Source organism: Ornithorhynchus anatinus, chromosome 2, assembly GCF_004115215.2.
Source record: "Ornithorhynchus anatinus isolate Pmale09 chromosome 2, mOrnAna1.pri.v4, whole genome shotgun sequence".
NCBI classification, from domain to species: domain Eukaryota; kingdom Metazoa; phylum Chordata; class Mammalia; order Monotremata; family Ornithorhynchidae; genus Ornithorhynchus; species Ornithorhynchus anatinus.
Window position 1 is genome coordinate 101,723,936 of NC_041729.1, and position 60,948 is coordinate 101,784,883.

The 60,948-nt window shown below is 53.1% G+C and overlaps 1 protein-coding gene across 4 annotated transcripts; it reads right to left on the reverse strand.

The window, feature by feature from the left end:
• Positions 1 to 3,220: 3,220 nt before the first annotated feature.
• Positions 3,221 to 43,888, reverse strand: PKIB (cAMP-dependent protein kinase inhibitor beta). 4 transcript variants are annotated; one of them, XM_029051362.2, is made up of 4 exons: positions 43,795 to 43,888; positions 26,760 to 26,843; positions 8,331 to 8,505; positions 3,221 to 3,741 (listed from the first exon to the last, which is right to left on the reverse strand). In XM_029051362.2, the coding sequence occupies exons 3-4, from the start codon at positions 8,476 to 8,478 to the stop codon at positions 3,656 to 3,658; spliced, it is 234 nt and encodes a 77-aa protein (XP_028907195.1). In that variant the 5' UTR covers positions 8,479 to 8,505; positions 26,760 to 26,843; positions 43,795 to 43,888; the 3' UTR covers positions 3,221 to 3,655. The 4 variants fall into 4 exon arrangements, with proteins under 4 accessions (XP_028907195.1, XP_028907189.1, XP_028907180.1 ...); XM_029051356.2 differs by lacking the exon at positions 43,795 to 43,888 and adding an exon at positions 29,764 to 29,872; XM_029051347.2 differs by lacking the exon at positions 43,795 to 43,888 and adding an exon at positions 29,654 to 29,872.
• Between the last annotated feature and the right edge of the window lie 17,060 nt (positions 43,889 to 60,948).

The window sequence follows — 60,948 nt, forward strand, 5'->3', positions numbered from 1 at the left end:
ATCCCCATTTTGCAGGTGACGGTACTGAGGCACAGAGACGTGAAGTGACTTGACCAAGGTCGCCCAGCGCGCGAGGAGCAGATCCGGGTTTAGAGCCCGGGTCCTCTGACTCCCGGGCCCTTGCGCTTTCCGGTAGGCCACGCGGCTTCTCAGTTTGAATCGAGGTTGACCGTCGTAGCGACGTGTCTCTGGAAAATGTTATCGGGAGCACCCGCTAGCATCTAATTTCCCAAGCTATTAAAAACACGGTCTTACAACGGCACCGCTCATAGCAGGGGACCGTTTTAGAATGGAAGTCTGCGTCACTGACGGGCAGAAAAAAAAAATCCCGAGCGAAGCGCCGCCCCGACGGCACTCCGATAATCCCCAGCACCATCGCCACCTTGAATCCGTGAGGTGCTTTTTCATTTTCTCGAAGGGCCTTCCCGTCGGCGTTCTCATTTTGCCCTCACGACATCCCTGAGAGGTAGGGAGAGGAGATGGCATTCTTCCCAGTTTACAGATGAGGAAACTGAGGCCCGGAGACATTAAGCAACCTGTCCAAGGTCACGCAGCAGGCCCGCGGCAAAGACTGGAGTAAGACCCGGGTCTCCTGACTCCTAGATGGTGACCGTTTCACCGGGACGCTCTGCCTCAGGGCGTTGCAGGGTCGTGTCTGCCACCTCTATGGTGCTGTACTCACCCGAGTGCTCAGTACAGTGCTCTGCACACAGTAAGCGATCGATAAACACGTTGACGGATTGCCAGGGGCAGGCCACTACTTTGATGTCCAGAACGATTCCTTTTCAGGTGCTGTAGCCCAGTGTACCGTGGATGTGGACTCAACGTTTCCACAGTGTAGAAGGAGGATAACTTGGCACACCGGTGTCACGACCGCACTCATGCTTGGATTTCCCAATTTCCCCTTTCCCGACAACTTCATCCCCGCTCGCCGGGCGTGCCCCTCGGGGCAGCTCCGTGGGACAACAGCGCTAACCGCTCTGTACAACGCTCTGCACTTACCGAGTGCTCAGTAGACACCACTGATTGTGTCTTCAGGGGCCCCCGCATTTGACTGGATCGTGGTCAGATGGAACTGTCTGCCATCCAGCAATATAACAGTAAAATCGGTGAAGGGCTTACTAGGAGCCAGGCACCGTACTGAGCGCTGGGGCAAATGAAAACAAATCGAGTTGGACGCAATCCCTGTCCCACGTGGAGCTCACAGCCTTAATCCCCGTTTTACAGATGACGGGACTGAGGCCCGGAGAAGTGATGCGAACTTGCCCAAGGTCACACAGCAGAGAAGCAGCGGAGCTGGGATTAGAACCCAGATCCCTCTGACTCCCAGGGCTGCTGTTCTCAATCGGTGACTACCAGGGAGAGGGCGGTGCAGGTGCCAGATACAGCAGCCTCTCTGTGCGTCTCCAAGAAGCGGGCACATCCACCCCTGGAGACGTAGAGTGGGCGGGGGCACCGGAGGGCACCAAGCAGGTTTGAGGGTTGGGATGGCCAATTCTTACCACGGAGCTCAGCTTTCGGCCCCTTCACCCCGTTTCTGACGAGGCACTAGCCTGGGGTCTCCCTAAACCGGAAGCTCGTTGCGGGCAGGGAACGTGTCTGCTAATTCTGATGGACTGGACTCTCCCAAGCCCTTAGTTCCCTCTCAGGGTTGCACCTGGAGAGTTTCCAGTCCTCTACCAGTCTTGACTGTGGGAGCGAGAGTCAAGCAAAGACCGACCCATTCCTAGCTTGGGCAGCGGCTAGCGAGCGGCAGGCAATCGGCTACAAGTCAAAACTCACCCGTGCTGGGCAGTAGCAGCACGGGAGAGAGTCGAGGGTGGAGACTCGAGTTGACTGCTCTGAAGGAGACAGCGGTAAACCACTTCCGCATTTTTACCAAGAAAACTCTCTGGATCCACCACCGGAACGATTGCGGATGGAGAGCGGGGCGTTCTGGGAGAGATGTGTCCACGGGGTCGCTATGGGTCCGAGACGACTCGACGGCGTAAGACAAGAGAAGCCCTCTCCGCAGCTAAACCCTCTTCTCCCCCCTTTCCCTCTCCTCCTCCCCCTCTCCCTTCCCACCCCCTCAGCACCGTGCTCGTCCGCTCGACTGTATATACCTTCGTCACCCTATTTATTTTGTTTAATGAGATGTACATCACCCTGATTCTATTGATTTGCCATTATTTTTATGAGATGTTCTTCCCCTCGACTCTATTTATCGCCATTGTTCCCGTCTGCCCGTCTCCCCCGATTAGACCCTAAGCCCGTCAAAGGGCAGGGACCGTCTCTATCTGTTGCCCATTTGTCCATTCCAAGCACTTAGTACAGTGCTCTGCGCCTAGTAAGCGCTCAATAAATACTATTGAATGAATGAATGAACACAGTGCTCTGTGCCTAGTAAGCGCTCAATAAATACCGCGGATGGATGGATGGATGGACGGATGGATGGACGGATGGACGGATGGATGGATGGGTGGACTGGGACCGGATGCTTGGAGATTGCCTGAGTAGGGTTTGTGAGGGGGGATGGAACTCTGGGGCTGAAACGATGCCAACCTGTTGGATCCAGGGTGGATCATATCTTCCCACCGACCCACATTCATTCCTCCATTCATTCAATCGTATTTATTGAGCGCTCACCGTGTGCAGAGCACCGTACTTGGAATGTACAATTCGGCAACAGATAGAGAATCCCTGCCCAACGACGGGCTCACGGTCTAAACGGGGGAGAGAGACGGCAAAATAAAACAAGTGGTCAGGCATCAAAAGGCATCGACTCCACGAGCGTCGGACCGAAGGAGAAGGGAGGTCCCGTCACCCCCTGGGCATCGGAGCAATAAAGGCCCACTGGTCAAAATGGCCCCGAGGTAAGGTGAGGCTAATCCTAGATATTAACAACTGTGGTATTTGTTAAGCGCTTACTGTGTGCCAGGCATCGTACTAAGCTCTGGGGCGGATACAAGCTCATCGGGTTGGACACAGTCCCCGTCCCTCGTGGGGCTCACGGTCTCAAACCTCATTTTACAGATGAGGGAACTGAGGCCCAGAGATGTGAAGTGACTTGCCAAGTCGGGATTAGAACCCATGGCTCCTGACTCCCGTGCTCCAGCCACTAGACCACGCTGCTTCTGGTCTCTGGGGAACAACTGACGCCGTCCCAGGGGTCGGGGCCGGGGAGGGACATCGGGCCGCCTCTCCCGCCCCCGGTCCTTCCCTCTCCAGACCCGAAGCCTTCGGTGCTGGATCTTTATTGGCCTAGCTGGGGCCCTTCTCCTGCACCCCCACCGCGGGACTCCCTCTCCGCCCCGCAGAGCCCGGCGTCCCCCCGACAGAGCGGACGTGGAGAGCCGTCGGGCTAATGCCGACCCCCGGACGCAAGCGACGAGTTGGGCTGGGCTTCTTCTCCCCCGGGAAAGGCCGGGGCCCGGCGCTCCGTCCATCCTCGCCTTCTTCCTTGCGGACGGAAGGTGCTTCGATTTGGGGGTGGTCCCGGCCAGGGAGGAGGCGGGGAACTCTCCGGCGGCGGTCTCCCGTCGGAAGCGGGCCCCAGGGTCCTCGTGGGACGCCCCGAGGTCACGGCCAGATCTTGGGGCACGGGGTCCGCCGGGCCCCAGAGACATCTCTTGCGGGAGCGGGGGAGAGTGGGAGACGGAGGGGCCCCTGGCCTTTAGGAACCACCGCTCTTCCCCTCCATCTCTGGACTCTGTGGTTGCGAAGAGGTGGGAGGGCTCTCTCTACCTTCTGCTCCTCCATCTGCAAGGAGAAAATAAAAGGGGCCGTGTTTACCGCTGGCGTAGTGGACGGAGCACGGGCCTGGGTATCGGGGGGTCGTGGGTTCTAATCTCGGCTCGGCCACTTGTCTGCTCTCTAGCCCGGGCCGGTCGCTTCGCTTTTCTGAGCCTCGGTTTCCTCTTCTGTGAAACGGGGATTGAGACTGTGAGCCCCACGCGGGCTGTGTCCAACCCGATTTGCTTGGACCCACCCCAGCGCTTAGGACGGTGCCTGACACACGGTAAAAACTTGGCAAATGCCATCATTATTATTATCATTGCTGGGGACGGGCTGAGCTGGGGCCGGGGAAAGGTCAAGCTGCTCTCGTCGACGGTCATTCTGACCGAGAGACAGACGGTCATTTGGCCCAGTGGCTTCAGACAAAGAGTGAATTAATAATAACTGTGGTTCTGGTTAAGCGCTTACTACGTGCCAAGCACTATTCTAATGTCCGGGGTGGAGACAAGCCAGTCGGGTGGCGCACAGTCCCTGTCCCACATAAGGCTCGTGGCCTTCATCCTTATTTTACAGACAACCGAGGCCCAGAGAAGCGAAGTGACTTGGCCAAGGTCACACAGCAGCAACGCGGCAGAGCCGGGATTAGAACCCAGATCCTTCGGACTCCCTGGCCCGTGCTCTATCCACTCACCCACCCTGCTACTTTTTTCTTCTGCAGGGGTTGTGTGGAGGAGGAGGTCAGACTGTTGGCTCCCTACTACCCTGATACACAAGGCCTCCGATACACAAACACCCTCCTCTCCCCCAGATCGAACCCTGGTGTTCTCATACGCACACACACACAAACAGACACATCACAGACTGGCTCCCTCCACCCCCCCCAGTAGATTTCCTCTCCGGTTCCATTTATCTTTCTCTTCCCTCTCCCAAGCAGCGTGGCTCAGTGGAAGGATCCCGGGCTTGGGAGTCCGAGGTCATGGGTTCGAATCCCGGCTCTGCCATTTGTCAGCTGGGTGACTTGGGCAAGTCACTTCACTTCTCTGTGCCTGAGTTACCTCATCTGTAAAATGGGGATTAAGACCGTGAGCCCCTCTTGGGACAACCCGATTCCCCTGGGTCTCCCCCAGCGCTTAGAACGGTGCTCTGCACATAGTAAGCGCTTAACAAATACCAACATCATCATTATTATTACTAAGTCCTGGGGAGAGTACAGTATTAACGATAAACGGACACATTCCCTGCCCACGGCGAGTTGACAGTCTAGAGTCACGCTGGTTGCAAGGGACCGGCAGTTTCCCTTCCTCCAAAGTCTGTCTCCCCCTCTAGACTGCGAGCTCGTTACGGGCAGGGAACACGTCTGCTAATTCTGTTTTACTGTACTCTCCCAAGCGCTTAGTACAGTGCTCTCCACGTGGGAAGCGCTCAAGAAATACAATTGATTGGCTCCAACCCCTCGTAGTTTACAACACTTTCGTGAGTGCCCCTTCCCTCTTGTCAGTTCTTGTGCGTCTCCGACTTATCGTTTCATCTCTCCTCCTCCTTGACCCAGAGAATCCCTAATCCTCTCCCGTATTCTTGTCTGGACTCTGATTTCTCTTCTCGCCACCTGCGTGCATTTCCGATCTATTGTTCCATCTCTCCTCCTTCCTGACACAGGGAATCCCTAATCCTCTCCACTATTCCTGTCAGGACTCTGATTTCTCTGATTTCTCTTCTCGTCTCCTATGTACATCTCCTATTTATTCTCCCATCTCTCCTCCTTCCTGACCCAGAGAATCCCTAATCCTCTCCGTCGTTCTTGTCTGGACACTGATTTCTCAACCCCCGTGTGCATCTCCGACTTATTAATTACATCTCTCCTCCTACCCGACACACAGAATCCCCAATCCTCTCCGCTATTCTTGTCAGGACTCTGATTTCTGTGATTCCTCTTCTCGCCCCCTGTGTACATCTCCTACTTATTCTCCGATCTCTCTCCTTTCCTGACCCACCGATTCCCTAATCCTCTCTACTATTCTTATCTGGACTCTGATTCCTCTGATTTCTCTTCTCACCACCCGTGTGCATCTCCGACTTATTGTTCCATCTCTCCTCCTTCCCGGCACGCAGAATCCCTCATCCTCTCCGTTCTTCTTGTCTGGACTCTCTGATTCCTCTTCTCGCCCCCTGCGTACGTCTCCTACTTATCCTTCCGTCTCTCCTCCTTCCTTACCCACGGGATCCCTAATCTTCTCCGCTATTCTTGTCTTGATTTCTCTGCTTCCCGCCTGCTGGCCATCTGTCCCCTCATTAGCCTTTCATACCTTTTCTCCCCACTGACCTTTCCTCTGCCGCCGTCGGGGACCAGGTGTGACTAAGTCTCAATCTTCCCTTCCAAGGTGCACTGGGTCTTCTTAAAGTCTTCCAACATGATGCTGCATTTCCTTCCCAGTTTCCCACGTTTGCCAAGCCCCCGAACCCTCCTGCATTTCCCTCTCTGTTTCCTCTGGGGCGGGGGGGGTCTCTCAGAATCCACTTTGCTCTTTGAAAGTCTCCCGACAGACTGCGGGCCACCCCCCGCCTCCCAGCACGGCTTAGTGGATAGAGCACAGGCCCGGGAGGCAGAAGGACCTGGGTTCTAATCCCGGCTCCTCCGCGTGTCTGCCGTGTGACCTCATCTTCTCCGTGTTCGCTCATCTGTAAAATGGGGGTAAAACTGTGAGCCCCACATGGGACAGGGACTGTGTCCAACTTGATTAGCTTGTATCTATCCAAGTGCTTAACAGATAGTAAGCACTTAGCAAATACCATTATTATTATTATTACTTTTCACTCCATTTCCCTTCCTGCAGCTACTCCATCTCTCCCGGCTTCCAGAAGTGGTCGACTGGGCTAGTGAATACCAACTCTACCGTACTCTCCCAACTGATGCATAGAGAACCAGTGGCTTAGTGGCTGGAACAAGGGCCTGGGAATCAGAAGGATCTGGGTTGTAATCCCAGCTCTGTCACTTTGCTGTGTGACCTTGGGACAGTCACGTATCTTCTCTGGGCCTCAGTTCCCTCATCTGTAAAATAGGTATTCAGGCTGTGGGGACAAAGACTGTGTCCAGTCTGATTAGCTTGTATCTACCCCAGGACTCAGTGCTGTGTCTGGCACACGGTAAGTGCTTAAAAATACCATTTAAAACCCCCCCACAATCAACCAGTGGCATTTATTAAGTGCTTACTGCGTGAAGAGCACTGTACTAAGTGCTCGGGAGAGTACGACAGAGTTGGTAGACACGTTCTCTGCCCACAACGAGCTTAGAGTCCCAAGCGCTCGGTAATGGTGGTATCTGTTAAGCGCTTGCTCTGTTCCGGGCACTGTATGAAGCACTGGGATCGATACAAGCAGATAATAATGTTGGTATTTGTTAAGCGCTTACTATGTGCAGAGCACTGTTCTAAGCGCTGGGTTAGATACAGGGTAATCAGGTTGTCCCACGTGAGGCTCGCAATCTTAATCCCCATTTTACAGATGAGGTAACTGAGGCACAGAGAAGTGAAGTGACTCGCCCACGGTCACGCGGCTGACAAGTGGCAGAGCCGCGAGTCGAACTCCTGACCTCTGACTCCGAAGCCCAGGGTCTTTCCACTGAGCCACGCGGATCGGCGTTGGACACGGTCCCCGTCCCACACCGGGCTCCAGCTGTAATCGTCATTTTACAGATGAGGTAACCGAGGCCCAGAGAAATGAAGTGATCTGCCCAAGGTCACCCAGCAGACAAGCGGCAGAGCTGGGAGCAGAATCCAGCTCCTTCGGACTCCCGGGCCTCTGCGCAAATCCACTAGGTTATGCTGCTTCTCTAGTGCAGTGCTCTGCGCACAGAAAGCGCTCGATAAATACCGCTGATTGGATTATTAATAATAACTGTGGTTTGGGCTAAGCGCTTACTATGTGCCAAGCACTATTCTAGACACCGGGGTTTGACGCGGGGCCCCCAGTGGCTCCCGGGAGCCGGTTAACGTATGGAATCAGACTTCCTAGGCCGTTCAGAGAAAAGTCAGCTCCACTGCCGCGGCGTCTTGACTGGGAGAATAATCGTAATGATTGATAATTATAATTACGACTGTTTTATCTGTCAACCGCTTACTCTGTGCCAGGAACTGTTCTCGGCGCTGGAGTAGATACAAACCGATGGGGTCGGACACAGTCCCCGTCTCACGTTTGGCCCACGGTCTTAATCCTTTTTTCCAGATGAGGTAACCGAGGCCCAGAGAAGCAAAGGGATTTGGCCAACGTCACCCAGCTGGGATGAGTAAAGCAGGCTCCGCTCTTCTCCTGGGCCCAAGCCCCCCCGGATCTCCGATTGCGGAATTCAGAGATGGGGCAGTGGAGGTGGGGAGGGGGAGAGGGGGCGTGTGTGCTGGGAGGGGACGGGGACTCGAAGGACCCAGAAAGGAAAAAGGAACCGTGCCTGCTCCCAGGAGGTGGACATCGGGGTCCGGCCAAGGAACCCCCGACTACACCCAGCGGAATTCCGGCTGCCCGGGAGCGGGGAGGGGGCTGAGGAAAGCCGGGGTCTCCCCCGCCACCCACACAGGCCGCCCCCACCCCCGGCAGCAGCACCCCGCGCCTGTGTCCGACGTTACCTTCGGCCCCGGCCAGGCCGGCCAGCTTGGCGGGCAGGTCCGGGGCTCCCGCGGTGGCGGACGGGCCCAGGATGTCGGGCAAGGCGTTGCGGCGGCCCACGCGGCCCGAAGCGGCGAAGTCAGGGGCCGCCGGCTCCACATCCGGCATCGCTCAGCCCCCGCCTCATAGCCACCGCTGTGGGAACATGGCGGGGTGGGGAGGACAAGTGGCCGGTCAGCGGGGAGACGGACGGACGGACCGACGCGGGGCTCGGTGCCACAGGGGGACCCGTGGGGGAAGAAGGCTAGCGGTCAGAGAGACTGGCTCTCATCCCAACCCCCCCCCAGCCTAACCACCCCCGCTCCAGTCCTGGGAGTGGCTCCCGGCCTCTCCCGCCAAACCTCCCGAGGCGTCCAGTGGGTTCACGAGAAGCAGCGAGGTGCCCAGCGGGGTCGCAAGAAAGAGCGCGGCCCAGCGGGTGCTAATCCCGGATCTTCCGCGTGTCTGCTGTGTGACCTCGAGTCTATCACTCCCCCGATCAGACCGTGAGCCCGTCAGACGGCAGGGACCGTCTCTATCCGTTGCCGACTTGTTCATCCCAAGCGCTCAGTACAGTGCTCCGCACATAGTAAGCGCTCAATAAATACTATTGAACGAATCACTTCAACCCTTGATTCTATTTATCACTTGAATTCTACTTATTGCTATCGTTCTCGTCCGTCCGTCTCCCCCGGTCAGACTGTAAGCCCGTCAGAGGGCAGGGACTGCTATCTGTTACCGATTTGTCCATTCCAGGCGCTTAGTGCCGTGCTCTGCACAGAGTAAGCGATCGATAAATACTACTGAATGAACGGATGAATCCTTTGTGCCTCAGTTCCCTCATCTGTACCATGGAGATAAAGAGTGTGAGCCCCATGTAGGACAAGGACCGTCCAACCTGATTGATCTGTAACCACCCCAGCTCTTAGACCGGTGCTTGACACAGAGTAAGAGCTTAACAGGTTCCATAATTACTGCGAGACGACTAAAGGCTCATCCCACCCGCCAGGCGCTTAGTAACTTGAACGTGGTCTGGATCCCCGTCCTCTCGTTCCGCTTTTCTCCCCCGTCAGCCTCGTGGAAGGGAGGTGAAACTACCCGGGACCGTCAACCAGCAGGGTTCCTCTCTCTGCCCCTTCCGGGTAGCGCAAACAACGAGACTCATAATAAAAACAATAATGACGATTTGTTAAGCGCTTACTATGTGCCAAGCACTAGTCTAGACACTGGGGTAGATAGAGGCAAATCCGGTGGGACACAGTTCCTGTCCCACATGGGTCTTACGGTCTTAATCCCCATTTGACGGATGAGGGAGCTGAGGCAAAAAAGGAGTGATCTGCCCGAGGTCACCCAGAAGACGAGTGACCGAGTCAGGATTAGAACCCAGGTCCTTCTGACTCCAGTGTTCTCCCACTGCGTATACCGCGAGGGGACGAGGCAAACCCTCTCTGTTCTGAAGGCCATCATAATAACCGTGGTATTTTGGGAGAAGCAGCGGGGCTCAGTGGAAAGAGTCCGGGCTTGAGAGTCAGAGTTCGTGGGTTCGAATTCCGGCTCTGCCACTTGTCGGCTGTGTGACTGCGGGCGAGTCACTTAACTTCTCTGGGCCTCAGTTCCCTCATCCGTAAAATGGGGATTAACTGTGAGCCTCACGTGGGACGACCTGATTATCCTCTATCTACCCCAGCGCTTAGAACGGTGCTCTGCACATAGTAAGCGCTTAACAGGTACCGACATTATTATTATTATTATTTTTAAGCACATACCACGTGTACTAAGCACTGTACTAAGCACCGGGATAGATACGAGACGAGCTCGCAGTCTCAGCTGGAGGAAGAACTCACTGTGGGTAGGGAGTGTGTTCACCGACTCTGTTGGAGTGTACTCTCCCAAGCGTTTAGTACAGTGCTCTGCACATGGCAGGCGTTCAATAAACAATCGCTGATCGATCGATGGATTGAATTTACATTTTAGATAGAGATAACTGAGGCACAGAGAAGGGAAGTGACTTTCCCAAGTCCCCCCGGCAGGCAAGCGGCAGAGTCGGGATTAGAACCCAGGGCCTTCCGCCACAGTCTTGAGGGGGAGACGGACATTATTATGAATAATTTATTACAGATCTATTCGGATCTATAACGATATGCCCTAGCTTCTTAGTGCTCGTACAGCACTGCCCGGGCTGACGCTATGAGCGGAATATTGCCCCAGGTGACAATAATAATTATTATTATGGTACTTACTAAGTGCTTACTATACGCCAAGCACCGTTCCAAGTGCCGGGGTAGATACAAGTTAATCAGGTTGGACCCAGTCCCTGTCCCACGCGGGGCTCGCGGTCTTAATCCCCCTTTGACAGATGAGGTAACCGAGGCACAGAGAAGTTAAGTGACTCGCTCAAGGTCGCACAGCAGACTTGTGGCGGAGCCGGGATTAGAACGCAGGTCCTTCTGACTCCCGGGCCAAGCTCTATCCACCAGGCAGCACTGCCCTGGGTTTCTGTTGTGCACGGAGGTGACTCCTCTACGCAAATCACTGCCCTTGGTACTAATAATAATAATAATAATAATGTCGGTATGTGCTCAGCGCTTACTACGTGCAGAGCACCGTTCTAAGCGCTGGGGGAGATCCAGGGTAATCGGGTCGTCCCACGTGAGGCTCACAGTCTTCATCCCCATTTGACAGATGAGGGAACGGAGGCACAGAGAAGTGAAGGGACTTGCCTACGGTCCCACGGCTGACAAGTGGCCGAGCCGGGATTCGAACCCACGACCTCTGACTCCCAAGCCCGGGCTCTTTCCACTGAGCCACGCTGCTTCTCTACCTTCTGGGTGCAGAGCACTGCGCTGCTGCTGCATGCAGATCTCTGTACTGGAGGGTGACCGTGAGCGATCGGTCAGTCGGCCAATCTTCTTTATCGAGCACTTACTGCGTGCGGAGCACTGTACTAAGCGCTTGGGAGAGGGTAATATAGCCGTGTAACGGGCACTCTCCCTGGCTACGGTAAGCTTCCGGGCTAGAGGGGGAGACAGACATTAATATAAATGAATCGAATGATAGATGGGTAGGTAAGCGCCGTGGGGCCGGGAGAGGGGATGAATAAAAAGAGAAAGTCAAGGCAGCATAGAAGGGAGGAGAGGAAAGGGAGGCGTAGTCAGGGAAGGCTTCTTGGAGGAGATGGGCCTTCAATCGCGCTTCGAAACGGGGGGAGGAGTCGTCGTCTGCCGGCTGTGAAGAGGGAGAAGGTTCCAGGCCGGAGGCAGGACGTGGGCGAGAGCCCGGCGGCGACTTCTTCATTCATTCGATAGCATTTATTGAGCGCTTACTATGCGCAGAGCACTGTACTAAGCGCTTGGAATGGACAAGCCGGCAACAGATCGAGACGGTCCCCGCCCTCTGACGGGCTCACGGTCTAATGGGGGGAGACGGACAGACGAGAACGATGGCGATAGATAGAGTCGAGGGGAAGAACGTCTCATAGAAACGATGGCGACTAAATAGAATCAGGGTGATGTACATCTCATGAAACAAAATGAACAAAATAAATAGGGTGATAAAGATATCAGAGGAGATGCAGGTAGAGTGAGAAGGCTGGCATTAGAGGAGGGAAGTGAGCAGGCTGGATTCATTCTTTCATTCATTCCATAGTACTTATTGAGCGCTTACTATGTGCAGAGCACTGTACTAAGCGCTTGGAATGGACAGTCCGGTAACAGACAGGAGAGCAGCCAGGTGAGAGAGGAGGGGCACGGTGACGGACTGCTCTAAAGCCGACGGGAGAGGGGTTTTGGGTCGACGCGGAGGTGGATGGGCAACCGCGGGAAATTCCTGAGGAGCGGGGAAACATCGACTGAGGGTTTCTGTGGAAAAATAATCTGGGCAGAGCACAGGAGACAGGGGCTTAGGGGATTTTACAGGCTAGGGGGATGACGGTTCAGGGGAACCGCTTAACATTCAGCAGCCTAAAGAGCAGGAAAGTAGATATAAAACATAGATTTCTTTGGATAGATAAATCAGTGACAAATAAGAGCGCTTAGCGCCGAGGTGGCAGCGGGGGTGGGATGACTGAGAAGTCGGCAGAGGACGGGACGACACAGGGAAGAGAAGCCACGTGACCTAGTGGAAAGAGCAAGGGCCTGGGAGTCAGAAGGACCTGGGTTCTGATCCCGGCTCCACCTTTCGCTTATGGTATTTCTTAAGCAGTTACTAAGTGCCAACACTGCTCTAAGTGCTGGGGGGATCAGGTTGTCCCACGTGGGGCTCACAGACTTAATCTTCATTTTCCAGATGAGGGAACTGAGGTGCAGAGAAGTGAAGCGACTCGCCCAAGGGTCACCCAGCTGACAAGCGGCGGGGCCGGGATTAGAACCCATGACCTCTGACTCCCGAGTCCGGGCTCTTTCCACTGAGCCACGCTGCTTTAGCTCGGGCAAGTCGCTTCACTTCTCTGTGCCTCGCTTTCCTCCTGTGGAAAATGGGGATGGTGACTGTGAGCCCCACGTGGGACAGTGTCCAACCTGATTCACTTGTATCTACCCTAGTCTTCAGGACAGTGCTTGGCACGTAGCAAGCGCTGATTTGTCCATTCCAAGCGCTTAGTACAGTGCTCTGCACATAGTAAGCGCTCGATAAATACTACTGAATGAAGAACCTGCATTATTCATGATTATCATTTTGTCCGACCTGATTAACCCGTTCCTAGCCCAGCAGTTAGTAAGGTGCCTGCCGCATAATAAGCGCTGAACAAATACCATAAAAAAAGAAGGAAGACCTCTTTGAGGAGGGAAGCTTTTATGGGTCCTTTTATTCACTCATTCTCCAATCAGTGGTATTTACTGAGCGCTTACTGCGTGCAGAGCCCTGTCGTAAGCGCTCGGGAAGTACAATTCAGCAGTAGAGGCAATCCCGCCCTGGGCTTACAGTCTAGAAAGAGAGGGGGCTGAGGGGCGAGCGAAGGGAGAAGGCGTTCCGGGTCGGGGAGAGACGCCAACGCCATCTCCGTCCATGGGAAACAACCTGCTCGCGGCCCAACCCGCTGGGTTGACATCGGCCCCATCTCCCTCCGGGCGGCTTTTTGTCCTTTCCTCCAGAAGCCCCCGCGGCACTGTCTGTGCGGTTCCCATTTCGGGAACCGAATTAGTCTCTGTTTGTCTGAAATGAGATCATTTGAAGCAAGACAGCTTCCTCCTCCTCCCCTTCCCAGGCCCTCCTGGAACTCTGCCACGGCACGGGGCGCCCGGCACGAAACTCCCGGGACCGGAGTCCAACCGCGATCGAGACCGGGCCCCAGGGAGAGGCCCCCGTAGACTATAAACTCCTTGGGGCAGAGATTGTGTCTTCCGACTCTGTGGTACTGCATTCTCCCAAGCGCTTATCACGGTGCCCTGCCCACGGGAAGCGCTCAATAAATACCATCAATCGACTGACTGATTGAGCCACCCGGGGCGACTTACCCCAGGGTTCTGAGAGTTGAGGCTTCCCCCCCTCTTTTTTTTTAACCGACGGTATTTGTTAAAGCGTTCACAACAGTAGAACACTCTTCTAAGCACTGGGGTCTTGTCTTCTGCCGCCGAGTCATCCCCGACCCGTAGCGACGCCACGGACGCGTCTCGCCCAGAGCGCCCCGCTCTCCATCTGCAATCGTTCTGGCGGTGGATCTATACAGTTTTCTTGACGAAAATCCACAAGTGGTTTATCACCGTCTCCTTCAGTCAACTCGAGTCTCCGCCCTCGACTCCCCCCCGTGCCGCCGCTGCCCAGCGCGGGGGAGTTTTGACCTGTAGCCGATCGCCTTCCTTTCGCCAGCCACTGCCCGATTCGGGAAGGGAACGGACGGGCCTCTGCTCGACTCTCCCTCCCGTAGCCGAGACTGGTAGAGGACTGGAAACTCTCCAGGTGCCGCCCTGACAGGGGAAGCACTGAGGTAGATAGGGGTTCATTCAGTAGTATTTATTGAGCGCTTACTATGTGCAGAGCACTGTACTAAGCGCTTGGAGTGGACAGTTGGGCAACAGATAGAGACAATCCCTGCCCACTGAGCGGCGCACAGTCTGATCGGGGGAGACAGACGGACAAAAACAATAGCAACAAATAGAATCAAGGGGATGTACACCTCATTAACAAAATAAATAGGGTAATAAAAATATATACAAAAGAGCGAATGAGCACAGTGCTGAGAGCACAGTACAGGCTAATTAGGTCGGACACAGTCTCTGCTCCCGTCAAAGGGAAGGGCCTGTCTCTATCCGTCGCCGACTTGTACATTCCAAGCGCTTAGTAGTGCTCTGCACATAGTAAGCGCTCAATAAATACTATTGAATGAATGAATGAATGCTCCACCTGAGACTAACGGTCTAAGAAGGCCTGTGAGCCCGTCCTTGGGCAGGGACTGTCTCTATCTGTGGCCGAATGGTACATTCCAAGCGCTTAGTACAGTGCTCTGCACACAGTAAGCGCTCAGTAAATGCTACTGAATGAACGGATGAAAGTGGGAGAGAGAAAAGGTACTGAATCTCCATTTTACGGATGAAGACTCTGAGGCCCAGAGGAGTGAAGGGACTCGCCTAAGGTCACCCGGCAGACCAGCGGAGGAGCTGGAATTGAACCCAGGTCCTTGTGACTCCCGGGCCGGTACTCTTTCCACTAGGTCATGCCGCTTCTCGAGGTCAAACGGTAGCCGAAGACCTCCCCGGATTCAAAGCCCTCCTGAAGGCCCACCTCTTTCAGTGTGCCTTTCCCGGATGAACAGCCAGCATTCCACGTCACCATAAACCCATCGGCCCTCTCTGGCACTGAGATATTTAGTTAGATTCGGCCGAGGCACTTACGCATTTATATTTATTCAATTGTACGGTCGATGATTTATTTCCATCCCTCTGTTTGTAAATACTCTGACGTCCGTCTCTCCCATTAGCACGCGAACTCCCTGAAAGCAGGGAATGAGGCACGTGCTTCACGAGAAGCAGCGGGGCTCAGTGGAAAGAGCGCGGGCTTGGGAGGCAGAGGTCGTGGGTTCTAATCCCGGCTCCGCCGCTTGTCCGCTGTGTGACTTCGGGCAAATCCCTTCACTTGCCCGTGCCTCGGCGACCTCATCCGGAAAATGGGGATGGAGACTGTGAGCCCCACGTGGGACGGCCTGATTGCCTAGTATCTAGCCCAGCGCTTAGAACAGTGTTTGGCACATAGAAAGCACTTAACGAATCCCATCATTATTATTATAGTAAGTGCTTAACAGATCCCATCATTTAGATGGGATAAAGTGGATAAAGCACAGGCCTGGGAGTCAGAAGGTCACGGGTTCTAATCCCGACTCCGACACTTGTCTGCTGTGTGGCTTTGGGCGAGCCACTTCACTTCTCTGGGCCTCGGTGACCTCATCTGTCAAATGGGGATTAAGACTGTAGCCCTGGGTGGGACAGGGACTGTGTCCAACCCGATTCGCTTATACGCACCCCGGTGCTTAGTATTAACGGCTACCATTAATTATTACTATCAGTAGGCTCGCTTTATTGAACTCTCCCAATTGCTTAGTACAGTGTTTTGCACACAGTAAGCGCTCATTAAACACGGCTGACTGCTGTGTGCTTCCCGTGTGCTTAGTACGGTGTTTCGCCTCTAACACCGCATTACTATCATTAGAAGATCTGTGATCTTGGGGAATTTGATATTCGCCCCGGTCCCAAAGCGCTTACGTTCACGACTGTAAGTTATTGAATGACAGCAACGTCTAGACTGTAAGCTCGTCGCGGGCGGGGGACTTGTCTACCAACTCTGTTGTGCTGTTCTCTCCCAAGTGCTTAGTACAGAGGAGCAGCGTGGCTCGGTGGGAAGAGCGCGGGCTTGGAAGTCAGAGGTCACGGGTTCCAATCCCCGCTCCGCCGCTAGTCAGCTGGGTGACCTTGGGCAAGTCACTTAACATCTCTGTGCCTCAGTTACCTCATCTGCCAAATGGGGATTAAAAAACCGTGAGCCCCACATGGGACAACCTGATCACCTTGTATCTCCCAGCGCTTAGAACGGTGCTTTGCACATACTAAGTGCTTAACAAATACCACAACTTATTTATTTTTTAATTTGTTTACCTTATAAGCACTCCATAAATACCGTTGATGACGATCCTGATTCTGCCGCCCGGATCCCTCCAAACCATCTCTCTGGGCACGTCTCGTCCACGCCTCCAAAACCTCCAGTGGTTGCCCATCCATCTCTGCTTCGAACTCCTCCCGGATGGATTTAAGGCATTCGATCAGCTCTCCCCTCTACTTGTCGTTCATTCAATAGTATTTATTGAGCGCTTACTACGTGCAGAGCACTGTACTAAGCGCTTGGAATGTACCCTTTCTCCTCTCCCACTGTAGCCCAGTTTGAGCACTTTACTGATCATCAGTCATCAGTGGTATTTATTGAGCGCTTCCCGTGTGCAGAGCACCACACTAAGCACTTGGGAGAGTAAAATACAACAGAGTTGGCATACAATCTAGAGAGGGAGACGACTCCTCTACCGCTGGGTCTAGCAGTCGTTCTCACAGTCAATTGATTATTTATTTATTTATACTAATGACCGTCTCCCCCTCTAGACTGTGAGCTTTTTGTGGGCAGGAATGTGTCTGTTTCTTCTTACACTGCACTCTCCCAAACGCTTAGTACAGCGCTTTGTACACAGTACACTCTCAACGAATGACCGAATGGACGAATTCCTCACTCACACCCTCCCTCTTGTCTGCATTTCCTTCCCAGCTTCGCATTCTGCACACTATTGATCTTCAGAGCCCTTCTGAAATCGCGTCACCTCCAGAAGACCTTCCCTGTTTGATCTTTCATCTCCTCGTCCCATTCCCCCCGGCCACCTCGGCAAGTATTTTTATTATTATTTGCAATAATAACGATAATATTTGTGTCTCTCCCCCTCAAAATTGTAAGCTTTTTATGAGCAAAGAATGTCTACCACCTCTATTGTACTGTATTCTCCCACCCAGCTCTTAGAACAGTGCTTTGCACATAGTAAGCGCTTAACAAATCCCATTATTATTATCGGTTGATTGATTAAGTACTTGTAAAAGACCAAGGTCTCTCCTCTGGGCCGCGAGCTCTCTTTCCGTTAGGGAAGATGGGGAATTTCTCCAGAATTCAGACCTCGATTACCACATCTTGCCATTTCCCCTTTCAGGCTCACCAAACTGCTCATCTCCCTCCCCCAAAACTCTACTTAAAAGCTGCCTCCTCCGGGAGGCTTTTCCTAATGAATCCCCTCCGCATAATAATAGTAATAATAATGATAATGTATTTGTTAAGTGATTACTACGTGCCAAGCACTGTACTATGCGCTGGAGTAGATATAAACGAATCAGGTTGGATAGAGTCCCCGTCCCACAAGGGTCTCACAGTCTCAATCCCCATTGTACAGATGAGGAAACTGAGGCTCAGAGAAACTAAGTGTGGGATAGATAGAGGGTAATCAGGTCGGACACAGCTCTTGTCCAACACGGGGCTCAGTGAGAGGGAGAACAGGCATTTAATCCTCGTTTTACAGTGACTGGGCCAGTGCACGGGCCTGGGAGTCGGAAGAACTTGGGTTCTAGTCCCGGCTCCGCCTCTTGTCTGCTGTGTGACCTTGAGTAAGTCATTTCGCTTCCTCTGTGCCTCGGTTCTCTCATGTGTAAAATGGGGATTAATATCAGGAGCTCCATACGGGATGTTGACTGTGCCCAAACTGATTACCTTGTGTCTACTCCAGTGCTTACTACAGTACCTGGCACATAGTAAATGCTTAACAAATGCCATAAAACAAAAACGATCAAAAAAAAAAAAATGGAGAAGCAGCACGATCTAGTGGAAAGAACACGGGCCAAGGAGTCAGAGGACCTGGGTTCTAATGCAGACTCTGCCACTTGTCTGCTGGGTGACCTTGGGCAAGTCACTTCACTTCTCTGTGCCTCAGTTCTTCATATGCAAAATAGGGACGAAATCCCATCTACCTAGACCGTGGTCCCCATGGGGGACAGGGACTGCGTCCAACCTGATGACCTTGTGACTATCCCGGCGTTTAGTCCAGTGTTGGGCACGTGGTAAGGGCTTAACAGGTACCATTAAAAGGAAAAAAAAAGTGAAGTGACTCGCCCAGGGTCAGACAGCAGACAAGCGGCAGAGCCGGGAGTAGAACCCCGCTGGACCGAGGTCTTCCCGGACAGACGTCCATTCGATAGTATTTATTGAGCGCTTACTATGTGCAGAGCACTGTACTAAGCGCTTGGAAGGAACAAGTCGGCAACAGATAGAGACGGTCCCCGCCTCTGGCGGGTCCTGCGAGGCCTCCTTGGAACTGGGCCCGGCAGCCGGGGGCGTCGCCTCTCGGTCACCAACGGCCTGCTGTTCGGAGTCACGGGGATCCGCTCCAATTTCGGCCGAAAAGAAACGCTTTCCGTCTGCTCTTCCCAAATGAGCCTTCTCCCCGCGCCCACCTCCTCCACCCACGCCCAGCTGGCGAGATCTGGCCGGCCTCTGAAAGGTGGCGAGAGCCGGCCCGGCCCAGACGATAAAGAGAAAGAGAGAGGGGGGTGGACGGAGAATGACTCGGGGCGGAAATGTCATCCGCTGCCCTGGCTTGCCCCCGACGGGCTCGCCCGAGGAGATCGGCCTTGGCTGAACCTCGGCCATGCCCGCTCCTCCTTGTTGTCTCCTCCTTCCTCTCTTCCCCTGGGCCTCCCGCCTCTTTCCCTCTTCCGCTCCCATCTGCCACGGCTAATGCCGTGGCAGGAGCTCATCTATTATCTCTAAGGGGAAAATCTCCAGAACAATGTCCATCTCTCTCCCCGCCTGTCTGTATGTGTCTCTCTCACACTCTCTGTCTCCGTCTTTCTCTCTCTTTTGGTCTCTCTCTCTCTTGCTCTCTCTGTCTCTTTCTCAGTCTCTGTCTGTCTCTCTTTTGCTCTTTCTCACTCTTTCTTGGTCTCTCTGTCTCTCTCGGTCTCTCAGTCTCTGTCTGTCTCTCTTTTGTTCTTTCTCACTCTTTCTTGGTCTCTCTGTCTCTCTCGGTCTCTCAGTCTCTGTCTTTCTTTTTTGGTCTCCGTCGCTTTCTCAGTCTCTCTCTGTCTCTTTCTCGGTCTCTGTCTCTGTCTTTCTCTCTTTTTCGGTCTCTGTCGCTTTCTCAGTCTCTGTCTCTCCCCTTTTTGGTCTCTCTTTCTCAGTCTCTGTCTCTCTGACTCTTTCTCAGTCTCTGTCTCTCTCTTTTTTGGTCTCTCTGTCTCTTTCTCAGTCTCTGTCTCTCTGACTCTTTCTCAGTCTCTGTCTCTTTCTCGGTCTCTCTCTCTCTTTTTTGGTCTGCCTCTCTCAATCTCTGTCCCTCTGTCTCTATCTCTGTCTCTCTTTTTTGGTCTGCCTGTCTCTCAGTCTCCATCTGTCTTTCTCAGTCTCTGTCTCTCTCCCTATTTTCTGCTCTCTGTCTTTTTCTTTGTCTCTTTCTCAGTCTCTCTGTGTCTCAGTCTCTCTCTCTCTTTCTCTCTCTCACACACACACTCCCTCGAACCCTCAAACTGATGGGTGACACACCCAATAGCCTTCTCCCACTCTCACCCGCTCATCACTGTGGGCGGGAATGTGCTATTTCTGTCCTCTCCCAGTTGCTTAGTACAGTGCCCCGCACAAAGTAAGCACTCAATACATACCACTGATTGATTGACTGATTGACCCCGCTTGGCTGGGCTTTTCCCGCAGGCAGGACTCAAACAGTCCCCGCCTCCCAGGCCTTAATTAAAGTGAGTGACAAAGGAAGCAACGGTGGCCTAATGGTGGGGAGAGCCTGGGCCTGGGAGTCAGAGGACCTGGGTTCTAACCCCGGTTCCGCCATTTGTCTGCCGTGTGACCTCGGGGAAGTCATTTAACCTCTCCGTGTCGGAAAATGGGGATTAAGACTGCCCCCGTGGGACGGGGACTGTGTCCAACCTGAGTAGCTTGTATCTATCCCGGTGCTTAGTACAGTGCCTGGCATATAGTAAACCCTTAACAAATTTCATAAAAAAAAAAGGAAGAGGAAACATCGTTTTTAAGGGGGTGGGAGTGAGAGAGGCCCCTTGGGGGAAATCACTGTCACTGTCCCCCTCGGCATCCAGGGGTGGTTTCTTCATGACAAGTCAACATCTTGTCCCCCTAATAAATGTTTTGCCCTGCTCTCCCCCAGCCCCAGCCTCCCCGCGCTGTATTGTTTCTAACAACCTGAACTGCCCATGAAAGATTTGAAACCTCTTCCTCCTGGGCCTTCCTTTTCTCATCATTATTATCTCGCTACAGAAACCCTCTGGGCATGTCACCCCGCTCCTCAAAAATCTCCAGTGGTTGCTTATCAGCCTTCGTATCAAACAAAAACTCCTCACTCTTGGCTTCCAAGCCGTCCATCCCCTCGTCCCCTCCTCCGTCACCTCCCTTCTCCCCTCCTCCAGCCCAGCCCGCACACTCCGCTCCTCTGCCGCCGCTCACCTCCTCACTGGGCCTCGTTCCCGCCCGTGCCGCCGTCGACCCCTGGCCCACGTCCTACCGCTGACCTGGAACGCCCTCCCTCCTCAAATCCACCAAACAATCACACTTCCCTCCTCCGAAGCCCTCCTGAAGGCTCACCTCCTCCAGGAGGCCTTCCCAGACTAAGCCCCCTTCTTCCTCAGCTTTCCCTCCCCATCCATCGCCCCAACTCACTCTCTTTGCTCTAACCACCCTCCATGCCACATAACACTTGTGTATATATGTACATATCTATTATTCTATTTATATTAAGGCCTGTTTACTTGTTCTGATGTGTATATATATATATATATATGTATAATTCTATTTATTTATATTGATGCTATTGATGCCTGTTTACTTGTTTTGATGTCTCTTTCCTCCGGTCTAGACCGTGAGCACGCCGTGGTCAGGGACTCTCTCTCTTCGGTGCTGAATTGTACTTTCCAAGCGCTTAGAACAGTGCTCTGCACCCAGTAAGCGCTCGATAATACAAACGAATAAATGAATAAATGAAGGAAGGACTGTGAGCTGCCTTGCCGCTAGGGAAGATGGGGATTTTCTCCAGAATTCAGGCCTCAATCACCACATCTTTCCTGCTTCCCTTTTCAGCCTCACCAAACTGCCATCTCCTTCTCCCAAAATGCTATTTAAAAGCTACTTCCTCCAGAAGGGCTTTCCTGATAAATCCCCTCCACATAATAATAATAATAATAATGCATTTGCTAAGTGCTTCGAATGTTCCAGGCACTGTACAAAGCGTTGGGGTAGCTACAAGATAATCGGGTTGGACACAGTCCCTGTCCCACACGGGGCTCACAGTCTTAATCCCCATTTTATGGATGAGGGAACCGAGGCACAGAGAAATTAACCCCATCAGCCACTTCCACCCTCACGCACTTAGATTCTATTCCACATTCACCTGTGTCTTATACATTTTCTTTCACTTTCGACTGTGCTATATTTGCGGTTTATGTCTCCTTGTCTTCCCTGTTCCTCTGTAAGCTCCTCGGGGGTGGGGATTTATCTTTGATTTCTTCCGTAGGTTCCTCAAGCGTTCAGTAGAGCGTTCTGCCCACACCCAATCATTTAGCATGGGGACAACGATCCCCCACCAGGTAACTTCACAGGGCACCGCCAACGCAGGAATCCCACCAAGACCCTTGGCCGAGACCCCTGCCCAGCTCAGCGTCCTACTAACCGGCCAAAAAATCAATCGATCGTCTATACTGAGTGCTTACTGTGTGCAGAGCACTGTACTAAGCGCTTGGAAGAGTCCACTATAAAGATTTAACAGACCCATTCCCTGCCCTCGACGAACTTAAGAGTCTAGAGGCTTAGGAATCCCAGAGACATTCCTTGCAGGGACGGCTGCAAATCCATCCAGGAAGGTTGCCAAGTTCCAACGTGTCTACCAACTCTGTTCTATTGTAGTCATCCGAGCGCTCAGTTCAGTGCTCGGCACACAGTAAAGCGCTTGATAAATGCCACTGATTGGTAGCTACAGGAGAAGGCCTTAGGAAAACTCTGAACCAGAAAACTACATTACTATATTAATGTCTCCTTTCTGGACGGTAAGCTCATTATGAGCCGGCAATGTATCTATTTATTGTTACATTGCACTCTCCCAAGCGCTTAGTAAAATGCTTTGCGCACAGTAGGCGCTCAATCAATACGACTGAGTGAATAAACTCGTTGCGGGGAGGGAACGCGTCTCCCAACTCTCTTGCACTGATCTCTCCCAAGCGTTTAGTATGGTGCTCTGTACACGGGAAGTGCTCAGTAAATAGCACTGATTGATTGTTTCCAGCACCAATCAATGCATCGATGGTATTTTATTGAGCGCTCACAATGGGCAAAAACCAACATACTAAACTCCCAGAGGGAAACAGAGACCCCACCGGATCGTTATCTCTCTGTTTGGGCAGTTGGAGGAGATCCAAGCCTGGGGCCCAGGGGCCGGCCCAAGTCTAGTAGCCCCTCCTGACTCAGTCCATGGGCAGGACTCCACTTCAGACTCCTAAATAACAGTAATAATAATAATTGTGGTATTTAAGTGCTTACTATGTGCCAGGCCCTGAACTGAGTGCTGGGGTAGATACAAAGTAATTGGGTTGGACACAGAGGGCGGAGTCCCACATAGGGCTCACAGACTTTATCTTCAATTTCCAGATGAGGTAAAACTGGGGCCCAGAGAGGTGAAATAAAAATAATTCTGGTATTGGTTAAGCGCTTTCTATTTGGCAAACACTGTTCTAAGAGCTGGGGTAGATACAGGGTAATCAGGTCGTCCTACGTGGGGCTCACAGTCTTCATCCCCATTTTACAGATGAGGTAACTGAGGAACAGAGAAATTAAGTGACTCGCCCAAAGTCACACAGCTGACAAGTGGCAGAGCCAGGATTAGAATAATAATAACAATGGTATTTGCGAAGTGCTTACTATCTGCCACGCACTGTTTTAAGCCCTGAGGGAAAAACTAGAAAATCAGGTTGTCCCATGTGAGGCTCACAGTTTTAATCCCCATTTTACAAATGAGGTAAGTGAGGCGCAAATAAATTAAGTGACTTGTGCAAAGTCCCCCAGCCGACAAGTGGTGGAGCCGGGATTAGAACCCACGACGTCTGACTCCCAAGCCCAGGCTCTTTCCACTAAGCCACACCGATTCCCTTGGGCAAATGAAACGCCTTGCCCAAAGCCACACAGAAGACGTGACGGAGTCGGGCTTAGGACCCAGGTCCTTCTGATTGCCAGGCCCGCGCTCTAGCCACTAAACCGCACCGCTTCTCTAAGCTTTGGTACCAAAAAGGCGGTGAAATCCAGGGGAGAGAGCCCTGGCTGGAAGCCAACAAACCTGGGTTCTAGTTTCACGCCCGCCACAGGCCTGCTCTGGGACCTCGGGCCAGTCGCTTCAACTTCTCTGGGCCTCTGTTTTCTCATCTGTAAAATGGGGAAGATAATATCTGCCTCTTCCTCCTTCCCAGGAGGATGAGAACGAAGCAAAATGGAGTGGGAAGGGCCAGCGTTCTAATCCCAGCTCCGCCCCTCATTAGCCGATTAGCTTGGATTTCCTGCGGTGCTCAGAACAGTGCCCGGCACGTAGCGCTTATACAATCTCATTAAAAAAAAGCAAGTCACTGATGCGAAAAAGCTTCGGAAAAAGAGAAATGTCCCATACATCGTGCACCTCCTCCTTGCTGCTCTCCTATCTGTTACCGACTTGTACATTCCAAGCGCTTAGTACAGTGCTCCGCACATAGAAAGTGCTCAATAAATACTACCGAATGAATGAATATACACACTCGAGGCGACAAAAGCGGGTCACCGAGGTGACAGCGCTATTTTCGGTTTAGTAGCCAAGAGGGCCAGCGCAGACCTTGGGCCTGGGAGTCAGAAGCTCTGCCACTAAGCCTGCTGGGTGTCCTGGGACGAGTCACCTGTCCCTCCCGCGCCTCGGTTTCCTCATCCGTGGAATGGGAGTAAGATGCCCGCTCTTTGGCCGTCAGGGACTGCGTCTGATCTGATTACCTTGGGTCTTCCCTCAGTGCTCTACACGGCGTTTGGCACAAAGTACCAAAACTAGCTAATTTGATATGCCAGCGACCCACGCCAGGGACCGGGACATGAGGAAAACCTGGAATGCACCCAGAGTACCCCTGGCTCTTGAAGCAGCGCGGCTCAGTGGAAAGAGCACGGGCTTGGGAGTCGGAGGACGTGGGTTCTAATCCCGACTCCGCCACTTGTCTGCTCTGTGTCCTCGGGCAAGCCACTTCACCGGTCTGGGCCTCAGTTATTTCATCTCTAAAATGGAGATGAAGATCGCGAGCTCCCACTGGGACAACCTCATTACCTTGTATCCACCCCAGTGCTTAGAATAATGCCCGGCACATCGCAAGCGCTTAACGAGTACCATCATCATTATTATTCTCTCCCAGAGATGGCCAAGGATCGTCTCCTCCAAGAAGCCTTCCTCGATTAAACTCTCTTTTCCCCGGCTCGCTCTCCCTTTTAATAATAATAACGACATCCGTCAAGCGCTCGCTATGTGCCGAGCGCTGCTCGAAGCGCTGGGGTGGATACAGGGTAGTCAGGTTGCCCCACGTGGGGCTCACAGTTTTAATCCCCATTTTACAGACGAGGTAACTGGGGCACAGGGGAGTCAAGCGGTCACAGAGCGGACGAGTGGCAGAGCCGGGATTAGAACCCGTGTCCTCCGACTCCCAAGCCCGCGCTCTTATCCACTGAGCCTTGGATCTATTACCTTTGGACATTTGATATCCTCCCCACACCCAACCCCACAGCACTTGTGTACACATCTTTAAATTATACGGAAGTGACTTATTTATTCATGTCAGTGTCTGTCGGTCTTCCCCTCTAGACCGTAAGCTCGTTACACGCCGGGAACGTGCCCGCAAATTCTGTTCTACGGTACCGTTCTCCCCCGATTAGACCGTAAGCCCGTGGGAGGGCAGGGACCGTCTCTATCTGTTACCGCTTTGTCCGTTCCGAGCGCTTAGTACAGTGCTCTGCGCATAGTAAGCGCTCAACAGATACTATTGAATGAATGAATGAATGCTCCGCACGGACTGAGCGCTCGATAAACACCACCGATCGATTAATCGACGGAAGAATCCGAAACCGGGAACGGGGACCCGCCCCAGGGATGAGACGACGCTCTTCCGTCATCATCCTGCCATCCATCTCGCCTCGTCCCTTGGCCAGGAGGATGAGAGCGGGTGGATGAGGGCCGCTGACATATCGAACGATTTTTGCTCTCAGCGAGAGGTCGGTTCCCGTTTCCTTGAAAAAGGGAATTTCAGGCCGAGCGGCCCGTCGGCACGTGACTTCGGCCGGAGCCGCCGGGAAGGGGGGGCGGTGGGGGAACGTGGTTGGGTCTGGGGGAGCTGGCTAAGAACGGGAACGCAAACGCAGAAGTCCCTCCTCGGCGCCGGCTCCACGTCCACGCGGACGGCGCCACGGGCTGAGGAGCCCCCGCAAGCCCTGGGGGTCGACGGCACCCGGTGACAAAGGGAATCTTCTCCGGTCACTCACAGTGCCCCCTCTTCCTTCATTCATCCGATCGTATTTATTGAGCGCTCGCTCTGTGCAGAGCACTGAGCGCTTGGGAACTACGATTCGGCCCCGGAGACGATCCCTGCCCAGCGACGGGCTCACAGTCTAGAAGGGGGAGACGGACAGCGAAACAAACCAAGCAGACAGGCATCAGTGGCATCGAAGCAGATAGAATTACAGATATATGCACATCATTAATAAAATAAATAGAAAGCATCCTCTAGAACGCCTGAACCCTGAGTTTTCCGGGCATCCCATTTCTGAAACCTGTAGGATGCTCTCCCCCGATTCCTCTACTTCCCCCTGGAGTCAAAATGATAAATAGTAATCGTGGTATTTCTTAAGCGCTTACTATGTGCCGGGCACCGTACTAAGCGCTGGGGTGGATACAAGGTAATCAGGATGGACCGAGTCTCTGTCCCACATGGGGCTCCCAGTCTTAATCCCCATTTTACAGACGAGGGAACTGAGGCCCGGAGAAGTGAAGTGACTTGCCCAAGGTCCCGCAGCAGACAAGCGGCAAGAGCCGGGATACTCTCCCAAGCGCTCAGTACGGTGCCCTGCACACGGTCAGCGCTCCAGAACTACGGATGAATGAGGGAGTTGTAAATCCAGCTTGGCCCCCGGCCTGCTCTGAGACCTCGTCCAGTTCATTCGTTCCATTCAGTCGCATTTACTGAGAGCTTACTTTGCGCGGAGCACAGTACTGAGCGCTCGGGAGAGGACGGTACAACGATAAACGGACACAATCCCCGCCCAGGGCGAGCTTGGAATCCAAGCCTCTTAACCACGCTGGGCCTCAGTTTCCTCCTCCGTATTCAGTCCCCCGACGTCCGGAGGGAAAAGGAACTCACAAGGGCTCCCGGTGAAGAGCTGCGGATCCTCCCGGAGCCGGATCCCGGACGGGGCTCCTCCTGTTCCGCCCGCCTGGGTCGTTCCTGCGGGAGAGGATGGTTGGGGGGGTCAACCGGCAGGCTGGCGTCCCGACCAGATCGCCGAGCTCCCAAGCCCACCGGCCCCTAGATGCCCACCACCGCCCGTCCGCCCTCACCGACAGGGCGGGGGGCCTGGGACTCAGAAGGTCATGGGTTCTAATCCCGGCCCCGTCGCTCGTCTGCTGCCTCATCTTGGGCCAGTCACTTCACCTCTCTGGGCCTCAGTGACCTCATCTGGAAAATGGGGACCGAGACTGGGAGCCCCCGGTGGGACAGGGACCGTGTCCAACCCGATTTGCTTACGTGTTCGATAGACATGTAACACCACTCCTCTACTCAACCCTCATCCCATCTTCCCCCTCCTCTCCCGTTCCCCCATAGTCACCGAATCCCTTCTTTCTTGCTATCTCCCCAGTTTCCACAAAACCCATTCTTTCCCCCCATCTCCCGTTCCTGTCCCGAACGAAGGTTCTAGATTGTAGATTTCCCCCATAGACTGTCAACTCCTTCGTGGGTGGGGATAACGGCTGCCAGCTCGGTTATATGGAACTCTTCCGATTCCCTCAGCTGGATTTGTTAAGTGCTGACTGTGTGCGGAGCACTGCGGTAAGCGCTTGGGAAAGTACAATACAGCAATAAATAAAATAAATCAATAAACCGCGGTATTTGTTAAGCGCTTACTAAGTGCAAAGCACCGTTCTAAGCGCTGGGGGATACAAGGTGATCAGGTCGTCCCACGTGGGGCTCACAGTCTTCATCCCCATTTGGCAGATGAGGGAACTGAGGGGCACAGAGAAGTGAAGCGACTTGCCCAAGGTCACACAGCTGACCAGCAGCGGAGCGGGGATCAGAACCCGTGACCTCTGACTCCCAAGCCCGCGCTCTTTCCGCTGAGCCACGCTGCTTCTCATAATGTTGGTATTTGTTAAGCGCTTACTATGCGCAGAGCACTGTTCTAAGCGCTGGGGTAGATACAGGGTCATCGGGTTGCCCCACATGAGGCTCCCAGTCTTAATCCCCGTTTCACGGACGAGGGAACTGCGGCACAGAGAAGTGAAGGGACTTGCCCAGAGTCACACAGCTGACAAGTGGCCGGGCCGGGATTCGAACCCATGACCTCCGACTCCCAAGCCCGGGCTCTTTCCACTGAGCCACGCTGCTTCTCGATAAAGAGCGACAATCCCTGCCCGCAACGAGCTCAGAGTCCGGGACGCAGGGAGAACAGACATCGGGACAAATAGGCATCAATATAGCGAAATAAAATTACGGATATATGCATAAGCGCTCCTCCCCCAGCGCTTACTACAGTGCCTGGCACATATTATTAAGCGCTTAACCGACACCCCAAATAACAGACGCCACAACTGACCCCATCCCTGCCGCCGGCTCCATCCCGACGCGGAACTTGCATCCGTGCCCTCCGTTCACCCCTCCGTCAGCCCCGCGGCATCTGGGCGCCTAGCTCTCGTTCATTTATTTCTATTAATGTCTGCCCTCCCCTGTAGAGTGGAAGCTCCTCAGGGGCAGGGAATGGGTCTCCCAACTCTGTCCTACCGCACTCCCAAGCGTTCAGTACAGCGCTCTGCACCCAGTAAGTACCACTGGCCGATTGGTAGCCGCCCCCACAGCCATCATTAGATTCCCTATCTCGTTACTAGACTGGAGATGGTCAGTTCCCCGAGGGCGGGAAGCGGCACGGCACGGTGGATAGAGCACAGGCCCGGGACTCGGGACTTGGGTTCTAATCCCACCTCCGCCTCGTCTGCTGCGCGACCTTGGGCAAGTCATTTCTCTTCTCCGGGCCTCAGTGACCTCATCCGGAAAAGGGGGATTAAGAGCGTGAGCCCCACGTGGGACGGGGACCGTGTCCAGCCCGTTTAACTTTTCTCTACCCAGCGCTTAGAAGTGCTTAGCACGGTGCTCTGCGGACAGTAAGTGCAATAATGAACGAGTGAACTGTGTTTGGCATACAGTAAGCGCTTAACGAGTACCACCTTGATAATAATTATTATTAATAACAGTATTATTAGGGATGACGTCTGCTCACTCTGTTGACCCCCCCCGCCCCCCAAAAGCTGAGAACAGTGTCCCGCACAGAGTAGAACGCTCGATTTACGGATCGCGTCTCCTAACTGCACTGTACTCTCCCAAGCATCGAATACAGTGCTCCGGATAAAGTAAGCGATCAATAAATCTCACTAATTGATTGATAAACCTGAACATCGCTTCCCTGGTAGCGATGGCCCGCAGCCTCTTTAGAACTTCACTGCTCGTTCTTGTTAAGTTCGTGCATCGGTTTTGCCGTTTTCCTCACCGGGTCTCGACCCACCAGTCCGTCAGGCAATCGATCGTATCTATCGAATGCCTACCGCGTACGGAGCACCGTGCTGAGCACTTGGGTGAGTACGATATAGCAGAGCCGGTGGACACGCTCACGTTTATTGGCGCTTACCGCGCCGACGTCGCCACCCCTTTCCGGGATTTGGCAGGATTCCCTGCCGCTCTGACTCTCAGTCGACCAATCGATCCATCGCTGGTGTTTACTGAGCACTCGCCTCTGCAGAGCACTGTACTAAGCGCTAGGACGAGTTCCATAAAACCGAGCTGGCAGCCGCTATCCCTACCCGCAGAGGACTTTACAGTCTACAGGGGGAGACTACAATCGGGACAGGAACGGGAGATGGGGGGAGAGAATGGGTTTCGTGGAAATGACGAGAAAGAAGGGATTTGGTGGATGTCGGGGAATGGGAGAGGAGGGGAAGATGGGGTGTGGCTTTAGTAGAGTAAATAATATATATTTACTGAGCACCCACTGGGCTAGACAATTGGCAGGTGCAGGATTAGAATCCAGGTCCTTCTGAAGTCTTGACTCCCCGTGTCTCCAAAAATAGAAGTGATGTTTTTTTCTATTCGTTCGGCTTACGTTTCTTCGCCTCGGCCAACAATAACAACAAGCGTCCTCTTGTCTGCTGGTGACCTCGGGCAAGTCACTTAACTTCTCTGTGCCTCAGTGACTTTATCTGTAAAACGGGGATTAAGATGTGGGACACGGGCCGGGTCCAACCCGATTAGCTCGGTTAGTTTGCTGAACTTCGTTCCAGCCTGATTACCTCAGCGTCTGGAACACGGGGAGCACTTAACAGATACCATTAAAATATAAGTGGAATAATGATAGTAATTAAAGTACGTGCTAAATAATAACGTTGGTATGTGTTAAGCGCCCACTATGCGCCGAGCACTGTTCTAAGCGCTGGGGGAGATCCAGGGTCATCAGGTTCTCCCACGTGAGGCTCACGGTTCATCCCCGTTTTACAGATGAGGCAACTGAGGCACAGAGAAGTGAAGCGACTCGCCCGCAGTCACACAGCTGACAAGTGGCAGAGCCGGGATTCGAACTCATGACCTCTGACTCCCAAGCCCGGGCTCTTCCCGCTGAGCCGCGCTGCTTCTCTCATCACTTATTAGATGCCAGCACTGCAGTCACCACTGGGGTCGATACAAGATCGCAAGTCACTCAACTTCTCGGTGCCTCGGTGACCTCGTCAGTAGAACGGGGATCAAGATCGTGAGCCTCGCGTGGGACAACCTGATTGCCTTGTATCTCCCCCAGCGCTTAGAACAGCGCTCGGCACATAGTAAGCGCTTAAGAAATACCAACGTTATTATTAAATACTTTCCCCGTCCCCAGGGGGCTCACAGGCAGAGGAATGAGGGGTTACACTGAGGAAACTGAGGCACAGAGAGGTTAAATGCTGGAGCCCGGATCCGCAAACAGGTCCTCCGACTCCCGGGCAAGGGTCTTTCCACTGGGCCACTTGAATATCCCACCGTGGCCCACTCTCTTCATCCCCAGATCCAACTGTTTCTTGGACGATGACGACGGCGGCGGCGGCGGCGGCGGCGGCGATCACTGGGGAAGCAGCGCGGCTCAGCGGAAAGAGCCCGGGCTTCGGAGTCAGGGGTCATGGGTTCGACTCCCGGCTCTGCCACTTGCCAGCTGGGTGACCGTGGGCGAGTCACTTCGCTTCTCTGGGCCTCAGTGACCTCATCTGGAAAATGGGGATTAACCGTGAGCCTCACGGGGGACGGCCCGATGACCCTGTATCTCCCCCGGCGCTTAGAACGGTGCTCTGCACATAGTAAGCGCTGACCAAATACCAACATTATTATGAGACCACGAGCCAAGTCTCTTACCGAGAGAGCTCTAAGTCCGTCCGGCCTACGGATGCGGTCGATATCCATCAGGAGCGCCAGGACGCTCGGAAGAATCGAATGCCCGTTGCCCTCTGGAAGCAGTGTGGCCCGGTGGAAAGAGCACGGGCCCGGGGGTCAGAGGGCCTGCGTTCTACTCCTGACTCTGCTACTCGTCCGCTGGGTGTCACGGAACCTCTCGATACCTCAGTTTCCTCGTGGGTAAAATGGGGATTAAGACCGTGAGTCGCACGGGGGAGGCGGACTGTGATTCGCTTGTACGTACCCCAGCGTGCCCCAACCCCACGGCACTAACGTACACATCTTTGAATCGTTTACTATAAATTACTCCTTTATTCCTATTAACGTCCGTCTCCCCCTCTAAACTGCAAGCTCATTAAAGGCAGGAAATGTGTCTGCTAATGCAGAAGCGGCGGGGCTTAGTGGAAAGACCACAGGCTTGGGAGTCAGAGGTTGTGGGTTCTAATCCTGGCTCCACCACTTGTCAGCTGCGTGGCCTCGGGCGAGTCACTTCACTTCTCTGTGCCTCAGTGACCTCATCTGTAAAATGGGGACGAAGGCAGTGAGCCCCACACGGGACAACCTGATTACCCTGTATCTACCCCAGAGCTTGGAACAGTGCTTGACACAGAGTAAGTGCTCAACGAATATCAACATTATTATTATTACTCTCCCATGTGCTTATTACAATGCTCTGCACGTAATAAGCACTTTATACCTACCGCTGATTGACTGTTTAATTGCTCAGTACAGGGCCTGGCTTATATGATTAGACCGTAAGCCCGGCGGAGGGCAGGGACCGTCTCTATCTGTTGCCGACTTGTCCATTCCAAGCGCTTAGTACAGTGCTCTGCCCATAGGAAGCGCTCAATAAATACTATTGAATGAATTGAATGAATGGTAAGCACTAGACTCTAATCTCCTTGTGGACAGGAAACTTATGTACCAAATGTGTTCGAACGTACTCGTGACTAACCCAGCGCTAGAGCAGTGCTTGGCACATAGTAAGCACTTAAAAAGTACCAATATTATTATTATTGCTCTCCCAGTCGCTTAGCCTCCTCTCGGGGTGGCACCTGGAGAGTTTCCAGTCCTCTGCCAGTCTCGGCTACGGGAGGGAGAGTCGAGCAGAGGCCCGTCCGTTCCCTTCCCGGCTCGGCCAGTGGCTGGCGAGGGGAAGGCCATCGGCTACAGGTCAAAACTCCCCCGTGCTGGGCAGCGGCGGCCCGGGGGAGAGTCGAGGGCGGAGACTCGAGTTTACCGCGTGGAAGGAGGCGACGGCGAACCACTTCTGTATTCTGACCAAGAAAACCCGGGATCCGCTACCAGAATGATCGCGTACGGAGGTGGGGTGTTCCGGGAGAGACGCGTCCATGGCGTCGCCACGAGTCGGAGACGACTCGACGGCCTAAGGCGAGAATTGCTTGATGTGGTCTCTATCTGTTGCCGAACTGTCCATTCCAAGCGTTTAGTACCGTGCTCTGCACATGGTAAGCGCTCGATAAATACGACTGAATGAACGGTAAGCCCGCCACAAGCTGCCTTTGTAGTTACTGTCTGTGATCCCGAGGACAAGAAGAAGGAAGAGACTGGCGAAGGCACTGATGGGTTCTACCTGAGACAGGTGACCGTGGGAGCGAGCAGGGAGGAGGGCATGGCTTTCTCTTCCTGTTCTACCCGATAGCGGGCCTGGACCCGGTCAATGAATGCCACAGAGAGCCACAGCTGAGACTCCTAAGCCAGATAAAAGGTGCTCGTCTTGAGCGCACGGAATGCACACGGAGAGGCAGGCGGAGCCCCCCGGAGCAGAAGCACGCGGAGAGAAGCAAGCCCCGAAGAAACAAGCGGCAGGACAGCAGCACTTGGAAGCAGAAAGAAGGAGCTTTGGCAGAATGAGCTCCCTTGACCAGCAGACTGGTATTGGACCCTGGGTGGAGTGAGTGAGAGCTTGTGTGTTACTCCCTTGCACGTTGGTGAAACTAACTTCCCACGGTCACCTTGGCGATCAGAGGTGTGATCTGACCGTACTACGTGTCATCGAGGCGCCTGCGGTCCAGGAAGGGCCTGGTTGGTACAAACCGGGGGCTCGTGACACTCGGCGCAGTGTTCTGCGCTCAGTGAGTGCTCAATCAATATGATTAATGCCATTTAAAAAAAAGCCAACCAGCAGACATCCTCAAGGTCAGAAGAGGGATCATCCGACACCCTTGACTTTCCCTCCCCGCCATCCCTAACATTCCAATCTGTGATCCAGTGAGCTAGCACGGATGGCTCACCCAAGGATCGATCTAAATCCCTCTGGAATCTGCCGGTGGATCTGGCTGCACAGCCCTCCGGGGGCACAGATTACAGGGGCTCACCTCCCGCCGGGGTGGGGAAATACTTCCTTTCGCCTATTCTTAATGGATGACGACGACGGCGGCAGTCGGGGGGACCTGGGTTCTAATCCCGTCTCGGCCGCTCGGCCGCTGTGTGTTTTGGGCAAGTCGTTTGGCTTTTCTGGGCCTCAGTTACCTCATCTGAAGATGGCGGTTAAGGCTGTGAGCCCCATGGGAGACAGGGACTGCGTCCAACCTGATTAGCTTGTATCTACCCCCGTGCTTAGTGCGGCGCCTGGCGCACAGTAAGCGCTTAACGAATGCGATGAAAAAGGAAGACGGGCGATCCGCAACGATCTCCTCAGTTAACCAGGACGAGCACGGTAGTCGGTGATTCCAGCCAAAAGGATACCTTAGGAGTTTCCGTACTGGAGTAAACAGCGCGGAACCAACCACTCAGCCTGTTCTCGCCTGGACTTGCCCCTCAAACCACGCTTTGTTCATTTTCTGTCTGAGATGGTATTTAAGTACTGACTACGTGTCAGGCACTGTCCAAAGCGCTGGGGTAGATACAGGATAGCTTGGACGTGGGGCTCACGGTACGAATTCCCCTTTTACATCGAGGAAATCCTGGCCCAGAACAGTGAAGCGACTTGCCCAAGGTCACGCAACAGACAGGGGAGGACCTGGGATTCGAACCCACGTCCTTCTGGCGCTCAGGCCCGTGCTCTAGCCACTAGGCCACACCTGGGTAACGGGCTCCTTGCCGCCTGGCTTTCCTCCCGGCCCAGACAAGCGTGAAGCCCCTAAGAGGCCCCAGGATTGAGCCCCCGCAGCCCCGAGAATGGGCCTTCTGTTGGCTAAGCCGGCTCCGGTTTTCCCCGCTAATCTGCAAGGTAAATGGAATCCGTTGAGTTCAGAAACCTTCCAAAAGCATCTCCGCTGGCGACAGTTTAAATCCAAAGACGACGGAGGTTATCTCTGCCCCTAAATGGCAAACGTGGCTACGGGCTACGCCTCTCTATGCCGTTTCCCAACGTGCCTTCGCATGAAAACGGCCAGTTGTCCTGGGGCCTCGTTTAGTCCTTTCATGCCGCCCGACCGGTCAATGAACCCGCCGGGCTTACCCGGCATCGCCTGTACCACACGCACCGGCATCCGCAAGAGAAAATGGCTGCTCTTTATTGTCCCCTCAGTGGAGTAAATGCTCCTTGGGCCTCTAGCTATTGTTTTCTATGGTATTTGTTAAGCGCTTACTGGATAGTGGTATTTATTAAGCGCTTACTATGTGCAGGGCACTGTTCTAAGCGCTGGGGTAGATACAGGGTCATCAGGTCGTCCTATGGCAGGTTCACAGTTCATCCTCATTTTACAGATGAGGTAACTGAGGGCCCAGAGAAGTGAAGTGACTCGCCCACGGTCACACAGCTGACAGGTGGCAGAGCCGGGAGTCGAACCCCTGACCTCTGACTGGGATGCCGGGCGCTGTACTGAACACTGGGGTAGAGACGAGATAATCGGCCAAGCGGACGGGTCCTCTGACGCTTCCGTCCCCCCCCCCCCCCCCGCCCCAGGGGGTCTCCACCTTTCGGGAGCAGGACCTCGTGGGGCTTATCGGAAATCTGGGGCAGAGCATTTAGCCGGCCGTTTCCCGGCCTACCTCCCCCTCGCGCCCAGAAATTTACCATTTCCCTTAAGGCGGGGATACGCTACGTCGTCGTAAACTCCTCCACTCTTCATTCAGTGGTATTTATTGAGCGCTCACTGTGCGCAGAGCGCTTGGAATGTACAATTCGGCAACAGAGACAATCCCCGCCCGACGACGGGCTCGCTAGTCTTCACTATTAGCCCCGTGAGGGCGGGGATCGTGCCTACCAACTCTACCGCACTCAAGCACTTAGTACAGTGCTCTTCACATAGTAAGAGCTCAATAAGTACCACCGGCTGAAGAACACGTACCCCGGAGGGACGTTTCAAAGGGAGCGGCGGGCCCGGAAATCCACTCTCGGCATCCGCTGGGGCCCGGGAACATCCCAGTCGGCGCAGCGGGCCGAGCTGGAGCTCCCGGCCCTTAGCCAGCCCGTTTTCCAGCGGGAACGCTATCACGGAGCGTTCTGCCGTTCGGAATCGCCAAGTCACACAGCCTTGAGCCACGTGGGAAGCAGCGTGGCTTAGTGGATAATAATAATAGTAATAATGTTGGTATTTGCTAAGCGCTTACTAGACGCAGAGCAGCACTGTTCTAAGCGTCGGGATAGATACGGGGTCATCGGGTTGTCCCACGTGAGGCTCACAGTCTTCATCCCCGTTTTAATAATAATAATAATAATAATGTTGGTATTTAAGCGCTTCCTATGTGCGGGGCACCGTTCTAAGCCCTGGGGGAGATACGGGGTCGTCGGGTTGTCCCACGTGAGGCTCACGGTCTTCATCCCCATTTTACAGTTGAAGTCACTGAGGCACAGAGAAGTAAAGCGACTTACTCAAAGTCACCCAGCGGACAAGGGGCAGAGCCGGGAATCGAGTCCATGACCTCTGACTCCCAAGCCCGGGCTCTTTCCACTGAGCCACAGGCCTGGGAGTCAGAGGTCGTGGGTGCTAATCCCGGCTCCGCCACTCGTCCGCTGGGTGACTTCGAGCAAGTCGCTTCACTTCTCTGGGTCTCTAAAATGTTACCTCGTCTCTAAAATGGGGAATGAGACGTCGAGCCCCAAGTGGGACGGGGGCTGCGACCAACCCAATTTGCTTGTACCCGCCCCAGCGCTTAGTACGGTGCCCGGCACACAGTGAGCGTTTAACGAATACCACGGTGATTATTATTATCAAGTCGGCCAGGCCAAACCGCCCGGGGATGCTCAATGACAAAACTCCCCAGGCAGAAGCTCTAAACGAATCCCTAAAGCGTGAAATTCTCTCACAGTCATCTTCTTCGGAAGGATTTATGGAGCGTCTACTACCATAATAAAAATGCCAAAATTATTATCATTATTACTGCAGAGCGTTGTCTTAGGGAGCTTCTGAGTGTAGATCACTGTCCTGGGCGTCTACAGTGTGCAGAACACTGTACTGGGTGTCGGGGGGGGGGGGGGGGCGGGGGGGGGAGGGGCAGAGCACTGCCCTGGCCTCCTCCTTGAAAAAATGAACACTATTCTGGGTCCAGGGCATCGGGTGCCAACTGGATACAGAGCCTTGCGATCGATCGATCAGTGGTACTCATCGAGCGCTTACTAAGTGCAGAGCACTGTACTGAGCGTTTGGGAGAGGGCAGCGCGACAGAGTTGCCAGACACCCTTCCCCGCCCATAACGAGCTTCCGACCGGGGGAGATTTCTGGGGCCTTTCCATTCTCGTACTGGGTGACAACTGAATTCAGTTGACTGTGGTCCACTGTACTGGACACCTCCTAGCGCCAAGCACCGTGCTGAGGACTTCGGACTTTTCCAATGCTCCGCACACCGACGCGGTCCCTGGCTCCCGTCCTCAAGTCGGTCAGCGGTATTTATCGAGCGCCTCCCGGGTGCGGAGCGCTGTACTACGTGCTCGGGAGAGTAACTCTGTGACTTGTGACTTAGAGAAGCAGGGCGGCTCAGTGGCAAGAGCCCGGGCTTGGGGGTCAGAGGTCATGGGTTCGAATCCCGGCGCCGCCACTGGTCCGCTGTGTGACTCTGGGCAAGTCGCTTAACTTCTCGGTGCCTCGGTTCCTTCGTCAGCGAAATGGGGATGAAGACCGTATCTGATGACCCTGTATCTCCCCCAGCGCTCAGAACAGTGCTCCGCACATAGTAAGCGCTTAAATGTCAACATCATCATTTACGATTCAACAGTATAAGAGACACATTCCCGGCCCACGGAGAGCTTACAGTCTAGCGGATCTGACGGGGGCGCGGGAGGGGGCCATCCCAGCTGGGATGAACATTCGGGATGCGAATAAAGAGAGGCATTAAAAATCCTCCTCGGGTTGTAGGAGTCGCACGGCGGCGCTTAATCACTGAGCACTTACAAGGGCTCGGTTCGGTGCTCCGCCCACAGTAAGCGCTCAGTGAACACCGCTGATGGTCACTGCCATTTACTGAGCGCTCAATGGGCGCAGCGCACCGTACTAAGTGCTCGGGAGAGTACGCGTTAACAGAGTTGGCAGACAAGTTCGCTACCCACAAGGCGTCTGATCAGTAACTTAGGATCCTACTATCATTCGAACGCCTGTCGTCGTAAAAGTTTGTCGGCCAGCAATATCACTCTCCTGTTGCGTGACCTTGAGCAAGTCATTTGACTTCCCTGGGCTTCCGGTTCCTCCTCCCTCCGCCAAATGGGTATTCGATGCCCGTTCTCCCTCCCGCTTAGTAGACGGGCCACACGGGGGACAGGGTCTGGGTCCAGTCCGATCCTCTCGGATCTACCTCAACTCCTGGTTCGGTGCTTGGCACAGAGTAAGCACTTCACAGATGCCATCCCTTAGGACCGGCCAAGCGCCTGCTTGGAGAAAAGCACTAGCCTAAACACTCAGGGGACAGAAAGAATAATAATAATGTTGGTTAATATCCGTTAAGCGCTTCCTGTGGGCAGAGCACCGTTCTAAGCGCTGGGGGAGATCCAGGGTCATCGGGTTGTCCCCACGTGAGGCTCACAGTCTTCATCCCCATTTGACAGGTGAGGGAACTGAGGCCCAGAGAAGCGAAGTGACTCGGCCACGGTCGCCCAGCTGACAAGTGGCAGAGCGGGGATTCGAACCCGCGACCTCTGACTCCCAAGCCCGGGCTCTTTCCACTGAGCCACGAGTACGGGCGGCATGAAAAGAAGCAGTGTAGCCGAGATGCCTAGCGTGGCCTAGTGTGTTGCTGGGTGACTTTGGATAAGCGACTTCGCTTCTCTGTGCCTCGGTTACCTCGTCTCTAAAATGGGGCTTGACTGTGGGCCCCGTGGGGCCGATTGACTTGTATCTACTCCAGCCCCTGATACAGTGCTGGGCACAGAGTAAGCGCTTAATGGCACAGTGGATAGAGCACGGTCCTGGGTTCTGATCCCCGTTCCCCCTGTTGTGTGACCCGGAGCGAGTCTTTGCCTCAGGTCCCTCATCTGTAAAATGGGGATTGAGACTGTGAGCCCCACGTGAGGCAGGGATTGGGTCCAAGCTGATTTGCTTCTATCCACCCCAGCGCTTAGAACAGCGCCGGGCACAAAGTAAGCGCTTAAATGCCACGATTATTATTAGTATTATTAGTATTAAGTACAGGTTAAGAGAAAAATGTGCTTTCTGCCCTTAAGGAGTTTTCAGTCTCATGGGGGATTCTACAGTTTTCGCTGCGTCCCGAGCTCTGCTTGCCCTCGGGTCCACCTTGGGCAGGTCACTTCACTTTGCTGTGCCTCAGTGACCCGATCTGTAAAATGGGGATGAAGACTGAGCCCCACACGGGACAACCCGATGACCCTGTATCTCCCGCGGCGCTTAGAACGGTGCCCCGCACATAGGAAGCGCTCAACAAATACCAACATTATCATTACTATCGTGGGGAGTAGGGGAGGAGACCCTTCCTAGAACGACGCTTTTCAGCCTTCGCTTCACCAGAACGACTGTCGGAGAACAATTTTAATCACGATAAGAATAATAATAATAATAACGTCGGTATACGTTAAGCGCTTCCTCTGCGCCGAGCACCGTTCTAAACGCTGGGGGAGATACGGAAGAAGCAGGTTGTCCCACGTGGGGCTCACAGTTAATCCCCATTTTAGAGATGAGGTAACTGAGGCACAGAGAAGGGAAGTGACTTGCCCACAGTCACACGGCTGACAAGCCGGGAATCGACTCGAAAGAATAGAGGAAAGGGTTCTCCTCAGTAGCTAGAAGGGGGATGACTGGTTGAGAAGACGGCGAAGGGCTGCCCTTTCGCCAGCACCAAGGGGGCCGACGACGGAATGACCGAACGCGCGGCCAAAAGACCCCCCTCGTCTCCCCCGCCGTCCCGGCCCCAACCTCTGGCCCCAAGGGAACGACTGAATCGGGACCCCCGAGGGAAGGCGGGGGACCGTGAAAGGCGGTGAGAAAAACGGTCAAAACCGGCTGCCAGCACAGGGGAGTGATAACAGTGTTGGCATTCGTTAAGCGCTCACTACGTGCTGAGCACCGCTCTAAGCGCTGGGGGAGATTCATTCATTCATTCAGCAGTATTTTTTGAGCGCTTACTATGTGCAGAGCAGCGTACTAAGCGCTTGGAATGGACAAATCGGTAACGGATACAAGGTGATCGGCTCCGTGGCAAGAGCCCGGGCTTGGGAGTCAGAGGCGATGGGTTCCAATCCCGACTCTGCCGCTTGGCAGCCGGGTGACTTTGGGCAAGCCACTTCACTGCTCCGGGCCTCAGTTCCCTCATCTGTAAAACGGGGATGAAGACTGGGAGCCCCGTGAGGGACATCCTGATCACCTCGCACCCCCTCCCCCGGGGCTTAGAATAGTGCTTCGCACATAGTGAGCGCTTAACAAATACTGGGATTTTTCCGGGCTAGCCGAAATGCCACTTGTGGCCATGGGGACGGGGGATTTCTAACCACGTGACTGCAGTGTGGCTCAGTGGCAAGAGCCCGGGCTTGGGAGTCAGAGGTCGTGGGTTCGAGTCCCGGCTCGGCCACTCAGCCGTGCGACTGTGGGACCACCTGATCCCCCTGTATCTCCCCCAGCGCTTAGAACAGTGCTCTGCACCGAGTAAGCGCTTAGCAGATATTACTGAATGAATTGATCCGGCGGGATGGCAAGGTCAGGGGGCAGAGCTGGGGGCTAGGATGGCAAATTCCCAACAGACTCTTTCACCTGAGTCCAGTGCTCTGCACCTGGTAAGCGCTCCATAAATACGCTCCAATAACAGAATCATTTTGCGTTTAATAATGATGGCATTTGTCAAGCGCTCACTAGGTGCAGAGCACTGTTCTAAGCGCTGGGGAGGATACAGGGTGATGAGGTCGTCCCGCGTGGGGCTCCCGGTCTTCATCCCCATTTTACAGATGAGGTAACCGAGGCCCAGAGAAGTGAAGTGGCCTGCCCCCAGTCACCCAGCTGACAAGTGGCGGAGCCTAAGGAGGGATGAGAGAAGGGCTGCAGGATCTATTTTCAAAAGGACCGGTCCCGGAACCGCTTCAGGCGGGTCAAACCTCTCTGCCGACACTTTGCCCGATACTTGCCCCTCAAGGTGTGCGTCAAGAGAAACCGCAGTGGCGCTGGAATCCGCGCCTGTTCCCCCGCTTTGCCAAAAAACGCCGTTAATAAGGAATATTTGCTTTCTGAGAACCTTTCCCCCCGGAAGCCAGGCTCTGAGCAGAGCGAGGAGTTGGCTCCTGCCGCGCTTTAAAAAGACGGGAAACGCGTATTTCCATATTTAGACCCGTGAATGGTGAAAAGGGGGCAAAATGCGGATAATACTTCCCGGCTCATGGGGTTAGCGTGGCTTCATTTCCACGCCCCGCTGCCTCCTTCAGAAGGAAACGAAATGAAATCAGGATAGAGGGCTTAATCCGGCGATCGTACGTAGTGAGCGCTTGAGGGCGCGCAGACCGCTGTCCTAAACGCTAGGGAGGATGCAGTTTAACAGAGCTGAAATCATTCATCTCCCCCGATTAGACCGTAAGCCCGTCAAAGGGCAGGGACCGTCTCTATCCCTTACCGATTTGTCCATTCCAAGCGCTTAGTACGGTGCTCCGCGCCTAGTAAGCGCTCAATAAACACGAATGAATGAATGAATGAATGAATGAATGAATGCAGAGGGATCGGGAAGAAAAAAAGGAATTTTCTCCTCCCACGTCCTTAATAAAATACATTACTCCAAAGAGACCTGGAATAAGGTTACATTCCCCCGTCAAACGGCAGGGCCCGTCTCTATCTGTTGCCGACTTGTTCATTCCAAGCGCTTAGTACAGTGCTCCGCCCATAGGAAGCGCTCAATAAATACTACTCAATGAATACTACTGAATGAATTCCCCGAGAGGAGGTGGGGACGAGGGGGGCCACAGGGAGTTCTAGCTTGGGTAGTTCATGCAAATCAAAACAAACAAAAAAATAAATAAAATAATTTCTTCCACCAAGAGGACCTACTCTTCCAGAGGGGAAGGAGTTTGAAAGGTTTGCTCCCGGCCCAGTTCAGAGCTGAAGAACCGGAATTTCCCACTTTTTTTTTGTAGGTAATAAATTCTCCTGAAAGAGAAACTGGTTTTTCAACATACCCTCTTAGAATAACGTCGGTATTTGTTAAGCGCTTACTATGGGCAGGACGCTGTTCTAAGCACTGGGGGAGATACGGGGGGATCAGGTGGTCTCGGGTGAGGCTCACGGTCTTCGTCCCCATTTTCCAGATGAGGTCACTGAGGCCCAGAGGAGTGAAGTGACCTGCCCACGGTCACTTATCGAGGCCAAGCCCCAAACCCCAAAGAATATTTTAGTCATCGAAACCTGAGCGACGCTGTCCTGATCCTGCCCTATCATCCTGCCAGCCTGGGATTCATTCAGTGGTATTTTTTGAGCGCTTACTGTGTGCAGAGCGCTGTACTGAGCGCTTGGAAAGTCCAATTCGGCAACAGATAGAGCCAAACCCTGCCCAACGACGGGCTCACGGGCTAAAGGGGGCGGGGGGGGATGGACATTCATTCATTCATTCATTCATTCATTCATTCATTCCATCGTACTTATCGAGCGCTTACTGTGTGCGGAGCACTGAGCTAAGCGCTTGGAAAGTACAATTTGGCAACAGGTCGAAACAAACCCTGCCCAACGACGGGCTCACGGGCTAAAGGGGAGAGATGGACATTCATTCATTCATTCATTCCATCGTATTTATCGAGCGCTTACTGTGTGCGGAGCACTGTACTAAGCGCTCGGAAAGTACAATTCCACAACAGAGACAAACCCTGACCGACGACGGGCTCACGGGCTAAAGGGAGAAGATGGACATTCGCCCATTCATTCCATCGTATTCATCGAGCGCTTACTGTGTGCGGAGCACTGTGCTGAACGCTTGGAAAATACAACTGGGCAGGAGATAGAGACAATCCCCACCCAACGACGGGCTCACGGGCTACAAGGGGGTGATGGGCATTCATTCATTCATTCAATCGTATTTATCGAGCGCTTGCTTACTGTGCGCGGAGCACTGTACTAAGCGCTCGGAAAGTCCAATTCCGCATCAGAGAAGAGACAAACCCTACCCGACAACGGGCTCACATCAAAAACGAGTATTCGGAGGACCAGGAGGCTTGCAGAAATGTGTTATGGTTGCCCTGGAAACCCATCCCTCATGACGGAGGACGGGCCCTCTCTTGGAGCTAACTCTCCTTTTTTTTTTTTTTTTTTCCTTCTTGGGCCGCAGTACGCTCCCATCATCGATTAATCCACAGGAGCGCTTAGAACAGTCCTTGGCACGTAGTGGGCGCTTAACAAATACCATCGTCATGACTCTTATCGAATTCGGGTTAGATGATTAGGCCCGGTAACGGATGACCCTCACCCGCCACTCACGACCCACCCGGGATTTTGTTTCAGACGGGCCCACGGAGGTCGGGGGCGTCGTTTACACCGCCAGCCCGTCGTCGGGCAGGGATCGTCTCTCTCCGTGGCCCAGTTGTCCGTTCTAAGCGCTCAGTGCGGTGCTCTGCACCTAGTAAGCGCTCAATGAATACCACTGAGTGAATGAATACCACTGAATGAGGGAATAATTCCCCCGGGAAGAGCTCAGTTAAAATGAATAAAAGCTGTCGACTGATGATTCCCCGGCAACCCCCCATGCCAACTTGTGACGCCCCCTCTCCTTACCGGGGGGCACCGGAACAGACCCCCCCCCCCAAAAAAAAACCCACTTTCCCACGCTATTTGGGGGGAGGTCGACCCTTGCAGGAGCCGGGGGGAGGATGCTGAGGAGGGGGGACAAGGGAGAGGAGGAGGAGAGGCGTCCCACCCGGGCGCAGGGGAGGGGGCGAAGGTTTTGCCGGCTGGGTGACCTCGGGCAGGTCGCTTCCCTCCTCTGTGCCTCAGTCCCCTCGTCTGTAAAATGGGGACGGAGGGCGGGGGCCCCACGCGGGTCGGGGGGGTCCAACCCGCTTTGCTCGGAGCCACCCCGGCGCTCAGCACGGTGCCCGGCACCTCGGGGAGGCGGGGCCCGGGTAAAGCAGGGGAGGGGACGGGATCGATAATAGTAATAATAATAATAAGGGTTCACTCGTCCATTCGATAATGAAGATAACGGGATCTTGGTCGATTCGCTGGTGTTCACTGAGCGCTTACTGTGTGCGGAGCACCGTCCCGAGCGCTCGGAACGGACGGTTCGGCCACAGAGAGAGACGACCCCTGCCCAGTAAAGGGGTCCGTTGAGCGGCGACCAGGTGCCCAGCACCGGTCCGAGCGCTGGGACTAGTTGGGCGGGAGCAGCCCCCCCCCCGCCCCAGCGCCCCCCTTACCCGCCGGGACGGGCAGGACGGCCGAGCCGAGAGGAGCGGAGCCTTCGGGGCTACGTGCTGGACGCTGGCGGCGGCGGGTCGCGGCGGGTCGCGGCCCGCGCTCGGGGGCGGCCGCTGCCGAGGCGGAGGCTGCGGGCCCGGGGTGGGGGCGGGCTCAGCCGGGGAAAGGGGCTCGTTGGGGACCGGCGGGGGCCGGTGGGGGGGGGGGGGGGGGGGCTCGCAGGGGGAGGGGCTTGGGGACGAGGGGCTCGGGGGGGGGCTCGGGTAGGGGGGGGTGCGTGGCCGGTCGGGGCGTGGCTAGTTGGGATGTGGCTAGCTGGGGGCGTGGGAAATGAAGGGCGTGGGAAATGGGGGGCGTGGCTAGCCGGGGGCGTGGGAAACGGGGGGCGTGGCTAGTCGGGGGCGCGGGAAATGGGGGGCGTGGGAAATGGGAGGCGTGGCTAGTCGGGGCGGGGTCAGTTGGGGGCGTGGCGAGTTGGGATGCGGCTAGCCGGGGGCGTGGGAAATTGGGGGCGGGGCTAGTTGGGGGCGTGGGAGGATGGGGCGTGGCTAGTCGAGGGCGTGGGAAATTGGGGGCGTGGCTAGCTGGGGGCGTGGGGATTGGGGGCGTGGCTAGTTGGGGGCGCTGGTGATTGGGGGCGTGGCTAGCTGGGGCGTGGGAAATGGGGGGCGTGGCTAGCTGGGGCGTGGGAAATCGGGGGCGCGGGTAATTGGGGGCGTGGCTAGTTGGGGGCGGTGGGAATTGGGGGCGTGGCTAGTTGGGGGCGCGGGTAATTGGGGGCGTGGCTAGCTGGGGTGTGGGAAATTGGGGGCGCGGGTAATTGGGGGCGGTGGAAATTGGGGGCGTGGCCAGCTGGGGACGTGGTAAATTGGGGCGTGGCTAGCTGGGGCGTGGGAACCTGGGGGCGTGGCTAGCTGGGGCGGGGTTCGTTGGGGCGTGGCTAGTTGGGATGTGGCTAGTTGGGGCGTGGGAGATTGGGGACGTGGCTAGTTGGGGGCGTGGGAAGTTGGGGGCTTGGCTTGCTGGGGCGTGGTCAGTTGGGGGTGTGGTTAGTTGGGGGCGTGACTAGTTGGGGCGAGGTTAGGTGGGGGTGTGGCTACTCGGGGGCGTGGCTAGATGAGGGTGTGGCTAGTTGGGCGTGGTTAGTTGGGGGTGTGGCTAGTTGGGGCCGTGAATAATAGGGGGCGTGGTTAGTTGGGGGGGACGCTAGTTGGGGGCGTGATTAGTTGGGGTGTGGTTAGTTGGGGGTGTGACTAGTTGGGGCGAGGTTAGTTGGGGTGTGGCTACTCGGGGCGTGGCTAGATGAGGGTGTGGTGAGTTGGGGGTGTGGTGAGTTGGGGCGTGGTTAGTTGGGGGCGTGGTTAGTTGGGGGCGTGATTAGTTGGGGGCGTGGTTAGTTGGGGGCGAGGCTAGTTGGGGGTGTGACTAGTTGGGAGTGTGGCAAATGGGGGGTATGGCTACTTGGGGGAGAGGCCAGTCGGGGCGTGGTTAGTCGGGGGCGTGGTTTGTAGGGGTACAGTGTGGGGGGGGCGTGGCTTATTTGGGGGCGTGGTTTCCAGGGGTCGGTTAGTGGGCGTGGCCTGGCGGGGGCGGGGCTTCCCGGTGACGTAGTCGTTGGGGCGTGGCTTATTGGCCTCCATCTGCTTAGGGCGGTGCCTGCCGCAAAGTGAGCGCTTAACTATGACCGTTATTATCATTAATATCATTATTATTAGTAGTATTATTACTATTATTCTCTGTGCCTCGGTTCCCTCATCTGTAGCCCAGCAGCAGCATGGCTCAGTGGCAAGACCCCGGGCTTGGGAGTCGGAGGTCATGGGTTCGAATCCCGGCTCTGCCACTCGTCAGCTGGGTGACTTGCGGGCGAGTCACTTCGCTTCTCTGGGCCTCAGTTCCCTCGTCTGTAAAATGGGGATGAAGACTGGGAGCCGCACGTGGCACCACCTGATGACCCTGGATCTCCCCCAGCCCTTAGAACAGCGCTCTGCACATAGTGAGCGCTGAACAGATACCAACATTATTATTATTATTATTATTATTAAAATGGGGACGAAGGCATTGAGCCCCACTGGGTCCCACCCGATTTGCTCGGATCCACCCCAGCGCTTAGCCCACTGTCTGCAGCGGGGCTCAGTGGAAAGAGCACGGGCTTTGGAGTCAGGGGTCATGAGTTCGAATCCCGGCTCTTCCACTTGTCAGCTGTGTGACTGGGGGCGAGTCACCTCACTTCTCTGTGCCTCAGTGACCTCATCTGTAAAACGGGGATTCACTGTGAGCCTCACGCGGCACGAGGCGCGTGGCACGTGGCACAGAGAAGGGACGTGAGGGAGGAGTACGTCTGTTCCAGGAAGGAGAAAAACAATATTCTCTTGAAGAGAGACTCTGTTGGAATTTGATCCTTGTTTTGAACTATAATCCTAGTGTTGCGGAATCAACAAAAGAAGTGCAAACCTCTAGCCTCCTCCTCGCCGGTCACTCAATCAGTGGCGTTTATTGAGCTCTGGCTGTTTGCAGAGCCCTGTAGCAAGCACAAGGGAGAGGACAATCCAAGAGAGCTTGTAGGCTCTTCTCAAAATAGTGTGTCCAGGAAAATCTGCTGGGAAAATAAAGTTCCCCCCCAAGCGCATGAGTGGGGAAACTTTCGATGTCGATGGACAGTGGCTTTTAAGGTGGTTCTGTGGATACAGCACAAGTCTGGAAGTCAGGAGGGCCCGGGTTCTGATCCCGGCTCTGCCACGTGTCTGCTGTGTGACCTTGGGCAAGTCATTTCACTTCTCTGACCCTCAGTTACCTCATCCGGAAAATGGAGATTGAGACTGGGAGGCCCACGTGGGACAGGGACCGTGTCCAAACTGATGCCTCGGGCCTGGAACGCCCTCTAACCCGACAGACAGTGACTCTCCCCCTCCTTCAAAGCCTTATCCCAGCGCTTAGAATAATAATATTGGTATTTGTTGCGCGCTTACTATGTGCAGAGCACCGTTCTGAGCGCTGGGGTAGATACAGGGTAATCATCTTGTCCCACGTGAGGCTCACAATCCTAATCCCCGTTTTACCGATGAGGTAACTGAGGCCCAGAAAAGTGAAGTGACTCGCCTACAGTCACGTAGCTGACAGGTGGCCGAGCCGGGATTCGAACCCATGACCTCTGACTCCCAGGCCCATGCTCTTTCCACTGAGCCACGCGCTTTGCGCCTAGTAAGTGCTTAACAAATACCATTATTATTGTTATTAAAGGCACATCTCCTCCAGGAGGCCTTCCCTGACTAAGCCCCCCCCCCTTTCCCCTTCCCCCACTCCCTTCTGGGTCGCCCTGATTTGCTCCCTTTGTCCTTCCCCTGTCCCAGCCCCACACCACGTATGTACAGATCTGTCACTGATTTATTTATATTAATATCTGTCTCCACCCGCTCTAGACTGAAAATTCATTGTGGGCAGGGAACGTCTCTGTTTACAGTCATATTCTACTCTTCCCAGCGCTTAGTACAGTGCTCTGCACACAGTCAGCGCTCGGTAAATACGACTAAATGAATGATTCGCTTGTATTCATTCAATAGTATTTATTGAGCGCTGACTATGTGCAGAGCACTGTACTAAGCGCTTGGGATGTACAAATCGGTAACAGATAGAGACAGGCCCTGCCCTCCGACGGGTTTAATCCGGGGGGAAGGACAGACAAGAACCATAGCAATAAATAGAATCGAGGGGATGAACAGCTCATTAACAAAATAAATAGGCTGATGACAAAATAAATAGGGTAATGGATCTACCCCACCGCTTAGTACGGTGCCTGTACAGTGCTCTTAACATAGTAAGCGTTCAATAAATACTATTGAATGAATGAATGAACATATTAAGCGCTAAACAAATACCATAAGAAGAAGAAGGGGGGGGGGGGTCTAGTTTGGTTTTTCCGTTGCCTTTAGCATACATAACACCCTTCTCCTCCTAGTTTTGTTCAGGGAGTGGCCTCAGAGATAAAAGAGTTGGAAAAAAAAAAAGCCCGAAAGAGTGCCTTTATCAAGAGTCGTCTAGGTTTCGTTTTTTCTTGGCATCTTTTTTTTCCACCGTGGGGCTTTTGAAGTTCTCCGAAGGCTCTCAGATCTCTCTAGGCCCTCTTGCTCAATTAGGTGTTTGTTGTTCAGCTTTGCCTGGGAATGAAATTACCGGGAGTCATCAATGGAGATGAAGGGAGGAGCCCAGTAAACAGAGAGAGACAAAGAGAGAGATGAGTTTGCAAACAGAATGTAATGGAAATGTAATTGGGGAGGAAACTGGAAACAGATAATGGTGAGAGGCCTGTCCTTTCTCCCCGCCCCCTTTAAATCTGCCAGATGATAACCGGTCCCATCTTCAAAACGCATTTAAAATCCCATAGCCAGAAAGGCTTCCTTGATTAATTCCCGGACATCCAAGACTTATCAATGGTCCCAAGCTCGCTTAGCAATGATGATACAGGTACATCTATCCTCACAACGAGTATAGGTATTTACATATCATATAAATAAATAATACACAATACATAATGCATGAACAATACTTAGTAATATATAAACACATACGCACCTGATGTATATATAAAAATACACACATAGATTTCTATAGACAGATCAGCGGCCCGAACCCCATTTATTTATTTATTCCCCCCTTTTTCTCTCTATTTCATTCTTCCATACGCTTTTACCCGTGAAATTTTGTTCACCGTCCTGATCCCACTCTTTGTCAATCAATCAATCAATCGTATTTATTGAGTGCTTACTGTGTGCCGACCGTTCATTCATTCAATCGTATTCACTGAGCGCTTACTCTGTGCAGAGCACTGTACTAAGCGCTTGGAATGTACAATTCGGCAACAGATAGAGACCATCCCTGCCCAACGACGGGCTCACAGTCTAAACACTATACTAAGCCCTTGGGAGTAAGAGAGTCGGTAAACAGGTCCCCTGCCCCATAAAAAGTTGACAGTCTAGAAGGGAAGAAAGTAACATAAACAAATAAATTCCGGCTTGTGTACAAAACTGTAAATAATCTGACTTCCTGGCTCCTCACATTAGAGTGTAAAATCCTGAGGAGCGAAAATATATGTTTTGCTTCTTCTGGGCTCCATCAGGTTCTCAGGACAGTGATCTGCCCACAGAAGGCGCTCATTAAGTACCAGCAGCTTCAGGGTCAGAGGCTGTGGGTTCTAATTCCGATTCCGCCATTAATCAGCTGTGTGACTTGGGGCAAGTCACTTAACTTCGTTCACTAGTATTTGTTGAGCGCTTACTATGTGCAGAGCACTGTACTAAGCGCTTGGAATGGACAAATCGGCAACAGATAGAGTCGGTCCCTGCCCACTGACGGGCTTACGGTCTAATCGGGGCTGGCAGTCTACTTCTCTATGCCTCAGTTACCTCATCTGTAAAATGGGGATTCAGACGGTGGGCCCCACTTGGGACAACCTGGACTACCTTTTATCTACCCGCTTATCTACAGCGCTTTTATCTACAGTGCTTAGAACAGTGCTTGGCACATAGTATGCACTTCACAAACACCATTATTATTATTATTATTGACTGGATACCAAAGAGCAGTGAAGTTCCAGTGCAAAAGGTGAAAATAATCTCACCCCTTCTTCCAATTCCAATTTTCCAGTATTTCCAATATTCCAATATTTCTAGGTTGAAAACTCCTTGTGGGTAGGGAATGGGTTTAACAACTCTGTTATATTACACTCTCCCCGGCGCTTAATACAGGGCTCTGCCCGCAATAGGTGCTCAGTAAATAATGCCATTGGGACTTTGAGAACGTGGGACATTTCTAGCGATTCTATTGTGTTCTCCCAAACTTTTTGAACAGTGGCCTATGACAATAATAATAATAATAATTGTGGTATTTGTTAAGTGCTTACTATGGGTAGAGCACTGTTCTAAGCGCTGGGGTAGATACAAGGTAATCAGGCCGTCCCACGTGGGGCTCACAGTAGGTATTCAATAAATACTATCGATTGACTGATAATAATAATAATAATAATCATGGTGTTTGTTAAGCACTTACTATGTGCCAAGCACTGTTCTAAGCACTGGGGTAGATACAGGGTAATCAGGCTGTCCCACCTGGGGCTCACAGTAGGTATTCAATAAATACTATCGATTGGTAAGAATAATAATAATCCTGGTGTTTGTTAAGCACTTACTATGTGCCAAGCACTGTTCTAAGCACTGGGGTAGATACGGGGTAATCAGGTTGTCCCACGTGGGGCTCACAGTCTTAATCCCATTTGACTGAGGCACAGAGAAGTGACTCGACGAGGCCACACAGCAGACCAGTGGTAGAGCGGGGGATTAGGACCCACGACCTCTGACTGGCAAGCCCGGGCTCTTGCCACTAGGCCCACGGCTGTTTCTTGATGCCAAGTCACAGTGAGGAATAACCGTAGAATTCCTGAAAATAAAACTGCGGCTTCTCTGGCAAGTTCTCATCCGGGCTGCTTCGGTTCTCCGACTAGCCCTCCTCGCTGAGACGATCTGAACGAGGTCTTCAACAATTCATGAGACCGGCTGTCAGATCCTTAATGAAATGATGATGCTGCGGGCTAACGACTGCTCCTTCTTAAAGAGTTCATTCGGTCTGGGATAAGTTCTCCTTTTTAGAATCCAACGATGCTCAGTATCGGGGGTTTTCTCAAAATAAGGGTGCGTAGATTTTTCTATTAGTTAGCATTCACTGGACTCCTTTATTAGAGATAAGGTCGCATCCTCTGGGGGAAATTGTAAAAAAAACACTGAGCCTAATTTCTGTTTCCAAAAGGAATTGATTTTCATTGCCTTCAGTGTCCCATAACTCCCCATTTTCCCACACGTTGTACGTAAGTGTACTGAGTGGTTTGCTTTAAATGTGTGTTCTTAACAATAATAGTCATTATGCTATTATTTGTTAAGTGCTTACTATGTTCCAGGCACCGTACTAAGCACTGGGATGTGATTTTTTTTAATTTTATGGTATTTGTTAAAAGTGCTTACTATGTGCCAGGCATTGTACTAAGCACTAGGGGAGAGAAAAGCTAATTAGATGGGACACAGTCCATGGCCCAAATGGGGTTTACAATCTTAATCTCCAATTAAGATCGTTCCGGGCAGGGAATTTATCTGCTAATTCTGTTGTATTGTACTCTCCCAAGTATACTTGGGTATAGCGTTCTGCACAGGGTAAGAGCTCAATAAGTACCATTGATTGATTGGTTGGTTACTGAAATAGTACGATCGGATCAGAGCCAGTCCCTGTCCCACACGGACCTCATAATCTAAGGGGGAGGAAGAACGGGTATTGAATCCTCATTTTACGAATGAGGAAACTGAGGCCCAGAGAAGTGAAGCGACTTGGCCAAGGTCACACAGCAGGCAAGAGGCAGAGCTGGGATTCGAACCCACGACCTCTGACTCCCAAGCCCGTGCTCTTTCCACTGAGCCACGCTGCTTCTCTAACAGAACAGTTAAGGGACTTGTGCAAGGTCACACAGCAAGCCAGGGGTGGAGCGGGGATTAGAACCCAGGTCTCCCCTCGCTTTTTGAAAGGTTCTCTGGAGTTTTCTGGGGCCTCCCTGGTGGCAGGAGCTGGAGGGAAGCAGGGTGGCCTAATGGGTAGACCGTTGAGCCCGGGAGTCAGAAGGACCTGGCTTCCCGTCCCGGCTCCGCCACTCGTCTGCCGTGTGACCCTGGGGCAAGCCCCTTCCCTTCTCCGGGCCTCAGTTCCCTCCCCAAGGGGATGAAGACTGTGAGAGCCCCATGTGGGACGGCCCGATTAGCTCCTTTCTACCACCACCACTTAGCACAGTGTCTTGCCCATAGTAAGCGCTTAACAGACGCCGTGGAACAGAATGGAGGAAGCGGCGGGCGCGGGGAGAGGAGCAGAGAAGGGCAACAACCCCAGGCCGACGACGAAGCCCGAGCCAACTTCTCAGGAGGGGTGACCCGCAGCCAATTTCCGCCCCCCGGGATTTGCCGGGTCCCAGATAAACCAGCCTTTAGCGCTTAAGCATCTTAACACAGCTGACCATTCTCTTTTCCGTAACTGGGGGCTTAAGGGAAATAACACCTTGGCGGACAATTCCACTCCCCAACGTACCTCAAGATATTTAGAGAGCACTCTGCCCCTTGGAAAGCCTGACTCAGAGAAGAAATCTAGGAATAGGATAGAAAGGAGCTAGCAGAAAGCTCCAGAGATGACTAGAGAGAAATCCATTTATTCGCCCATTCAGTCGTGTTCACTTCCTCCCCTGTTTACTGTGCGAAGAGCACTGTCCTAAGCGCTTGGGAGAGTACGCTAGAACAATGTAACAGACCCTCCCCGCCCACGGTGAGCTTGCAGTCTAGAGGGGGAGATGGATATTAATAAAAATAATAATGATGTTGGTATTCGTTCAGCGCTTACTATGTGCCGAGTACTGTTCTAAGGGCTGGGGTAGATACAAGGTAATCAGGTCGTCCCCCGTGAGGCTCACAGTCTTAATCCCCATTTTACAGGTGAGGGAACCGAGGCACCGAGGAGCGAAGTGACTTGCCCAGAGTCACACAGCTGACAAGTGGCGGAGCCGGCATTCGAACCCATGACCCCTGACTCCTAAGGCCGTGCTCTTTCCACTAAGCCACGCTGCAAATAAATAGATTTGATCATTTGATGATTTCATAATAATTCGATTTAATATTTAATAAACAAATAGATTACAGATAGGCCCCTAAGTGCCGGGTGCAGGGTTAGGCAGGAATACTCGCCTGTGGAGAATGAAAAGATGGGACCCTCTTCCTTTCACGTGGCCGTATTTAGGTTGGCATTTCCCCATCCTTCACCATGAACTCATTATGGGCAGGGAACACGTCTACCCCTAATCGATCAGTGGTATTTATTGAGCACTTACTACATGCAGAGCACTGTACTACACGCTTGAGAGAGTAAAAGAGACTAAGCGGACGCGTTTCCTGCTCAAAGCGAGTTTACAGGCTAGAGGAGAGCTTATAGTGTATTCTTCCGAGTACGGCGCTCTGCGTACGGTAAGGGCTCAATAAATACAACTGAATGACTGTTTATTGAGGGCTTACTGGGTGCAGAGCACTGTACTGAGTACTTGGGAGAGTAGAGTACAACAATAAACACGCACATTCCCTGCCCACCGCCAGTTTACGGTCTCACTGACGGATGACATTTAAAGCGAAGTTAATGCTCTTCGGATTGACTGTAGTAGCACGGCCTTGCGGAAAGAGCACGGGTCTGGCAGTCGGAAAACCCCCCGGTCCTATTCCCAGTTCTGTCGTTTGCCTGCTGAGAGACCTTGGGCAAGTCACCCAATATCTCTATGCCTCATTTTCCTCATCTGTAAAAGGAAGATTAAAAATCCCTGTTCTCCCTTCTTCTCTCCTACTCCAGCCCAGGTCCAGTTTACTCACTGTGCCGCGATCTCACCGATCTCGCCCTTTCCCACGTCTTTCCCCTAATCTGGAGCTCCCGACCCCCTCCACGTACGCCAGACCACCGCTCTCTCCACTTCCGGAGCATTACTAAATTCACATCTCCTCCAAGAGGCCTTCCCCGATTAAGCCCTCTTTTTCCCAGCTCCCTCTCCCTCCTGCGCTCTTTGATCTGTGACCTTTGGACCCGATATTTGCTCCACGCCCAACCCCGCGGTACTCGCGTTCTTCTCTTGCCTGACGCCGTCGAGTCGTTTCCGACCCGTAGCGACACCACGGACGCATCTCTCCCCGGACCCCCCCGTTCTCCATCTGCGACCGTCAGGACTTACGTGCGCATCTTTATATTATATATTAGAAATTACTGATTTATTCACATTAACGTCCGTCTCCCCTTCCAGACTGTAAGCTCGTTACGGGCAGGGAGCGCGTCTGCTAATTCCGTTGCATTGGAATCTCCCAAGCGCTCAGGAAGCGCTCAGTACGTACGATTGATTGATGGATTGATTGATTGCGCTTGGGCCGTGAGCCCCTTACGGGACGGGGACCGCATCCGATTTGATCATCTTGTTTCTACCTCGGGGTTTGGCACACAGAAAGAGCCTAATAAATATCGCTAGTATTATTGAGGTGAAAGACTGCAAATAAAGCAAGGAGTTTTGATGAAACTGGACCAGCTGTCCACAGGGTCACTGGGGGGAAGGCAGAGATACAAGTTTCTACAGAAGCGCTCTGGGCCTGTCACTCCCCTCCTCAAAAACCTCCAGGGGTTGCCCATCCACCTCCGCACGAAACAAAAACTCCTCACTCTAGGCTTCGAGGCTGTCCGTCCCCTCGCCCCCTCCTACCTCTCCTCCCTTCTCTCTTTCCACCGCCCGCCCCGCACGCTCCGCTCCTCCGCCGCCCGCCTCCTCGCCGTCCCCCGTTCTCGCCTATCCCGCCGTCCCGGAACGCCCTCCCTCCTCACCTCCCCCAAACTGACCCTCTTCCCCTCTTCAAAGTCCTACTGAGCGCTCACCTCCTCCAAGAGGCCTTCCCACACTGAGCTTCCCCTTTTCCCTCTGCTCCTCCTCCCCTCCCCATCGCCCCGACTCCCTCCCTCTTTCCCCACCTCACAGCGCTTCTGTATATTTGTACATATTTACTATTCTATTTATTTGATGAATGATGTGTATATATCTATAATTCTATTTATCTATTTCGATGCTATCGATGCCTGACTGCTTGTTTAATTCTGTTGTCTGCCTCCTAGACCGAGAGCCCGTGTCGGGTAGGGATTGTCTCTATCTGTTGCCGATTTGTACCTTCCAGGAGCTTAGTATAGTGCTCTGCACACTGTAAGCGCTCAATAGACATGAACGAATGAATGAATTCGTTAATTAATTCCTTCCATCATCCTGGTGCCTGTATTGGAGACAGAGTCAAGGACTGGGAGGATAAGGACGCCTTTAAAAATTCTGACTCCTTCTGGGAGTCAGAAGGACCTGGGTTCTAATCCTGGCGCCACCCCCAGTCTGCCACCCGACCTTGGGCAAGTCTCTTCACTTCCCAGGGCCTCCTTCACCTCGTCCCTAAAATGGGGATTAAGACTGTGAGCCCTATGTGGGACAGGGGCTGTGTCCAACCTGATTAGCTCGTGTCTACCCTACCATTTAGAACACTGCCTGGAACACAGTAAAGACCGAACAAATACCATAAAAATCAATAATAACGATGATATTTCTTCAGTGCTTACTATGCGCCAAACACTCTACCAAGCACAGGGGTAGGAACAAGATAATCCGTTCAGATCCGGTCCTTGCAATATATGAGACTCACTGTCTCAGAAGGAGAGAGAACTGGGAGTGAATCCCCATTTTCCAAATGAGGAAACGGAGGCACAGGGATGTTAAGTGACGCCCAGCGGGCAAGTGGCAGAGCCGGGATTAGAACCCAGATCCTCTGGTTCCCAAGCCCGGGCTCTTTCCAACAGGTCACACTGCTACTCACTGTCTACAGTTTTAGGTTAGATTGACTTCCTCTAGACGGTAAGTTCACTGTGGGCGGGGAGTGGTCCGTTATATTGTTCTCTTGCACCCTGCCAATCGCTTAGTACAGTGCTCTGCACTCGGTAAGCGCTCAGTAAATACGACTGACTGACTGACTTCCTGCTCAGCCTAGTTGGCAGCAACTGGAAGGGAGGTTAATAATAACAGTAATAATTGCAGTATCTGTCAAGTGCTTAGCGTGGCTCAGTGGAAAGAACGCGGGCGTGGGAGTCAGAGGTCATGGGTTCGACTCCCGGCCCTGCCACTTGTCAGCTGTGTGACTGTGGGTGAGTCACTTCACTTCTCTGTGCTTCAGTTACCTCATCTGAGAAGCAGCGTGGCTCACTGGAAAGAGCACGGGCTTTGGAGTCAGAGGTCATGGGTTCAAACCCCGGCTCTGCCACTTGCCAGCTGTGTGACTTTGGGCGAGTCACTTAACTTCTCGGTGCCTCAGTTCCCTCATCTGTAAAATGGGGATTAAGACTGTGAGCCCCACGTGGGACAACCCGATTCCCCTGTGTCTACCCCAGCGCTTAGAACAGTGCTCGGCACATAGTAAGCGCTTAACAAATACCAACATTATTATTAAAATGGGGATTAAGTGTGAGCCTCTCGTGGGATAACCTGATTACCCCGTATCTACCCCAGCGCTTAGAACAGTGCTCTGCACGTAGTAAGCGCTTAACAAATAGCAACGTTATTATTATTATTATGTGCCAAACACCATACTCAACACTGGAGTAGATCCGAGATAATCCGGTCCCACCTGGGGCTCACATTCTAAAAAGGAGGGAGCATAGGTATCGAATCCCCATTTTGCAGATGAGGCACTGCAAAGTGAAGTGACTTGCCCAAGGTCACACAGCAGGCAAGAGGCAGAGGCGGGATTAGAACCCAGGTCCTCCTGACTCCCAGGCCCGGGCTCTTTCTACTGGGCCACACTGCTTTGAGCAAAAACACCGTGCAAATGAGAAAACCGAGAGGCAGCTTCAAACACAGAGACAGGTCCTTACTGGGGTCACTACATCAGCTCAGTAATGATGGGATTTATTGAGCCTCACTGGGTGTGATTCACTGTAATGATAATAATAATAATAATGATGATGATGATGATGGTATTTACCAAGTGTCTCCTTCCTAGAGAAGCAGCGTGACTCAGTGGAAAGAGCCCGGGCTTGGGAGTCAGAGGTCGTGGGTTCGAATCCCAGCTCCACCACTTATCAGCTGGGTGACTTTGGGCAAGTCACTTCACCTCTCTGGGCCTCAGTGACCTCATCTGGAAAATGGGGATGAAAACCGTGAGCCCCACGTGGGACAACCTGATCACCTTGTATCCCCCCCAGCGCTTAGAACACCGCTTTGCACATAGTAAGCGCTTAAACAACTACCGTCATCATTATTAGACGCAGTGTGGGATAGGGTGGGTTTGGGGGTTCCTTTTTTTCAGCCACTTGTGCGCACATGGGGAGGGGAGCTCAGTGTCAGGAATGCCTTTCTTTGACATATTAAGGACAGGGCCTGTGTCTGATCTGATTATCCTCTATCTACCCCACCGCTTCCCCTCTCAGGATTCATTCATTCATTCAATGGTATCTATTGAGCGCTCACTACCCGCAGGGCACCGTACTAAGCGCTTGGAAGGTACAATTCGGCAACAGATAGAGACGGTCCCCGCCCAACGACGGGCTCACAGTCGACCAGTCTCGGCTACGGGAGGGAGAGTGGAGCGGGGGCCTGTCCATTCCGCTCCTAGCTGGGGCAGCGGCTAGCGAGCGGAAGGCGATCGGCTACAGGTCAAAACTCAGCCGTGCTGAGCAGCGGCCGCACGGGAGAGAGTCGAGGGTGGAGACTCGAGTTGACTGAGCGGAAGGAGGAACTGGTAAACCGCTTCTGTATTTTTACCAAGAAAACTTTCTGGATCCACTACCAGAAGGACGGCAGATGGAGGTGGGGCGTTCTCGGAGAGATGTGTCCGCGGAGTCGCCGTGGGTCAAAAGCTACTCCGCTCAACTGTATATATTTCCATCACCCTATTTATTTTGTTAATGAAATGTACATCGCCTCGATTCTATTCGGTCGCCGTCGGTTTTTACGAGACGTTCTTCCCCTCGACTCTATTTATCGCCATCGTTCTCGTCCGTCCGTCTCCCCCGATGAGACCGTGACCCCGTCGAACGGCAGGGACCGTCTCTGTTGCCGGCTTGTTCATCCCAAGCGCTCAGTACAGTGCTCTGCACATAGTAAGCGCTCAATAAATACTACTGAATACTCGACAGCATAAGACAAGGACCCACTGCTCGGCACGAGTGCCCCGGCCCACAGTAAACGCTCAGTAAATGCCATAATTAAAGGGTGCTCCACGACAGATTTAGTGTTCAGAGCAAAGAACCTTGCTTCCCTCCCATCCTCCTTCTAGAAATGCCAGTTTTCCCAGCACGCTAGGGTTTTTTTTTGAGGTTCTCCAATTTAGGGGCACAGAACCCTCCCCCTGAGACGCTCCTCACGGACAGGAACTGTGTCTATCCTTTCTGCCGTACTGAACCCTCTCAGAGCACGGGCCTGGGAGTCAGAAGGACCTGGGTTCTAATCCCAGATCCGCCGCTGGCCCGCTGTGCGACTTTGGGCAAGTCACTTCACTTCTCTGGGCCTCAGTGACCTCATCTGGAAAATGGGGATGAAGACTGTGAGCCCCATGAGGGACGGGGACCGTGTCCAACCCAGCTACCTCGTATCTGGCCCAGCGCTTAGTACAGAGCCTGGCATATAGTAAGTGCTGACCAAATATCACAATTAGTATTATTACTAGAGTGCTCTGTGTGGTTCGAATCCCGGCTCTGCCACTTGTCAGCCGTGTGACTGTGGGCAAGTCACTTCACTTCTCTGGGCCTCAGTGACCTCATCTGTAAAATGGGCATTAAGACTGTGAGCCCCCAGTGGCACAACCTAATTACCCTGTATTTACCCCAGCGCTTAGAACAGTGCTCTGCACATAGTATGCGCTTAACAAATACCAACATTATTATATTAAGCGCTGACCAGAAACCACAGTTATTACTAATTCAAACAATCACATTTATGGAGTGCTTTCTGTGCAGAGCACTGTACTAAGCGATTGGGAGAGTAATAATAATGTTGGTATTTGTTAAGCGCTTACTATGCGCAGAGCACTGTTCTAAGCGCTGGGGGAGATACAGGGTGATCAGGTTGTCCCACCTGGGGCTCACAGTCTTCATCCCCATTTGACAGATGAGGGAACTGAGGCCCAGAGAAGTGAAGTGACTTGCCCACGGTCACACAGCTGACAAGTACAATACAACAGAGTCGGGAGACATGTTCCCCGGCCAGATAACTGGTGTGAAAGTGCTTGGCAAAATTAAAGAAGTGCTCTATGGATTTAAGGGATATTTGTTACCGTGCGTCTCTGTGCTGTGACCTGATTTTTGGACTGGAGCAGCTCGGCTCTCTGGAAAATAGATTGATCCGGGCTCCTGGCCCTCCTATCCAGCCACAGATCTGAGCAGCCCATTTGGAATGAATCCGTCTTGCTGGCCACTGGAAGATTAATCCAGAGTCTAAAAATACCCAGATTGTGGGATTTATTTTTAGAAGAGAAATGTAACCGCACTCTATTCCGGACAAAAAGCAGATTATATTGATTCAAAAGACACCATTCTTCATTGACCCACTACATGTAAAAGCCCACTCGAAGCCATCAAACACCCCGCCCGCTCCTCACAGAACCTATTTTACGGCTTTAGCTGGAGGAAAATCTAGCAAGAGAGAGGAGAGGCCGCGTGGTCTGGTGGATAGAGCACGGACCTGGGCGTCAGAAGGACCTGCGTCCTAACCCCGGCTCAGCCACTCGTCTGCCGGGCGGCCTTGTCGGTCAGATCACTTCACTTTTCTGGGTTTCGGTTCCCTCATCTGTAAAATGGGGATTCGATCTGACTCCCTCCTACCATGTGGGGCAGGAACCGTGTCCAATCTGTCTTGTAATGATAATAATAATAATGTTGGTATCTGTTAAGCGCTTACTATGTGCAGAGAGAGCACTGGTCTAAGCACTGGGGGAGATACAGGGTCATCGGGTGGTCCCACGTGAGGCTCACAGTCTTCATCCCCAGTTTACAGATGAGGCCACTGAGGCACCGAAAAATGAAGTGACTTGCCCACAGTCACACAGCTGACAAGTGGCGGAGCTGGGATTCGAACCCATGACCTCGGACTCCCAAGCCCGGGCTCTTTCCACTGAGCCACGCTGACTGTAAAATGGGAATTCCGTCCTACTCCCTCCTGCTTCTCCCGGGAACACCATGTGGGACCGAGAACGTGTCAGTCAGTCGGTCGTATTTATTGAGCACTTACTGTGGGCGGAGCACCGCGCTAAGCGCTTGGGAGCGTACGATAGAGCGATAGAGCAGACCCCATTCCCTGCCCACAGTGAGCTGACTATTTCGTATCTACTCCGGTGCTTAATAATAATGTTGGTATTTGTTAAGCGCTTACTATGTGCCGAGCACTGTTCTAAGCGCTGGGGTAGACATAGGGGAATCAGGTTGTCCCACGTGGGGCTCACAGTCTTAATCCCCATTTTACAGATGAGGGAACTGAGGCCCAGAGAAGTTAAGTGACTTGCCCACAGTCACACAGCCGACAAGTGGCAGAGCTGGGATTCGAACTCATGAGCCCTGACTCCAAAGCCCATGCTCTTTCCACTGACCCACGCTGCTTAAGATGGTGCTCGGCACCCAGTAAGCCCTTAACAAATGCCGTTAAAAAAAATCAATAAAACGGGCAAACAATAAAAAAAAAAACTTTGGGTTTCTACTGGGGACAGAGCAGCGTTCGAAGCTCTTGGGACAGTAAAGGTAAAAGTAAAATAAAACTTAAGGAGTTTACAATCTCCTGCCTGTAAAAGAAAAGTATCCAGGACCTTGATATTTCAAAACTGAAAGCATCCCAAGTGACGAGATTGCTTTTGATAATTACACTCACTTGTTTTATAATTAGTAATAACTGTGGCATTTTTAAAGGACTCACTATGCGCCAGGCACTCTGCTAAGCACTGGGCTTAGGAAGATAGGCCGGACATAGTCCCCGGCCCTGGTTTCATAATCCAAGGGGGAGGGAGAACAGGTATTTAATCCCCATTTCAAATCCCAACTCTGCCACTTGTCAGCTGGGTGACTTTGGGCAAGTCACTTCACTTCTCTGTGCCTCAATTACCTCATCTGTAAAATGGGGATTAACTGGGAGCCTCCCGTGAGTATAACCTGATTACTCTGTGTCTACCTCGCCGCTTAGAACAGTGCTCTGCACATAGTAAGTGCTTAACAAATACCAACATTATTCTGTGAGGAAAATGAGGCCCAGAGAAGTTATTATTAAGAATAACAGTAATCATGATCATAATCACAACTGTGGTATTTGTTAAGTTCTTACTATGGGCTCTGTACTAAGCGCTCGGATCGAGGCAGCATGAGTGGATAAGAATAACTGTGGTCTTGGATAAACACTTAGTATGTCCCAAACACTGTACTTAGCACTGGGGTAGATGGGGTAGATGGAAGATAATCAGAAAGCTATTGTTATTGCTATTCTTCTCGTCTGTCCGTCTCCCCCCGATTAGACCGTGAGCCCGTCAAAGGGCAGGGACCGTCTCTATCTGTTGCCGATTTGTCCA

Excerpts from the sequence above, each read along its gene's own strand:
- PKIB (XM_029051379.2), bottom strand. The coding sequence starts at position 8,478 with ATGCCGGATGTGGAGCCGGCGGCCCCTGACTTCGCCGCTTCGGGCCGC. Across the intron at positions 3,742-8,330 it reads CGGCCTGGCCGGGGCCGAAG|ATGGAGGAGCAGAAGGTAGA; the intron begins GTAACGTCGGAC and ends TTCTCCTTGCAG.